The sequence below is a fragment of the Quercus robur genome, chromosome 2, assembly GCF_932294415.1.
Source record: "Quercus robur chromosome 2, dhQueRobu3.1, whole genome shotgun sequence".
Taxonomy (NCBI): Eukaryota; Viridiplantae; Streptophyta; class Magnoliopsida; order Fagales; family Fagaceae; genus Quercus; species Quercus robur.
The window spans coordinates 18,729,317-18,801,405 of NC_065535.1; the positions used below are offsets into that span (position 1 = coordinate 18,729,317).

Consider the following 72,089-nt stretch of genomic DNA (forward strand, 5'->3'; position numbering starts at 1 on the left):
TTCTTTCCCGCGAGAAATAGGCAACTTGTTCAAACTTGAGTCACTGCAGTTGGCCTATAATGTAAACATGACAGCAGCAGAGTTGCCTTCGAGTTTCACGGAGTTAAAGAAGCTTAAGTTTTTATGGATTACTGTGTCTAATTTGACTGGGGAAATCCCAGACACGATTGGAGAAATGGAGGCTTTGGTGCATTTGGATTTGTCAATAAACAATCTGATTGGGAAAATTCTGAGCAGTTTGTTTATGCCAAAGAATTTAAGTATTGTGTATCTTTTCAGAAACCAATTGTCTGGGGAGATTCCTCGGGTGGTTGAAGCATTAAACATTGATGTTATTGACCTCTCAGATAATAAATTGACCGGAAGCTTACCTGATGATTTTGGCAGACTCAGAAACATCACAGGTCTGAGTTTGTTTTTCAATCAGTTATCTGGAGAAATCCCAGACAGTATTGGCCGTCTTCCAAGTCTGATGGTCCTAAAAAGTGTTCATCAAAATTTATCAGGGACTCTGCCTCCGGACTTCGGGCAGTATTCTATGCTTGTAGAGTTCTAGGTTGCGGACAATAAGCTTGAAGGCAAGTTACCAGAACACTTGTGTGATAATGAAAGGTTGGTGGGTGTGGTAGCTTTTAACAACCACCTCATTGGAGAATTGCCTAAGTCCCTTGGCAATTGCAATGGTTTGAAAATTGTGATTGTCTACAATAATAGGCTTTCTGGGGATATTCTTAGTGGCCTATGGACATCGTTGAATTTGAGCGTCTTGATTTTAAGCGACAATTCGTTTACAGGCGAGCTTCCTCAAAGAGTGGCAACGAATCTCTCAAGATTGGAAATAAATAACGACAAATTTTTTGGTACAAGTCCAGCTGGAGTGTCTTCCTGGAGGAATTTGGTGATATTTAAGGCTAGTAATAACCTCTTTATTGGCACAATTCCTCAAGAATTAACATCTCTTCCTTATTTAAAAACTCTTTTTCTTGATCAAAATCGACTCTCGGACTCCCTTCCACCAGATATTATATCATGGAAAACGTTAAATACTCTAAACCTTCACCAAAATAAAATCTCTGGACTTATTCCTCAGCAATTTGGTAATTTGGCCAGTCTTACTGAGTTAGACTTGTCAGAAAACCAAATTTCTGGCCTAATCCCACCACAACTTGGCCTCCTGAGGCTCACTTTGCTCAATCTCTCTTCCAATCTTTTGACTGGGAGGATCCCGATACAATTCGAAAATGATGCATATGCCAACAGCTTCCTCAACAATTTAGTACTTTGTGCGGGTAAGCCAACTCTGAACATCAGAAAATGTGACTCACAGGTAGAGCCCCTAAAATCGAGCAAACATCCATCCTAGTGTCTTGTTTTAATAATATGTATGGTGGCTGCAGCAGTATTGGGTTTGTTAGCTTCACTATTCGTGGTCAGATTTCATCGTAAGAGAAAGCATGGATTAGATTCCACATCCACATAGAAGCTTACCTCATTCCAAGGCTTTATTTCACAAAATGAGATATCTTATTAGGATTGATAGAAAATAACATAATTGCTAGTTGTGGATCAGGGAAGGCACATCGTGGTGTTGTTAATCATTCACGTGATGTTACTGTGACAAGGATTTAGAATAACCAAAAGCCAGAAGAGTAGCTTGAAAAATAATTTCTTGCATAAGTTAAAATACCGAGTTCAATTCAACATTCCAACATATATAGTGAAGTTACTCTGTTTTTTTCCTTTGATAATTCAAAACTTCTTGTGTATGAGTATTCAAAAACCATAGACTGGATTGGCGGCTGCATAGTAACAGTGGAGCATCAAACGTCTCAGTGCTCACCTCCTGTTAAAACTATAGAGGGCAGTGCAGAGCATCATAGCAGAGTTGGTGAGCAAAGGTGCGCAAGCCAAGCAACAAGGATAGCATCAGAACCTACCTGGGCTAGCACAGATCTTCCAGAATTTTTTTTTTTTTTTTTTTTTTTTTTTTTGTGTGTGGGGGGATAAGAACAAAATTATTTTTGTTTAGAATTTTTAAAAGGCAGAATTATTTATTTTGGATAAAATTAGTTAATTGAGCTTAATTTTGTGTTTAGTTTTACTAGTAATTTTTATTGTTGAGCTTTTTTTTTTTTTTTTTTGGGCTTGTATATTTTGTTTTATATTTTAGATCTATAAAAATTTTTTATGGTCACTAAAATGAGGAAAATGCTAGAGCTACAAATTTTTTTAATATTTTTTTTATTATAAATTACTGATGTGATAAGTGGTTACCAATAAGTAAAAAAATGATGTAAGTGGTGTGCCCTTATGCGAACCAATAAGAATTTGCTACCAAAATAGTTTGTAAAAATGTTATAAAAAAGTTTGTGAGTATAACATTACTCTTAAAAGAATCAATGATATTGTTAAAGGGAAACAAAATTGTAATTTTATAGAACAAAATTACTAAAATTAGTACACATATATATAATAATATATATTTTTTAAATCTAGGGGGGGCCATTCCCCCCCCCCCCCTAGTCCAAGGGTGTTTCCATCCCTGTGAGAATCATACATACCCACCTAATAATACTATTTTATCTTTCTTTTTAAATGAAATTGAAAGTTTTCACTTCAAACCTACTTAATGACTAACTCAGAATCCCCAAATTCCTTCAGCTTCTTTATGCCAAGTCTTTTGGTAGCCTTCAATCCTAGTAACAAGGCTTCATACTCTGCTTCGTTATTGGAGCAGGGAAAACATAGTTTGTAAGCAAACATATGTTCCTCCCCTGGTGACTTTAATACCACTCATATTCCTCCCCATTGATATGTAGACAAGACATCAAAGTGCATTGACCATTCTTGTTACTCTATCACCAAAACCTCATGTTGGCGAAGTAAGAAAATCACTAGTCCTAGGAAAATTAGCCAAGAAGTCAGCCACTGCCTGGCTTCTGATAACAGTTGGTCTTACGCACTTGATATTAAGGCACGACGTTAGGATGACCCATTGCACGATTCCCCCCGACAATTGAGGATGGGTCAAGAGATATTTCGCAAGATTGCTCTTGGTCACCAATTGTACACAATGCCCTAAGAAGTAATGATTGAACTTTGACACAGCAAAAGCTAAAGACAAACATACCTTCTCAGTAGTTGAGTATCTTAACTTTGGTCCATTCATAAGTCTGCTAATATAGTACACCGGCTTTTCCACCCCTTCTTGATCCTGAGCTAATAATGTTCCCAAAGATTACTCCGTGTTGGCTATGTACAACAAAAGAGGTCTGCTAGGTAAAGGGGCCACCATTGTTTGAGGATCCACCAAAATCATCTAAACCTTCTTGAATGCCCTTTGGCATTAATCACACCATATGAAGGCCACTTCCTTCTTAGTTTGTTCCACCAAAGGCTTTAGAATTTCAGCTAAACCCGGAATGAATCTTCTTAAGTAAGAAACCTTTCCCACAAAACTTCTTAAGTCTTTCAAAGTCATAGAGGGGCTGAGTAAAGCTATTGCCCTAGCCTTTGTGGGGTCCAAATCAATCCCCCTATGATGAACAAAAAAACCTAAAAAGTTCCCTGAGGATACCCCAAAGACATACTTAGAAGGGTTCATCCTCAAATTATGCTCTCTACACCTTTCAAACACCTGCCTCAGATGCAATAGGTGCTTAAATGGGTTCTTTACTTTCACTACAAGATCATCAACATAATCTTCTACCTGTTTGTGCAACATATCACCAAAGATCAGAGTCATGGTTTTCTGGTAGGTAGCACCTGTGTTCTTTAACCCAAAAAGCATCATCTTATAGAAGTAATTCCCAAAAGATGTCCTGAAGGTAGTTTTTGATGTCCTGAAATTGAAAAATAATATCTCCGCATAGTTTTTGGTTTTATTTTTTTATTTTTTTATTTTTTTTATATATAAGTTTTATTGATAAGTACAAATTTTTTCCGTTGATAAAATTTATAGATAGATTTAAGTTTGGAAATGATTATATATAAGATATTATTTCAAATTCATAATGCAAGTGTTTGTTGAGAATGTGTGCATGTGTTTGTTTCTCTAAAATAAAGGGTAATTATCTTACATTATTTTAAAAAGTGTATTATGTATAGTATAACTTAGCATACTTTTTTCTTAAAAATTACTATAACTTTTTAATAAAGTTTGTAATGTACCTTTGTTTTAAAAAATGTTTGTTAAGAAAAAAAAAAAAAAAAAAAGACCTTCAAATTTCAATTCTTCTTTTATTAAAATTCATATAAAACAGGTTGTGCTAGTAATAACTAATAAGTCTTCTTCAAATTCCTTTATTACTATTTTGGTTCATCACAAAGTTAGATTTCTTTGTGACAAAATGGACCGGTCCAAATTGCCAAGATTTTCTAGGCAATGACACTACTTTGACATAAGTGCTTCCACAAAATGTATATATATTAGAACAAAACTTAGGTACAGTACTTAGGTGTTATTCATTAAGCTCCCCTTTTAATATTCTGCCATGTGGATTTTTTCTCATGGGATGGAAGTGTATTTTTTAGTTAAGTAGTCACATGGCTGAATCTTATGAGAGAAACCTAAGGAACAGCATCTAAAGTATTGTACCTAAGTTTTGTCCTATATATTATATCCTAATGTCCCATCGTTTGAAGGAAGAAAAGAAAAGTAATCAATCAACAAAGAAAATTAGCCCTAGGTGCTACTTTTTTATATTTTTCCTTGGTTTTATATCTTTTTAATTGTAGAGATTTTGATTAGAATAGGGGAAAAAAATCTTTACAAGAAAGGAAAATTGCATAAGATTGGACAATGATAGGCTATTACATAAAACATTACTAAGTCTAAGTCCATTCCACTCCAAACATTCAAAATGATTTGAAAATATAGGAGCCATGTGTCTCGACTAAGAAAAAGCATTTTAATCAATTAAAAATTTCAATTAGAAGAAAAGAGAAAGCCTATACCTTTTCAGTAAAAGGAGAAGTCGCATGAAAAAAAGATAGGATAATAATATCAATATGACCACATCATTTTACTCACTCTTTACCACAAGTCTTTTATGTGACTAATTATGAGTAGTAGAGATAAAATAGTGAGCTCAGAGCCAGCTCTACATTGAAGTTAGGGTGGTCACAGAACTACCCTAGCCTAAAAAAAAAATTATTATATATAAAATTAAAAATTTTTATGATCTTTTTACCCTTAAAAAAATTTGTTATCATCCTAAATTTTTAAGGCCCAATATAATTAAACTTTGGACAAAATTTGATAACAAACTTGGTTGTAGTAATCTAAAACTACAACTCTACTTAATATTTTTTTATTGGTTATGAATTTTGACAAATCCACCATTGGATTACATTTTCTTCTTATATCTTCTATACTTACAAACTTTCTATAAGATTAAAGATTAATAGTTATATCATCAATCAAATGTTTAAATTTCGAGTTTTTGTAGTCTAAAATTATACATAAAAAAGTAAGTTTATGAATCGAATAGTAAATAACACTTAATTGGCATAAAATTTGACATGTTTTTAAAAACATAAAAAACATGCAATTAACAGTTAGATTTTCAGAAATATAGTCATGTTAATTTGTTTAGTAAGAGTTGTAGTCTAAGACTACAACTAAGTTTATAGTCAAACTTTGGTCCTCTTAACAATATATTAGCCCCTTACAAATAAAAAGGAAAAGCCCAAGAAAAAAGTTTATTGAACTGAAATTTTGAAAGAAATGTAGACTAATATGTGATGATTTCAAAATAAGAAAACTTATATAAGGAAATTGTAACATTTTATGTATTTGGTGTTTTTTTTTTTTTTTTTTTTTGGGTCAATATATGAATTTTTTAAAAATTAAATTTTATATAATTTAAGATTTCATAATGATCACAGTTAACAAAATTTCTAGAGCCACCATTGAGTGAGCTCATATAAAAGTAATAAGTAAATAGTCACAATCTACTACATAGGATAGCTGTGGGGAAGAGTGTAATAAATGTTGTAGTCCTAGAATAACTCAATACTCTAAGGGTTGCAATATAAAACTCTCATAAGTTCGTAGTCTACTATATAAAATAGTTGTCAGAAAAAGTGTGATAAAAGTTCTAATCTTAGAATAACTAGATATAATATATAAGGATTGTAACATAAAACTCTCATAAGTTCATCCTACTCAAAACATTCATGACAAAAATAATGTTTTCATTCTTGAAATATAGTTTATACTCTAGTTTTTTCCTTAAAAAATGAAAACATTCTATTTTCATTTTAAAAAAATTAGATGTCCCTCATTTCATCCTTCCAGTTGCTTTCGTTAAGCTTTTCTTTATTGGCGTGTCTAATATTTTAGGGGTGAAAATAGAACCTAAACTGTATTTAAGGGATAAAAAAAAAATAGTTTAAGTTTTATTTTCGTCTCTAAAATATCATTTATCTTCTATTTTATCAATTCATCAACTACATCCTAATAAAAACATATGATAGGAGTGGACAAAGGGGAAAAATGTACAACACTTTAAATCTTCAGAAATATTAAAAAATTAATTAATTTTAGGAACAAAAATAGAACCTAAATTATATTTAATGGTAAAAAGAATATTTTAGTGAAACATTCAATATGATTTGAACGGAAAAGAATTAAAAAAGAAAATGAATAAAAGGATGATGTTTGTGCTTGCTAACTGTTAGGACATATGTGTTTCACATGTTAGGAACATATGTCACTATTTTATATAATTGGCTAATCTTTTGACAAAACGCACTTTACTTGTATTTGGGTAGATCTAGGATGTGTTTAATACTTCAACAAACAAGGTTTCAAGTTCAAGCAAGTCTGTCCAAGATTCAAGTGTGAAAAGTGTTGTTCATTAAAGCTCGACAGCTATCTCGACAGCTAGCATCTATCAAGCCTTGAATAGCTGTTCCAGCCTATGGCTCGATAGCAGCTTGACAGATAGGGCATTTGTCGAGGTTTATGAAATTCAGATTTTCTGTTATGTTTTTCATCCAATCTATGATTGTATGTTTGAGTTTTCTTTTCTTACAACCCTATACATATAAAATGATTATTTTAAGGGCCGTCAAAGGTGACATAAGTTGCACAAGTATAGAGCAAAGTTTGTTCAAGCAAATTGTGACCAGAGATAGAATTTGCCCTAGTTCATCTTTCTTGTGAAAAAGCTATTGTGTTTGTGCACCGTAGGGTTTTGTGACCAAGGAGCTTCTCGATCTTCATCGTGTGATGAACTAAAGAATTTTGCAGCCAACAACCTTCTCTAGTTGGTGATTGAAATCACGTACTGGGATCCGCGCAATTGGTTAATCACGTATTGGGAGCCGTGCATCAAAAGGAGAGATTGTTACTATAGAACAAATCCAATTGGGTATTGGGGTAAGAATTCAACTGTAGGTTGGTATAAAGTACTGAGATTCCTTTACTTGTAACCACTTGTTGTAATAATAGTGGATTCTTAGGAGTCGTGACCTTAAAATCATCCGATGGGGTTTTTGCTGTGTAGGTTTTCCTCATTCTTAAACAAATCACCGTATCAATTTATTTTCCGCTGCATACTTAGTTTAATTGGTGATTTGTTTGTACTATCACGCATCTTGCATGTTAATTTAATTAATTAACAAACTTGGCTAATTAATCAATTAATTTATCACAAGGGGTCAATTTGTTTTTGGCCTATCAAGTGGTATCAGAGCAGGCACACTCTGATTAGGGTTAATCTTTGTTGTGTGATCCATTGACCCCTGTTTGTTATGGATAGAGGATAATTTCTTATCATATCTCCTTTATTTGATGGCACTAACTATGCATACTGGAAAGTACGAATGAGAGCTTTCTTGCAGTCTCTAGATAAGGATCCCAAAACACACACACACAAAAAACAAGTTTAACTAATTTTATATTTCAAAAACAATTTAAGACAGTTTAGTAAGCATACATTAACACAAGTATTCCTTGTAATAGCCAAATCACATTGTACCTACACATGTATTAAAAGTAGTAAAGAATATTGCATGTTGTATGTGAAAAATATCGCAAGATTGCGTAAGTGTCAACATGTTATGACGATTTGAGATACGAGAAAATCACTTTAACTCCTACACAATCATAACTGTTTGATGGGGACTATCACCTTCGAAGTACATTCTATAACTCCTATATCTCCTAGAATACACGCTTTCAATCATATATAAAGCATTTTGATCTTTTTGCTTTTATTTTTCTTTGCATATTTTTCTTTTTAAGCAAAACATGCATGAGCATATAAGAGAGAGAAAAGAAATACCCAATTATATTAAATATTTGACATTCCACTTTTGCTACGTCGAAGCATACAAATGTCATTTCATGATTCGCAGGCAACAATGGTGAGATGGTTATTCATGCCTTTCTCTTAGGATTTTCTAGTCCTTCTCGTCAAAAAGAGTGATACGAGTGTTAAGTATAAGAGATCACTTAATCTTACTCATCACAAACACGAGCCACAAAGCTCACTTGCTTAGTTGTGCATAAAGATGCTCATCGAAGTTACAAAAGATACAAAGTTTAGAAAACTTTGTTTCAATGGCCATCCAAGTTACACAAGTACCAATGTACACAAACACACTGTTTTTGTATTTTTTTTTATTTTTCAATTTTTTTATAGGAAAAACAAAATAAACCAAAGCTGAAAAGAAAACACACAAAAACAAGTTAATTAAAGCAATGTATAAAACTAGACTGACTCAAAATATGAAAGCAAAACACATAAGTAATGCAAAAACAAAAACAAGAAGGGGAGAGATAGAAAAAGTGACAGAATCACTTGAAACCCTTTTTCCTTCCACACCTTGGAAGAACCTTTCTGTTTAGCAAACCCTTGATCTGGCGGTGAGGGGGAAGAGTTAAAACCGTTCAAGTTTAAAAGAAACACGAGGGTTTTGAGAAGATCTCCAAGAGGAGCAAAAAAGGATAGAAACTGACTCTAGTCTCCCGACATGACCATACTGTTGCTCTTTTGAGTGGCTAACCACTTGTAGCAATTAGGTCGAGTATGCTCAGCTGTGCCATAATGATGACAGAAATGCTGCTTTTTCTACTTAGGCTTTTAAGAGTTTCCCTTCTCAGCTCTAGGGTTCTTAATCTCTTTCTTACCAAGCTTAGGGGGTGCTCTCAAGATAAATTTACCCTTGTCTATGTTCTCACTAGCTAATTCATTCTTAACATCGTTGTTCTCAGTTTCAACATTATTAGCAAGAGGAACAAATAAAGTAGTACTAGTAGATGTAATACTAGGAGAAGAAAAATCATACCCTAAACCGGTTCAATCGAAAGCCGATTTCTGAAGACTAAGCATCTCATTGAGCTTAGCACTTGAAGTCCTTTCCAACTAAGCTTTGACTTGGAATAGTTCTGCCTCGAGCTTTTTGGTCTTCTTAGCCAAGAAATTATTCTCAAATCTTAGTGCTCCAATAGTTTGATTGGTTTCATCAAACTTTGTAGAGATTTCTTCTCACTCAAGCTCCACATCACTAAGCTTCTTGGTGGCCAACCTATACAACTTCTCATGCTTTTCTAAGACCTTGTATAACTTTGCATAGGCTATATGGATGTCATCTTGCTTATCCATCTTTTCAAACTTAGACTTCACCAATTCTTCTTCTTCATCCACATCTTCAACAATCCCTTCAGTAGGATTTACAGTGGCAGTGAAGATATTTAAGATTCCATCATCCTCATTATCGAAGTCATCCTCAGGCTTAGTGTCACTCAAGGTAGCAGCAAGTGCCTTACTTTTTCCGATGGTCTTAAGATAAATAGGCCACTCTTGTTTCATATGACCAAAACCTTGACACCCAAAGCATTTTGGTCTTGAAGGAACAGTGTACTGACTGCCATTCCTAGCATCTTTTTTCCCTTTATCTTGGCTCTTGAACTATGAGGAACTGGATTGCTTTCGGTCCTTGTCAAATCCTTTTGTGTTGCCATTCTTCATAAACTTCTTGAACTGCCTCATGATATAGGATTTCATCTTAGAATCTTCATTGTCTAAAGACTCATCCATGCCTCTGAAACTTTGAATCCTTGACAGCCTTGGTTCCTTCATAGGTTGTCTGGAGAATGATCCATGCTTCCTTAGCAGTTTCAGTGGAGGATATCTTCTTGAATTCCTCATTAATAACTACATTGAATAGAGAATTCAATGCTTTGCTGTTGAAGTTTGCTGCCTTAATCTTAGCATCATCCCAATCGACCGGCACTTCTGTAGGCTTGGTCCAACCTATCTCCACAACTTGCCACACTTTCTCATCTAAAGACTGTAAGAAAGCTCTCATGTGTAATTTCCAGTATGCATAGTTAGTGTCATCAAATAAAGGAGGTATAATAAGAGACTGTCTTCTATTCATGATAGACAAGGGTTAGTGGATCACACAGCAAAGATTAGCCCTAATCAGAGTGTGTCTGCTCTGATACCACTTGATAGGCCAAAAACGGATTGACCCGTTGTGATGAATTAACCAATTAATTAGCCAAGTTAATTAATTAGATTCAATTACATGCAATAAGCATGGTAGCACAAACAAATCACCAATTAAACTAAGTATGCAGTAGAAAATAAATTGACATGGTGATTTGTTTACGAATGGGAAAAACCTACACGGCAAAAAAAAACTCCATTGGGTGATTTTAAGGTCACCACTCTCGAGAATCCACTATTATTAAAACAAGCAGTTACAAATAAAGGAATCTCAGTACCTTATACCAACCTGCAATTGAACCCTTACCCCAGTACCCAATTGAACTTGTTCTGTAGTGACAATCTCTCATTTTCAATGCACGGCTCTCAGTACATGACTGACCAATTGTGCGGATCCCAATACGTGACTTGATCACCAACTTGAGAAGGATGTTGGCTGCAAAGTTCTTCAGTTCATCCAGATGATGAAGATCATGAAGTTGCTTGGTCATAAAACCCTATGTAAGGTTGAATTTATTCAACCATCTATTTGGCTTTATTCCGTGCCAAATTTGCTTGTAATTCAGCATTTAGTAACCCTGTATTTAGGTGGGATTGTTGTAAGGGTAGTGAGTGAGATAGTGTGAAGATTGCTCAAGAGTGTGCAAGAAAACAGAGTGTCGCGGCTGGGACTCGCGGGTGGACTCGCGGCTTCAACCCGCCAGAAGATGCACACGTGCCAAGCATGCTGGAAGATGAACAGTCATGCTAGCTGGAGCACTACAGGACAAAACAGGACAACTGGCCATACGGTTAACTCGCGACTGGAACTCGCGACTTAGTCAAGCCGCGAGGTCAAGCCGCGAGCCACCCCTGTTTTGGAAAAACCTGACGTTTCGCATTCCTCTTCACTCCAGTATAAATACCCTTTTAACCCACGATTGAAAGAGAGCTTCCAGAGAGAATTTTGAGAGAGAAACCCTAAAGAAAAAACCAGATTGTTTCACCCACAATCTCTACCTTAGAGTCTCATCAAAATCCCTCACTCTCTTCCTCTCCATTGTCAAATCCTTGAGAGGCCATTATACCAAACCTGGTTCTCATCATCATCATCACTGTGAGACAGTCGTTTGGAGTTCTGGGAAGCAGTTAGGAAGGAGCCAATCTTCATTGGTTGATGCTACGGTGTAGTAGCGGAATCCGGGAAGCTAGAAAAGAAAAAGGTTCGGCGCAACCTCGTTGGAGCAAGATGTTTGAAGGGCTTAGGTGCACTGGGTAGATTAGGCTTGGAGGGTCTATTGCTGTCCTTGTATCCCAACTGTATTTTCTAGTGGATTGATTACCGCTTGGAGGGCGGCGGAGAGGTTTTTCGCCGAGGTCTTCGGTTTCCTCTTCGATAACACATCGGGTGTTATCTTTGTGTTTGCATCTTCCTTCCTCTTTATCTTTGCCTTTACATTATCTGCTGTGGTTTTATTTTGTTATGGCTTAGATAGTTGTTTAACCAATTTCATATTATAGCATATGTTAAGTTTCCGCACACTAGTTGTTTGACATATTGCTTGTGTTGGTTAAGTTGGTTTTTGGAGGTCTAAACGTTCAAAAGTGTTTTTGTACACGTTTTTGAACTTTCAATTGGTATCAGAGCGGGTACACTTATTGTGGTTTAAATACCTAAGTGTGATCCTTGACCCCTTGTGTTTATTTGCCATGGATTGTGCTTTCTATGACTCTTTGCATGATTTGGTTGGTGATGAATGTAACATGCCACGTGTTTGTGAAAATGCCTCTATGAGTGTTAATCCTCATAAGTGTGATGACATGTTATTTGAATCTATGGGTGTTGTTGACGAACTCTTCAAGAAAAATGCTAAGAAGTTTCAAAAGAATTTGAGCAAGTTATTTTGTGAAAAGGATGATTTGATTGCTAAGCTCAATGAATCCAACAAATTGGTTGAGAAATATAAAAAACTTGCTGAAATTTCTCTTGAAAAGCTGAAAGAGTTTGAATGTTTGAATATGGACTTGGATGCTAAACTTGTTTTGTCTAACAAACTTGTTGATGATCTTAAATGTGAAAATGAATCTCTTAAGATGCATGCCAAGTGTTTGATTGCTGAACCTATTGTTAAAAAGGATGATAATGTTTGTTGCAATCATGTTGTGGTACCCGATTTTGTGCCTAGTGTGTGTTCTACCTTAAAGGACAAATCGGTGTACATTCCTCCACATAAAAGAAATCAAAAGGTGGAGAGAAAGGCTGTTAAGTCAAAGCCTTCGTTTAGGTCTCATCCTAAGGCTTTGGATGGATCTAAGTTTGTTCCAACTTGCCACCATTGTGGTGTGATTGGTCATATAAGACCTCAATGTCATAAGTTGAAGAGGGAACAAAACCATGTTGCTAGATCCATTCCCAAAAAGCCTAGTGGACCTAAACACATTATTTGTCACCATTGTGGTGCCTTTGGTCATCTAAGACCTCATTGCTCTAAGTTTCAAGCTCTTAAGAGAATCAAAAGAAAAGAGAAACTTGAGCTTTTTGGAAGTTGTGCTAAAAAGAGTAAACTGGATTTGAGTGAAAATAGCATGTTGTTAAAGAAAATGTTTAATGCTCTTAACTCCTTGACTATGTGCATCTCCGGTTCTCATTCTTCCAACCCTCGTCTCGCTTCTCTTGAGACACTCATTCCAAACAATCGTTCCGTTTGGATGAGGAAGGGTTCCTATGGTTGAGCTTTTGCTCTTTTGGTCCTTGATCTAATTCTTTCGATCTTTGTAGGACCCTTCATGCATTAAATGTCATATCTTCATGCATTTTGTGCATCTTGCATTTATTTGCATGCATTGTTTCGTTTTTGATCTTACTTTTATGTTTCTATTTTGTGTGAGTAAAAATCCAAAACCACATAAAAAGTGAAAAATTCAAAAAGTTTGATCGTATATGTTCGAGCACATATCACATGTGAGTTTGGCCTTGTACCTTTGTACAAATGGCTTTGTGCATTTTCGAGCTTAGCTTGTTATTTTTGCACTTATATCTTTGTGGGAAAAATCTTGACATCTTTGTGTGATTGTTGTAAATCGATCTTCAAGCTTGTCATGAATGATTTGTCAATAGTCATGTTGGTTTTGATACATGCGTAGACTTGTGCTTATATCTCTTCCCACTCTTTTATTTTTATTGCTTAAAGAGCTCAATAAATGTAAATCTCAAAATGAAAAGAGATAATGAGCTGCAAAAGCCGTCGCACATACTAGTATTCGACTAGGAAAAAGGGAAAGCGACTTAAATGAAATTGTATGATGCCTAAAAAGCCAAAAGCTTGTTCATCAAATTGAAATATCACAAATTTCAGGCATCGATCTCAAAATGAGATGTTTTGATTCAAAATGATCAAATGTTATGAATTGTAAAGAAGCCAAATGAAAAGCTTCATCATATGTAATCATTTTCTTGTGGGAGGTCATATATGTTCATTTCTATAATTGAGATAGACCACTTGACTTAGCACTAGTTGTGTATGACTTGATTGAATTGATCATTGAAGCTTCACTCTAGACTAAGGACTACTCCACATTTGATACACACACACAACACACATGCCTAATGTTCAATGAATGTCTTATTCATTTGTTAGATTGTACTTGTCTAAATGTGATGTGTGTGTGCTCAATCTTATATGGATTAATCCAAAAAGATTTTTGATCATTTTATATGTTTTTGGAAGTGATTTTTATCATTTTTTGTGTTTATGTTTAGTGCTTACTTTGTTTTTCAATGTTTAAACATGTTTTGTTTCGAAAAACAGGTGTCAGAGTTTTTCGCGGCTCAGCTGGCGACTCGCCAGTCGCGAAACCCCAGTCGCGAGCTCATCCAGAAGCTTTTGGCGACTCACTCGCGGCTTGCTCGCGGCTCACTCGCGACTCGCGAAGATTTTCGCGGCTGAAACTCGCGGCTCGCGGCTGAAACTCGCGGCTCGCGGCTTGCTCGTGACTGAACCTCGCGACTCGCACAGTCGCGAAACGCCCAGAAACAGCTTTTTAAAGGGCTTTTTGTGGGAAACTTGTTTTAAACCTCTCCCATCCTCTCTAAAACCCCTCTTTCAATATTTTTATATCAAAATCCAACCAATTTGAATGGTTTTTCATTCCATTAACATTTCTAAGGTAATTATAAATTCTTTTCATTTTTTTTTGATCCTTGGATTATGTTTTGGAGAGTTTTGTGCTCTTGGTTGGGATTTTTATCATTGGGGTTGGGAAAACTTAATTTTCTGTCAATTTTCTTCATGGGATTGGTTTCTTTTGTTGATATGCATTGGATGTTGGCCCCTTGTGGCAGAAAGAACATGTATTAAGGGTGGATTTCATGATGTTCATGCATTGTTTCACATTTTTGTTCATAGTGTGCATGCTAGGTGTTTGATAAAATGCCTCTTCGACATTTTCTCGCTTGTTTGGACTCCGATGAGTACCAAACTTTGGGGTTTCTCATGTTTCCTCATTAGGAACATGTTTGGTTCATTGGTTGTGTATTTTAACACACTTTGCCCCACATGTGCATTTTTCATGCATTGGTCATGCATTGCACTTAGCCACCTCTTGCACACACCTTTGCTACCCTTGTCATGCATTGGTCTTTACCTTATTTCTTCATCCTAGCATGTCATGCTTACCTTATGCTTTGTCTTAGGTTTGAGCTTCATTTTCTCATTCATCTTGCACCCCTCATGCATCATTAGCATTGTTCATACCTTCATATCTTGCCCTCGTTTCTTCTTGACCCTTTGTCTATTCCTGACAAAAAGGGGGAGAGTATACTCTAGAGTATGTTTCGGAGTATTTTGTCATTTCTATATGACTCTTGTGCACATCCTTAGGGGGAGAAATTCTATTTCTCATGCACATTTGTAGGGGGAGAGATATTCCATAGGGGAGATGCATATACCAAGGGGGAGAAGACTTTGTGTTAACTAGAAAACTTTGTTCTGTTTGTTTTCTTGTTGGCTTTATGCTGTTTTGAGTTATGCTTTGTTGTTCTCATTGCATCATGTTTGTGCTTTGGACATGCATATATCCCTATGCTATTGTGCTTCTTTGAATGCATGTTCAGATGATCTTTTGCTTTGCTATGAGATCATTGTAGTAATTTCTATATGACTATTTTGGTGTATGATCAAGTTGCTCACATGTTTCACATCATGTTTACTTGATCGCAATTTACTTGTTACATTATACTTGTCCTTTTATTACTTGCTTTACCTTGAGGGTCTAATGTGTTTTGTGCAAGTGTTTCAGGTTACAAGTATATATGTTCCAAGTGCATCACAGCTTCTCATCATTTTGAAGGGGAGAAACTTTAAGCACTTTTAGTTTATATTGTTTAAGTTTTTATTCAATATAATGTGTTTGTACCCATGTGCTTTTGTAAGCTTTTAGGGTTAATGTTTTATGCATAGTTTGTAGGCCTTGTGGTATGTACCATGCTTAAGTGCAGCCTTTATGCTATGTTGAAATCAGTACTTTAATCTAAATGTTCTGCATTGTGATTTATGTACTGTCACTCTTGTGCCCTTGTAGGATTGTTCCTAGATGCATATGCCATGTGTGCTATGCATTGGTTGAGTGTTGAACATACAAGTGTCTTGCCTTGTGCTTGTTAACTTGTATGTCCTTCTGTTCATTTCAAGTGTGAATGAGCACTGTGATCACTACCTTGTGGTGATTCACTTGGTTGATCAAGCCATGGTTTGTTTATTAACTCCATCTTTGCTTGATCTCATATTGCCTGTTTCATATGCATTTATAATTTTCTGCTTACAATGATCATGGTGTATTGTTGTGTTTCAGGAGTTTATGTTCATATGATTCAAGTGCTTCACAGCTTCTAGAGTTAGGTGTGAGTGAGTTTTGATCAACTGTTCCCAACTCACATGTTAAGTCTAGAGTCTGTTTTAGGGTTTTGTCACGGAATAGCCAAAGGGGGAGATTGTAAGGTTGAATTTATTCAACCATCTAATTGGCTTTATTCCGTGCCAAATTTGCTTGTAATTCAGCATTTAGTAACCCTGTAGTTAGGTGGGATTGTTGTAAGGGTAGTGAGTGAGATAGTGTGAAGATTACTCAAGAGTGTGCAAGAAAACAGAGTGTCGCGGCTGGGACTCGCGGGTGGACTCGCGGCTTCAACCCGCCAGAAGATGCACACGTGCCAAGCATGCTGGAAGATGAACAGTCATGCTAGCTGGAGCACTACAGGACAAAACAGGACAACTGGCCATACGGTTAACTCGCGACTGGAACTCGCGACTTAGTCAAGCCGCGAGGTCAAGCCGCGAGCCACCCCTGTTTTGGAAAAACCTGACGTTTCGCATTCCTCTTCACTCCAGTATAAATACCCTTTTAACCCACGATTGAAAGAGAGTTTCCAGAGAGAATTTTGAGAGAGAAACCCTAAAGAAAAAACCAGATTGTTTCACCCACAATCTCTACCTTAGAGTCTCATCAAAATCCCTCACTCTCTTCCTCTCCTTTGTCAAATCCTTGAGAGGCCATTATACCAAACCTGGTTCTCATCATCATCATCACTGTGAGACAGTCGTTTGGAGTTCTGGGAAGCAGTTAGGAAGGAGCCAATCTTCATTGGTTGATGCTACGGTGTAGTAGCGGAATCCGGGAAGCTAGAAAAGAAAAAGGTTCGGCGCAACCTCGTTGGAGCAAGAAGCTTGGAGGGCTTAGGTGCACTGGGTAGATTAGGCTTGGAGGGTCTATTGCTGTCCTTGTATCCCAACTGTATTTTCTAGTGGATTGATTACCGCTTGGAGGGCGGCGGAGAGGTTTTTCGCCGAGGTCTTCGGTTTCCTCTTCGATAACACATCGGGTGTTATCTTTGTGTTTGCATCTTCCTTCCTCTTTATCTTTGCCTTTACATTATCTGCTGTGGTTTTATTTTGTTATGGCTTAGATAGTTGTTTAACCAATTTCATATTATAGCATATGTTAAGTTTCCGCACACTAGTTGTTTGACATATTGCTTGTGTTGGTTAAGTTGGTTTTTGGGGGTCTAAACGTTCAAAAGTGTTTTTGTACACGTTTTTGAACTTTCAATACAACTATCTAAGCCATAACAAAATAAAACCACAGCAGATAATGTAAAGGCAAAGATAAAGAGGAAGGAAGATGCAAACACAAAGATAACACCCGATGTGTTATCGAAGAGGAAACCGAAGACCTCGGCGAAAAACCTCTCCGCCGCCCTCCAAGCGGTAATCAATCCACTAGAAAATACAGTTGGGATACAAGGACAGCAATAGACCCTCCAAGCCTAATCTACCCAGTGCACCTAAGCCCTCCAAGCTTCTTGCTCCAACGAGGTTGCGCCGAACCTTTTTCTTTTCTAGCTTCCCGGATTCCGCTACTACACCGTAGCATCAACCAATGAAGATTGGCTCCTTCCTAACTGCTTCCCAGAACTCCAAACGACTGTCTCACACTGATGATGATGATGAGAACCAGGTTTGGTATAATGGCCTCTCAATGATTTGACAATGGAGAGGAAGAGAGTGAGGGATTTTGATGAGACTCTAAGGTAGAGATTGTGGGTGAAACAATCTGGTTTTTCTTTAGGGTTTCTCTCTCAAAATTCTCTCTGGAAGCCCTCTTTCAATCGTGGGTTAAAAGGGTATTTATACTGGAGTGAAGAGGAATGCGAAACGTCAGGTTTTTCCAAAACAGGGGTGGCTCGCGGCTTGACCTCGCGGCTTGACTAAGTCGCGAGTTCCAGTCGCGAGTTAACCGTATGGCCAGTTGTCCTGTTTTGTCCTGTAGTGCTCCAGCTAGCATGACTGTTCATCTTCCAGCATGCTTGGCACGTGTGCATCTTCTGGCGGGTTGAAGCCGCGAGTCCACCCGCGAGTCCCAGCCGCGACACTCTGTTTTCTTGCACACTCTTGAGCAATCTTCACACTATCTCACTCACTACCCTTACAACAATCCCACCTAAATACAGGGTTACTAAATGCTGAATTACAAGCAAATTTGGCACGGAATAAAGCCAATTAGATGGTTGAATAAATTCAACCTTACAATCTCCCCCTTTGGCTATTCCGTGACAAAACCCTAAAACAGACTCTAGACTTAACATGTGAGTTGGGAACAGTTGATCAAAACTCACTCACACCTAACTCTAGAAGCTGTGAAGCACTTGAATCATATGAACATAAACTCCTGAAACACAACAATACACCATGATCATTGTAAGCAGAAAATTATAAATGCATATGAAACAGGCAATATGAGATCAAGCAAAGATGGAGTTAATAAACAAACCATGGCTTGATCAACCAAGTGAATCACCACAAGGTAGTGATCACAGTGCTCATTCACACTTGAAATGAACAGAAGGACATACAAGTTAACAAGCACAAGGCAAGACACTTGTATGTTCAACACTCAACCAATGCATAGCACACATGGCATATGCATCTAGGAACAATCCTACAAGGGCACAAGAGTGACAGTACATAAATCACAATGCAGAACATTTAGATTAAAGTACTGATTTCAACATAGCATAAAGGCTGCACTTAAGCATGGTACATACCACAAGGCCTACAAACTATGCATAAAACATTAACCCTAAAAGCTTACAAAAGCACATGGGTACAAACACATTATATTGAATAAAAACTTAAACAATATAAACTAAAAGTGCTTAAAGTTTCTCCCCTTCAAAATGATGAGAAGCTGTGATGCACTTGGAACATATATACTTGTAACCTGAAACACTTGCACAAAACACATTAGACCCTCAAGGTAAAGCAAGTAATAAAAGGACAAGTATAATGTAACAAGTAAATTGCGATCAAGTAAACATGATGTGAAACATGTGAGCAACTTGATCATACACCAAAATAGTCATATAGAAATTACTACAATGATCTCATAGCAAAGCAAAAGATCATCTGAACATGCATTCAAAGAAGCACAATAGCATAGGGATATATGCATGTCCAAAGCACAAACATGATGCAATGAGAACAACAAAGCATAACTCAAAACAGCATAAAGCCAACAAGAAAACAAACAGAACAAAGTTTTCTAGTTAACACAAAGTCTTCTCCCCCTTGGTATATGCATCTCCCCTATGGAATATCTCTCCCCCTACAAATGTGCATGAGAAATAGAATTTCTCCCCCTAAGGATGTGCACAAGAGTCATATAGAAATGACAAAATACTCCGAAACATACTCTAGAGTATACTCTCCCCCTTTTTGTCAGGAATAGACAAAGGGTCAAGAAGAAACGAGGGCAAGATATGAAGGTATGAACAATGCTAATGATGCATGAGGGGTGCAAGATGAATGAGAAAATGAAGCTCAAACCTAAGACAAAGCATAAGGTAAGCATGACATGCTAGGATGAAGAAATAAGGTAAAGACCAATGCATGACAAGGGTAGCAAAGGTGTGTGCAAGAGGTGGCTAAGTGCAATGCATGACCAATGCATGAAAAATGCACATGTGGGGCAAAGTGTGTTAAAATACACAACCAATGAACCAAACATGTTCCTAATGAGGAAACATGAGAAACCCCAAAGTTTGGTACTCATCGGAGTCCAAACAAGCGAGAAAATGTCTAAGAGGCATTTTATCAAACACCTAGCATGCACACTATGAACAAAAATGTGAAACAATGCATGAACATCATGAAATCCACCCTTAATACATGTTCTTTCTGCCACAAGGGGCCAACATCCAATGCATATCAACAAAAGAAACCAATCCCATGAAGAAAATTGACAGAAAATTAAGTTTTCCCAACCCCAATGATAAAAATCCCAACCAAGAGCACAAAACTCTCCAAAACATAATCCAAGGATCAAAAAAAAATGAAAAGAATTTATAATTACCTTAGAAATGTTAATGGAATGAAAAACCATTCAAATTGGTTGGATTTTGATGTAAAAATATTGAAAGAGGGGTTTTAGAGAGGATGGGAGAGGTTTAAAACAAGTTTCCCACAAAAAGCCCTTTAAAAAGCTGTTTCTGGGCGTTTCGCGACTGGGCAAGTCGCGAGGTTCAGTCGCGAGCAAGCCGCGAGCCGCGAGTTTCAGCCACGAGCCGCGAGTTTCAGCCGCGAAAATCTTCGCGAGTCGCGAGTGAGCCGCAAGCAAGCCGCGAGTGAGTCGCCAAAAGCTTCTGGATGAGCTCGCGACTGGGGTTTCACGACTGGCGAGTCGCCAGCTGAGCCGCGAAAAACTCTGACACCTGTTTTTCGAAACAAAACATGTTTAAACATTGAAAAACAAAGTAAGCACTAAACATAAACACAAAAAATGATAAAAATCACTTCCAAAAACATATAAAATGATCAAAAATCTTTTTGGATTAATCCATATAAGATTGAGCACACACACATCACATTTAGACAAGTACAATCTAACAAATGAATAAGACATTCATTGAACATTAGGCATGTGTGTTGTGTGTGTGTATCAAATGTGGAGTAGTCCTTAGTCTAGAGTGAAGCTTCAATGATCAATTCAATCAAGTCATACACAACTAGTGCTAAGTCAAGTGGTCTATCTCAATTATAGAAATGAACATATATGACCTCCCACAAGAAAATGATTACATATGATGAAGCTTTTCATTTGACTTCTTTACAATTCATAACATTTGATCATTTTGAATCAAAACATCTCATTTTGAGATCGATGCCTGAAATTTGTGATATTTCAATTTGATGAACAAGCTTTTGGCTTTTTAGGCATCATACAATTTCATTTAAGTCGCTTTCCCTTTTTCCTAGTCGAATACTAGTATGTGCGACGGCTTTTGCAGCTCATTATCTCTTTTCATTTTGAGATTTACATTTATTGAGCTCTTTAAGCAATAAAAATAAAAGAGTGAGAAGAGATATAAGCACAAGTCTACGCATGTATCAAAACCAACATGACTATTGACAAATCATTCATGACAAGCTTGAAGATCGATTTACAACAATCACACAAAGATGTCAAGATTTTTCCCACAAAGATATAAGTGCAAAAATAACAAGCTAAGCTCGAAAATGCACAAAGCCATTTGTACAAAGGTACAAGGCCAAACTCACATGTGATATGTGCTCGAACATATACGATCAAACTTTTTGAATTTTTCACTTTTTATGTGGTTTTGGATTTTTACTCACACAAAATAGAAACATAAAAGTAAGATCAAAAACGAAACAATGCATGCAAATAAATGCAAGATGCACAAAATGCATGAAGATATGACATTTAATGCATGAAGGGTCCTACAAAGATCGAAAGAATTAGATCAAGGACCAAAAGAGCAAAAGCTCAACCATAGGAACCCTTCCTCATCCAAACGGAACGATTGTTTGGAATGAGTGTCTCAAGAGAAGCGAGACGAGGGTTGGAAGAATGAGAACCGGAGATGCACATAGTCAAGGAGTTAAGAGCATTAAACATTTTCTTTAACAACATGCTATTTTCACTCAAATCCAGTTTACTCTTTTTAGCACAACTTCCAAAAAGCTCAAGTTTCTCTTTTCTTTTGATTCTCTTAAGAGCTTGAAACTTAGAGCAATGAGGTCTTAGATGACCAAAGGCACCACAATGGTGACAAATAATGTGTTTAGGTCCACTAGGCTTTTTGGGAATGGATCTAGCAACATGGTTTTGTTCCCTCTTCAACTTATGACATTGAGGTCTTATATGACCAATCACACCACAATGGTGGCAAGTTGGAACAAACTTAGATCCATCCAAAGCCTTAGGATGAGACCTAAACGAAGGCTTTGACTTAACAGCCTTTCTCTCCACCTTTTGATTTCTTTTATGTGGAAGAATGTACACCGATTTGTCCTTTAAGGTAGAACACACACTAGGCACAAAATCGGGTACCACAACATGATTGCAACAAACATTATCATCCTTTTTAACAATAGGTTCAGCAATCAAACACTTGGCATGCATCTTAAGAGATTCATTTTCACATTTAAGATCATCAACAAGTTTGTTAGACAAAACAAGTTTAGCATCCAAGTCCATATTCAAACATTCAAACTCTTTCAGCTTTTCAAGAGAAATTTCAGCAAGTTTTTTATATTTCTCAACCAATTTGTTGGATTCATTGAGCTTAGCAATCAAATCATCCTTTTCACAAAATAACTTGCTCAAATTCTTTTGAAACTTCTTAGCATTTTTCTTGAAGAGTTCGTCAACAACACCCATAGATTCAAATAACATGTCATCACACTTATGAGGATTAACACTCATAGAGGCATTTTCACAAACACGTGGCATGTTACATTCATCACTAACCAAATCATGCAAAGAGTCATACAAAGCACAATCCATGGCAAATAAACACAAGGGGTCAAGGATCACACTTAGGTATTTAAACCACAACAAGTGTACCCGCTCTGATACCAATTGAAAGTTCAAAAACGTGTACAAAAACACTTTTGAACGTTTAGACCTCCAAAAACCAACTTAACCAACACAAGCAATATGTCAAACAACTAGTGTGCGGAAACTTAACATATGCTATAATATGAAATTGGTTAAACAACTATCTAAGCCATAACAAAATAAAACCACAGCAGATAATGTAAAGGCAAAGATAAAGAGGAAGGAAGATGCAAACACAAAGATAACACCCGATGTGTTATCGAAGAGGAAACCGAAGACCTCGGCGAAAAACCTCTCCGCCGCCCTCCAAGCGGTAATCAATCCACTAGAAAATACAGTTGGGATACAAGGACAGCAATAGACCCTCCAAGCCTAATCTACCCAGTGCACCTAAGCCCTCCAAGCTTCTTGCTCCAACGAGGTTGCGCCGAACCTTTTTCTTTTCTAGCTTCCCGGATTCCGCTACTACACCGTAGCATCAACCAATGAAGATTGGCTCCTTCCTAACTGCTTCCCAGAACTCCAAATGACTGTCTCACAGTGATGATGATGATGAGAACCAGGTTTGGTATAATGGCCTCTCAAGGATTTGACAATGGAGAGGAAGAGAGTGAGGGATTTTGATGAGACTCTAAGGTAGAGATTGTGGGTGAAACAATCTGGTTTTTCTTTAGGGTTTCTCTCTCAAAATTCTCTCTGGAAGCCCTCTTTCAATCGTGGGTTAAAAGGGTATTTATACTGGAGTGAAGAGGAATGCGAAACGTCAGGTATTTCCAAAACAGGAGTGGCTCGCGGCTTGACCTCGCGGCTTGACCAAGTCGCGAGATCCAGTCGCGAGTTAACCGTATGGCCAGTTGTCCTGTTTTGTCCTATAGTGCTCCAGCTAGCATGACTGTTCATCTTCCAGCATGCTTGGCACGTGTGCATCTTCTGGCGGGTTGAAGCCGCGAGTCCACCCGCGAGTCCCAGCCGCGACACTCTGTTTTCTTGCACACTCTTGAGCAATCTTCACACTATCTCACTCACTACCCTTACAACAATCCCACCTAAATACAGGGTTACTAAATGCTGAATTACAAGCAAATTTGGCACGGAATAAAGCCAATTAGATGGTTGAATAAATTCAACCTTACAATCTCCCCCTTTGGCTATTCCGTGACAAAACCCTAAAACAGACTCTAGACTTAACATGTGAGTTGGGAACAGTTGATCAAAACTCACTCACACCTAACTCTAGAAGCTGTGAAGCACTTGAATCATATGAACATAAACTCCTGAAACACAACAATACACCATGATCATTGTAAGCAGAAAATTATAAATGCATATGAAACAGGCAATATGAGATCAAGCAAAAATGGGGTTAATAAACAAACCATGGCTTGATCAACCAAGTGAACACCACAAGGTAGTGATCACAGTGCTCATTCACACTTGGAATGACCACAAGGACATACAAGTTAACAAGCACAAGGCAAGACACTTGTATGCTCAACACTCAACCAATGCATAGCACACATGGCATATGCATCTTTTTAAAGAGCTTTTTAAAAAGCTTTTTCGTGGGAAACTTGTTTTAAACCTCTCCCATCCTCTCTAAAACCCCTCTTTCAATATTTTTACATCAAAACCCAACCAATTTGAATGGTTTTTCAATCCATTAACATCTCTAAGGTAATTATAAATTCTTTTCATTATTTTTGATCCTTGGATTATGTTTTGGAGAGTTTTGTACTCTTGGTTGGGATTTTTATCTTTGGGGTTGTGAAAACTTATTTTCTGTCAATTTTCTTCGTGGGATTGGTTTCTTTTGTTGATATGCATTGGATGTTGGCCCCTTGTGGCAGAAAGAACATGTATTAAGGGTGGATTTCATGATGTTCATGCATTGTTTCACATTTTTGTTCATAGTGTGCATGCTAGGTGTTTGATAAAATGCCTCTTAGACATTTTCTCGCTTGTTTGGACTCCGATGAGTACCAAACTTTGGGGTTTCTCATGTTTCCTCATTAGGAACATGTTTGGTTCATTGGTTGTGTATTTTAACACACTTTGCCCCACATGTGCATTTTTCATGCATTGGTCATGCATGCACTTAGCCTCCTCTTGCACACACCTTTGCTAGCCTTGTCATGCATTGGACTTTACCTTATTTCTTCATCCTAGCATGTCATGTTTACCTTATGCTTTGTAGCATGTTACTTTGTCTTAGGTTTGAGCTTCATTTTCTCATTCATCTCACATCCCTCATGCATCATTATCATTGTTCATTACTTCATCTCTTGCCCTCGTTTCTTCTTGACCCTTTGTCTATTCCTGACAAAAAGGGGGAGAGTATACTCTAGAGAATGTTTCGGAGTATTTTGTCATTTCTATATGACTCTTGTGCACATCCTTAGGGGGAGAAATTCTATTTCTCATGCACATTTGTAGGGGGAGAAATATTCCATAGGGGAGATGCATATACCAAGGGGGAGAAGACATTGTGTTAACTAGAAAACCTTGTTCTGTTTGTTTTCTTGTTGGCTTTATGGTGCTTTGTGTTATGCTTTGGTGTTCTCATTGCATCATGTTTGTGCTTTGGACATGCATATATCCCTATGCTATTGTGCTTCTTTGAATGCATGTTCTTATGATCATTTGCTTTGCTATGTGATTATTGTAGTCATTTCTATATGACTGTTTTGGTGTATGATCAAGTTGCTCACATGTTTCACATCATGTTTACTTGATCACAATTTACTTGTTACATTATACTTGTCCTTTTATTACTTGCTTTACCTTGAGGGTCTAATGTGTTTTGTGCAAGTGTTTCAGGTTACAAGTATATATGTTCCAAGTGCATCACAGCTTCTCATCATTTTGAAGGGGAGAAACTTTAAGCACTTTTAGTTTATATTGTTTAAGTTTTTATTCAATATAATGTGGTTTGTACCCATGTGCTTTTGTAAGCTTTTAGGGTTATTGTTTTATGCATAGTTTGTAGGCTTTATGGTATGTACCTTGCTTAAGTGCAGCCTTTATGCTATGTTGAAATCAGTACCTTAATCTAAATGTTCTGCATTTTGGTTTATGTACTGTCACTCTTGTGCCCTTGTAGGATTGTTCCTAGATGCATATGCCATGTGTGCTATGCATTGGTTGAGTGTTGAGCATACAAGTGTCTTGCCTTGTGCTTGTTAACTTGTATGTCCTTGTGGTCATTCCAAGTGTGAATGAGCACTGTGATCACTACCTTGTGGTGTTCACTTGGTTGATCAAGCCATGGTTTGTTTATTAACCCCATTTTTGCTTGATCTCATATTGCCTGTTTCATATGCATTTATAATTTTCTGCTTACAATGATCATGGTGTATTGTTGTGTTTCAGGAGTTTATGTTCATATGATTCAAGTGCTTCACAGCTTCTAGAGTTAGGTGTGAGTGAGTTTTGATCAACTGTTCCCAACTCACATGTTAAGTCTAGAGTCTGTTTTAGGGTTTTGTCACGGAATAGCCAAAGGGGGAGATTGTAAGGTTGAATTTATTCAACCATCTAATTGGCTTTATTCCGTGCCAAATTTGCTTGTAATTCAGCATTTAGTAACCCTGTATTTAGGTGGGATTGTTGTAAGGGTAGTGAGTGAGATAGTGTGAAGATTGCTCAAGAGTGTGCAAGAAAACAGAGTGTCGCGGCTGGGACTCGCGGGTGGACTCGCGGCTTCAACCCGCCAGAAGATGCACACGTGCCAAGCATGCTGGAAGATGAACAGTCATGCTAGCTGGAGCACTACAGGACAAAACAGGACAACTGGCCATACGGTTAACTCGCGACTGGAACTCGCGACTTAGTCAAGCCGCGAGGTCAAGCCGCGAGCCACCCCTGTTTTGGAAAAACCTGACGTTTCGCATTCCTCTTCACTCCAGTATAAATACCCTTTTAACCCACGATTGAAAGAGAGCTTCCATAGAGAATTTTGAGAGAGAAACCCTAAAGAAAAACCAGATTGTTTCACCCACAATCTCTACCTTAGAGTCTCATCAAAATCCCTCACTCTCTTCCTCTCCATTGTCAAATCCTTGAGAGGCTTTATACCAAACCTGGTTCTCACCATTATCATCCCTGTGAGACAGACGTTTGGAGTTCTGGGAAGCAGTTAGGAAGGAGCCAATCTTCATTGGTTGATGCTACGGTGTAGTAGCGGAATCCGGAAAGCTAGAAAAGAAAAAGGTTCGGCGCAACCTCGTTGGAGCAAGAAGCTTGGAGGGCTTAGGTGCATTGGGTAGATTAGGCTTGGAGGGTCTATTGCTGTCCTTGTATCCCAACTATATTTTCTAGTGGATTGATTACCGCTTGGAGGGCGGCGGAGAGGTTTTTCGCCGAGGTCTTCGGTTTCCTCTTCGATAACATATCTGGTGTTATCGCTGTGTTTGCATCTTCCTTCCTCTCTATCTCTGCCTTTACATTATCTGCTGTGGTTTATTTTGTTGTGGCTTAGATAGTTGTTTAATCAATTCCATGTTATAGCATATGTTAAGTTTCCGCACACTAGTTGTTTAACATATTGCGTGTGTTGATTAAATTGGTTTTTGGGGGTCTAAACGTTCAAAAGTGTTTTTGTACACGTTTTTGAACTTTCAATACCCTTTTAACCCACGATTGAAAGAGAGCTTCCAGAGAGAATTTTGAGAGAGAAACCCTAAAGAAAAAACCAGATTGTTTCACCCACAATCTCTACCTTAGAGTCTCATCAAAATCCCTCACTCTCTTCCTCTCCATTGTCAAATCCTTGAGAGGCCATTATACCAAACCTGGTTCTCATCATCATCATCACTGTGAGACAGTCGTTTGGAGTTCTGGGAAGCAGTTAGGAAGGAGCCAATCTTCATTGGTTGATGCTACGGTGTAGTAGCGGAATCCGGGAAGCTAGAAAAGAAAAAGGTTCGGCGCAACCTCGTTGGAGCAAGAAGCTTGGAGGACTTAGGTGCACTGGGTAGATTAGGCTTGGAGGGTCTATTGCTGTCCTTGTATCCCAACTGTATTTTCTAGTGGATTGATTACCGCTTGGAGGGCGGCGGAGAGGTTTTTCGCCGAGGTCTTCGGTTTCCTCTTCGATAACACATCGGGTGTTATCTTTGTGTTTGCATCTTCCTTCCTCTTTATCTTTGCCTTTACATTATCTGCTGTGGTTTTATTTTGTTATGGCTTAGATAGTTGTTTAACCAATTTCATATTATAGCATATGTTAAGTTTCCGCACACTAGTTGTTTGACATATTGCTTGTGTTGGTTAAGTTGGTTTTTGGGGGTCTAAACGTTCAAAAGTGTTTTTGTACACGTTTTTGAACTTTCACCCTATGGTGTACAAACATGGCAGCTTCTTCAAGAACTAGGGCAAACTAGGTTTCCAATCACACTTTTCTTCACACTTGTGGAATTATTCTCTTGTGCAACTTTCATCACCTTTTGTGGCCCTCAAAATAATCCTTATATATGTTTAGGATTATGAGGAAAAAAAAAGCTCAAACATTCATTCACGGATTGGATGAAAATCAACTTGAAAAACCGAGTTTCATAAACCTCGATAGATAGCCATCTATCGAGCTAGCTGTTGAGCCACGAGTTGAAATAGCTTTTAAACCTCGATAGATGCTAGCTATTAGTTTTAAAATCCAGCACTTCTTCACTTGTTTCTAGGATAGACTTGCATGGCTTTAACACTTGAACTTAAAACCTTGTTTCTTGAAGCATTAAATACGTCCTAGATCTACCCAATTACAAGTAAAGTGTGTTTTGTCAAAAGATTAGCCAATTACATAAAATAGTGACATATGTTCCTCACATTGAATCACATATGTCCTAACACCTTCTATTGAGTATTTGAATCATTCATTTCATAATAAATGAGAAAATGATGAAAGAAACTTACTTTGGGCAAAACCATGGTTGAGAAGGAGTAGCATAAGCTTGTTCCAATCTCATGTGATGGAGGCCCACGAAATTCTTCATTTATTCGATGTTCAAGAACCCATACCACAAAGCCAATGAAGACAAAGAAAATCCTAGTTGTTATCCAAAGGTCCCAAGTTAATGGCTTCAAGAACACCCATGCGTTTTTCCTCTCATCTTCTTTGATTAGCACTACCATTGTTACTTCAGATTCCGTATATGGCAACATGAAGTCAATATAGTTAGTCCTATTTGCAATGATAGTTGTATCTCCAGCCAAAGCATCAAAGTTCTGTCAAAGTAAAATATTTACTTCCATCATTTCCAGTACTATATGTGTGCCCTTATTTAGATAGATAGCAAAATCTAGAAGGAAAATGATAAACTAAGAAATATTAAGGCTCAAAATATTATCTTAGTTATTAAAAATAGTAAGCTAAGGATTTTTACTAACCCAAAGGTATACATGATACACCATATCATTATATGTACTAGCGCTTTCACCATTTGGCTTTGCAAAAGGAATGAACTCGTAGTCAACATTATATGGTAATGCTTTCATTACAGCCTTGAAGATGTCTATACTGTATCCTGAGACCATCGTTGTGTTAGTGCTAGCATCATGTTTCACCTTAACAAATTCAAAAAAGCCATCCTTCATTGGAACTCCTACTCTCAACTTCTTCCCATTGGTTGGAATCTCCCAACCTTTGGGGATAGAGCTTGAATCACCTGGCCATATAATAGGTCCTAGGTTGATTCTCGAAGTGGAATACATGCTTGTGTTTGTAGAATTCAATTCCCTAATGAGTCCATTTTTTGAAGTCCAAAATGCAACCCCTCTTTCTCCATTACCATTCACATTAATTATCTGAAAAGTTGATGATTCTAGTTGCCTATTTTGGAGACTAAACTCTCTAGCAAGGCCAGTAAATCTAGTGTCCAATAATGCTTGGAGAAGTCTGGGATCATTTAGAGAGACCCCTATAGTTGCAAGATCAATTAAGTTGCTTGAACCATTTGTATTTTCAAAGACAAAAGTTGTAGTCCCGACCTTCTCAACTGCCCTGGCGAGTTCTAAAGCTGCATCATATGCCTATAGTCCCCTAACATTCAATTCAACATTCAACATGGTTGGATTGTCTCGATGGAATTATTTTTTTTCCATCAAAGTGTAAAATTTTCAAGCTCAACTGTTTTACGAACTTTAGTCTTTACACCCAATACCCCTTGCATTGAATCACATATTGAAGATGAAGATTCTATCAAGCGAATGGAATTGGTCATCCCACTAGTCATGATCCAAACACAACCTTTACTCATCATTCCAATCTCTTTTGCCTTGGCGAAAAGCTAAGAACCAAGATCCATTGGCATGTGCACTATGAAGACTGTAGTTTGCATTGTCATCAACTTATAAAGTTCTTCACTGATTTAGTCATTTAAGGCCAATGGTGGAATGACACTTCGGTAAGGGACATGGGCATCAACGTCTTGCAAGGCTTCAATCAAGAGGGGTATAATATCTTGTCCATACTCATTATCAATATAGATTGGCACAACTTCTCTCCATCCATAGGCTTGAACAATTGCACTTAAAGCTTTCACTTGGGGTGAGCTATTTTGAGTGACTTGAAAAAAATATGGACTTCGAAGTGATGTAAGAAAAGGGCTTGTTGCTGAAAATGCTACAATTGGCACCTGGGCTTTCTCCCCAAGATTGATGATAAAACCTGGCTTGCATAGAATTTCCTGGCCCTCTAATGGCTTGCACTTCTACATTTTTTTATTAGGTCTAGAGCTATAATTCAAAAAAAAAAAAAAATCCAACTTAATACTCATTCAAACTCAAACTAATGTGGAGCTTTAGAAACAAATGAGAAATGGAAGGACAACTTTGGTAACCATCCATTTTTTGAATAATTAACGAAATATAGTGGTAGATTTACATTAAAAAAAATATATAATAAAAAAAAAAACAAGAACAAACAGACAAATTATAGTAGTCTTAGAGCATCAGCAATGGGCCTTCCAAATGCCAAATGTAAGGTACATTTGGCATTTCGACCCAAAATATGCTCAGCAATTAGAAGGCCAAAATTGAGAAATGTCAAATTTTTTTTGGCATAATGTTACAATACCATCTAACATGTAAGAGGGTACTGTAGCGCTATGCCAAAATAAAATAATATATTTTAATCCTTTTATTTTTTCTCTCTCCTCTATGTCAAAATTTCTTTCTCAGCATCTCTAGGTATTTCATCTCCCTCTCTCTCTCTCTGACTTCTCTCGTCTCTCCCTCTTTGTGCTGGTGCTTGAGGTAGAAGACCTGGGAGTCACTAATGGCAGTGGAGGGGATGAGTCTGGTGTTAAGGAGCTTGAGGATTTCGTTACAGATGTTAGAAAGCTCTGACTTGATCCGGGTCAAAAAGCGTTGCCGAAGTGGGTTGCGCCGCTGAACTGGAGAGTCTGGTGTCAAAAAGCACCGTCGAAGTGGGTTGCGATTCGGTTCTTCTGGGTTGCGATCTGGGTTCTCTGTGTGTGTGTGTGTGTGTTTGTTTATTTGTTTGTTTGTTTTTTTTTAAATTTTTTTTAAATTTTTTTTCTTGTTGTGACCGATGCCTAAATGAAGAGGTCTAGGTTCTTCTGGGTTACGATCCGGGTTCTGTGTTTTAGATTTGTTGTGATTTGGGTGATTTTGGTATAGATTTTTTGTTGTAATTTTGTTAGGGTGGCAAGTGGTATTTTTTGTTGTGATTTTGGTATGGATTTTTAGATTAGTTGTGATTTTTTGTTGTGATTTTGCTGGGGTGATAGGTGGATTTCTGGTGCTTGTTTGATTTGGGTGATTTTTTGTTGTGATTTGCTTGTTGTGATTTTGCTGGGTATGGGTGAACGTTTTTAGACCCCTTAAAAACATAATTGGATTAACCTAGGTAATTAGCCAAGTTGTTACTTAGTTCAAATTCCAAATCTAGGTTATCACAATCAAACAATCATATCATGCAAAGCAGCGAAAAGATAAATATCACAACGATATGATCACCCAGGAAACCAAACCGGTAAAACCTAGGGATGATTTAACCTAGCTATCCTCAAGGTAAACCTGAATCCACTATGAAAGAATCGAAATTGTTCAACAAGACTTAGACCACTAACATCCTATTGTTACCCACTAGTAGAAACTTACTGACACGACCACGTGCAAGCTCCGAAACCACAGACTCCTTCTTTCTTGGATTCTTTAGCAAGTACAAGCACACCTGTTTGTGTTTCTTCAAGTTCTTATGGCAGCAACTAAATGATCATCAAGCTCTTGAAGAATCTCCTTCTTGATAATCCTAAGCTTGTGTAAAGGAAAGCTTCTCTTAGATCTCACAAGAGATTTATACAAACAGCAATATGAGCAACAATAAAATGTGGCTAGGGTTTGCCTTTGTGAGAGACCGCGCCCCTAACCCCCTTTTTATAGGATGTTGGGCCAAACCCACATGAATGGGTGGAGTTGTGTTATTGCCTCTCAAAATGGAGGTTCGACTAGTTATATTTCCCCCTTTAGATTAAGGGTTTTACAATGGAGTCGCCACTTATTTAATTATTGGAAAAATAAGAAAACTATGAATGAAAAATTCCTCATTTTATTAATTTGAAATTGAATTTACATTGATCATAGGAAAATTACATGACTTTGGTCCTAGATACAATCTAAGATAAAGTACATGACTTTGTTTCCTAGTTACAATCTAAAAATCAAAAATTACATGGATAAGTATTTGATCTACTAACTCTTGATCTAAACTCGGAGGCTATGTTACAAGGTGGGAAGATGTTAGGCACCCACCTTGCCCGGTGAAACTGGTCTTCTAAATTATGGTGGTTAACATTCATATCACATCATTCAATATGTCAATCAATTTGTATGTTGAATTTAGACATGGCAAAACGGGTCAGATTTTTTTGACCCGACCCGACCCGACCCGAAAAATACCCGACCCGAACCCGATTTTTTTGACCCGAAGCAAAAACGGGTTGACCCGTGACCCGACCCGTGTTTTGTGCGGGTCAACCCGACCCGACCCGAACCCGAACCATTTTTTTAAAACTTTTTTTTTTTTGGTAAAAAAATAGTGAAATTAAGACAATATTGGTTTAATTGTTTATTGTGAGTTTTAAGGAAACAATTGATACATTTACATAACTGCATACAAATTAATTGAAAAATAAATGGTTGAGCATTATGTAATGAGTAAAGATTTTTAGATATCAAATAGCAAAGTACATGCCAAGATAATCTGGTTATAGTAAAGTTAAAAACAGATTTAAAATTGTAGATATGTGTGAGACACATTCACGAGTGTAAAAATAGTAAAGCCAAAGTATCAAATTAGCATAAATTATGAATGCTTAGATCTATTTTTTAACAATTTATGTTCACAATAAACGGCTTTTCAAAATAAATTATGATATTTCCTAGAGTATGTGCTGCTTAACAATGATATGATCTTCATAAAAGAGACTAGGTATAAATAAGTAAGCAATCAAACTTTAATGTATATCTCAAATTGAAATAGAATGTCAACCACAATTGATAATAGATTATAAAATTAATTTTTAAAATTGTAACTTTCTTATATGTTTTTATTCTTTATCAAATGAGTTATTCAATAAGTCATTTGTAATTTTTTTTTTTTTTTGGGAATGTTGATATTGTGTAAAAATAAAACTTGTATATTTGTTTTACTTATCTTTGTGTTGTTTTGTTTTAGATAGCAATGTTAGGATTTGTATAATTTTAAAATTATTGAATAAATATTAATAAGTTTAACTGAGTTTATTCTTGATATAAGTAGTGAATGCAAAATAATGCATTTTACATCAAGTAATATGTTGCATAACTATCAAAATGGCAAATACATATTGTTTTCTTTATAAAAAAAAATAAAAAATAAAAAAAAATAAGAAAAAAAAATTTCATGTGAAAAATACGGGTCAACCCGACCCAACCTGACCCGACCCGCAACCCGATTGACCCGAACCCGATTTCAACCCGCTTAAAATGACCCGTTTTTGACCCGTGACCCGTTTGACCCGACCCGAACCCGACCCGACCCGCCCGTTTTGCCATGTCTAGTTGAATTTAATGTGTGTGCATGTAATAAACTCTAATTCAAGTTATTAAGTATGGCATTTGGATTGAAAAATAAACTCTAGTAAATGTGTGTGGATAGTGATAACTTAGATTCAAGGATTTGAAAGAATTACTAAACAAACATGTTTTTCATATTTTTTATGTGGATTTAAGATTAAATCTAGTGATATGCATGAACATGTGATGAACAACTAAGAACATGTGAAGAACACATAAGAACATTCAAACATATTCAAGGGAATTATTATGCTTTAATTTTAAATTCTTATCATGGAAATACAAACAAACAGTTAGGGAAAGAGATTATACCTTCATGCAAGATTCATATGGTAGAGGAGGGGACTCTTGATGGAGGTCCTAAGGGTGGAGGAAAAGAAGATCTAGGAGAGAGAGAGTGAGTCTCACTCAATACCTTGAGTCTCAGGAAGACCAAGATATGACAAAACTACTCAACTTCACTAGAACTCAAGAGAAGAGAAGAGAGGGGGGTTTTTTGTGTGCTTTGGAATGAAGGAGATGGGGGGTTTATATAGTAATGGTGGAGGAAATATGAATGGAAAGCCATTTAATGAGGGTTGACAAACAATCATGAACCTAGACCTCATTTTAGCCTTGAGAGAAATCTGGTGCATTAAATGAAAAGATTGGTGGGAGTGAGGAGCAAGCCAAAATTCGGTTTTCTCGTAGCTGCTGTAATAGCCTGTAGAGCCAAGTTCGAATAATCATATCTGACACAATTCTGATCGGAATTGTCTCGTTCTTTTGCTCAAATTAAAGCCCTGGATGTCTAGTTTCTGGGAAAATTAACCTCATTCATAGATTCAAAATATTCTGAGAGATATCGATGAAATGGTGAGCAGAGGTCATTTGTTAGAAAATGGTTTCAGCATAATTAACATTAATAGGTTCCAAATTAGCTCCCAATTAACATTAAATGGCTCCAATCACTCCCATTTCAGACTTGATTGGTTCCAAATTTATCCTAATTAAAAGATAATTGCACAAATTACTCATTGAATAATTAATATTTAACTATCTAGTTAATTAGGTGTGTGTAACCCTACCATAAAATATAGTCCTAACCAATCAAATTATGACACATCATCGATTTCAAATTGATTATACTTATAACCAATTGAAATCAATTGTTCATAATCACATATAGTCGGACTCAATTTGTGATAGTGCATCTCAGCCATTAAAACTTGATTTGATGATAACTTTCAATCTAATGGTCCGATTAGGGCTCATGACCAGTCGATTTGATTGTTATAGCATCAAGATAATTTTGGTGAAATGAGATTAAGGATCTAATGACCAGAATCAAGATGCATATTTTCAATGTGAAATTACCCTTTTACCCTTCATGTGAGGTTAAATACGGGTTGCAAAATAGGGTGTTAACAGCCTTATATACCTGGGGCAAAAATACAAAACCCTAAAACGTTTTAAATAAATTAGGGCTGAGTTGGAATTCTGCAGAAAACGCATTCTGCACGAATTTCGATTGATCGAGCCTAAGCTTCGATCGATCGAACCAGGCCGAAATGCTTTAATAACTCTGCATCAACTAAAATCCAACTTTACATAAATGAACCAACTTTGAGCAAGTCTAAACATGACTAAACATCTTGTTTTGATCATGGTTTGCCAACAATACACATTAGAGTTCTAAATACATAAGATCCTAAGTCTTTAGAACCTAACAAACTCCCCCTTTGGCAATCCGTGACAAAACACAACTAAAAGCTCAAAGTTTACAAAGAAAAGCCCTTTACAAAAAAATAATGCTCATAAAAACAAATCAAATCCTAACTACTATCCATCAGTTGCAAGTGTAAACAGCAGCTTAATTGAATCAACCTATATATTTCCTGAAACACTAAACAAAATGCATAACCACATGTGTGGAAAATACAAGTAAACAAAATAAATTCTTGATTTCAACCAACACATAATAAAGACATATATCAATGAATAACTCATAAATATAAATCAATAAGCAGTTGAAACAAGAAACATATAAAATAATAAAAGTATCTCCCCCTAACATGAATAGCCCAATAAAAATATGGCAAGAGATAAAAAGGTAAAAACAATGTGAAGCACCTAAATACAATCTAATCTCCACAAGCTCCAACCAACAAAAATGCTCTCCCCCGAAAACAAAAACTCTACAAGTGCTCAAATATGTACTCCCCCTTTTTGTGACGGAATGCCAAAGGGCAATCAAAATCCATCATCAAAAGGAGGTGGCGGTGAAGATCGTCGAAATTGTGCCAACTCTGCGCGCAAAGCACAGATCTCATTGAGCAAGTCCACCAAAATTTGTCCATGAGCCGCTTGAACGGTCAAGACATGATCCAACGTACGTCGAATGTCTGAATCATCCGAAGTAGTCGGTGGAGGAACATCAACATCAGCAGCAGCAGCACCAGACGCCTCAGCCGTATCAGCACCTGTAGAAGAGGGAGGAGGGGGAACAACACTAGATGACGCACCTCTAGGACGCGTAGGACCAACTCTCAAGTGAGCAGCCCTCTGCCTAAGGAAGGTGGCACCTATGGGAGCTATGACATGAACGGGCTCACCGACAGGGAAATCAGCTAGACCAAGAAACAACAAAATCCTATGAATGAAAATATGATGGATAAGAGCATGCGCTACAACAGAACTCCTATGAACTTCGTTCAAAGAATGAAGAAACAGATGTGGAAAGCTAACAGATGCACCAGACATAAAAGCGTACAAAAACACACCTCGCTCAAGAGGGATGGTGTGAAGATGAGAAATAGGCCACAAAGAATGACACGCAGTCTCAGTAAGCTCAGCAGACGTGATCCGAGGATCAGAACCCCACTGGATAGAAGATCCAGTGATGTATGACATAACGTCATCTAAGGGTGGAGACTCCTCATAAGGATAGACAGGCTCCCTAACGACCGGAACCCCAAGCGCATTAGCCACTATCCGAGGAGTAATGGTGAACTCAACACCTCGTATCCAACTCTGAACAAAGGTGTTGGAATCATACACATGGCAAGAGAAATTCGAGAAGAACTCTCTAATCAGGGTAGTCGGGGGTGGATGATCTACCTCTAACAAGGACAGCCAACTTCTACTCTCAAGGTTTGCCCTAATGGCAGGATCTATCTCATCTAACACAACAGAACGCTCAACCCAAATCTTACGCTTGCAATTTAATTTCTCATAGACCTCTCTGCTTTTGTCATTCCTAAACAACTCACTCCTAGAGGGAGACCCAGAGGAAGTGGAGGGGGTCCTATGAGCTCTAGTCTTCCTGGACATGGTGCTAGGATAAGGACCAAGACACAAAGAAAGAAAAACAAAAACCAAGGGCAGACTGCAAGTTAGCACCAAAAAAAAAATAAAACAAAAATCTATATGATGCATGAATAGTTTAAATGTCATGATGCATGCTCTAATGCAGTCCAATTAAGTTCAAATTAAATCAAGTTCACAAAATTGGCTTGAGCATAGAGTTTCTAACAAAAACCCCAAAAAAATTGAAAAACCACTTGTTCATTTTGTAAAAAAATTTGACCAATTGATCATTACACAAGTTAGATTACATAAAATAATGATCAATTACATCAATTCAACAAGCCAATTTCATCAATTGAAATCAATTTGAACAAAATCCCTAAATTCGGATAAAAATAAGCCCTAGAATTTTCAATTTCTCACAAAACACCAAATTGATCAAATTAATTATCATAGATCATGATTATAACATTATAGGAACAAAACCCAATGATCAATTTTAGAAAAAGAAGCTTGAATCAACAAAAATTGTAATTTGAAAAATTCCGAAAATACCCATGAAATTCATGTAAAGATGCATGAAACCTTGAACTAAAATGCAAAACGAAGGGCAAAATAGACTTACCGGCTTAGAGAGAGGAAAACCTTGCAAAAAATCCGGAGGAAAACGACAAAAATTTGGTAGGTGAGCTTTGTCCAATTCGGAGAGAGAGAAAAGTTTGAAAAGAACTTTTGAAAAGTAAGTCTGAACAAGTCAAATCTGTCTTTTTAAAAAACCTGATTCACGACTTTTGATTGATCGAAAATCAGTTTCGATTGATCGAAACAAATAGAGGCTTTGTTCAAAATTTTAAAACAATTTCGATTGATCGAAAAACAGATTGGATCAATCGAAGCAGACAGAGGCTTCCTTAAGACTTTTAAATCAATTTCGATTGATCGAAAATAGATTGGATCAATCGAATTAGACAGAGGCTCACAAAATTTTTGAGAAAAAACAGAGTTTTTGAAAATAACAAAGACACATTTTAGAAACACCTCAAAGCATTGGAATTGATGAATAAAATGCATGAGTATGTGATGTAATGTTTTTCAAAAACAAGGTTTTAAGCCCAGTTTTCCCAAAATTAAGATTTTCAAGCTTTTTCCATTATATTTTCAAGCAACAAAATTGTTTTGCATAAAAAAAAAAAAAAAAAAAAAAAAAAAAAAAAAAAAAAACTCAAAGTATTTGCAAACTTGGTTGGTCAGACCAAAGACACACACAATAACATGTACAATGTTTAGCAAAGAGTAACTCATGTAGTGTGTGCAACTAGCAAAAGCTTGAGATACATGTGAAGTGATATGTGTATAGTAATTAAACACAAAGTCTACAAAATTCATCACATAGAATTTGAAAGAGACTATTATCAAAAGAGTTACATCATATAACTCCCACATCTCCTAGATCATAAGATTGCAATCACGTAAGTTTCTTGATTTTGCCTCATATTGTACACACAAATTTTAATTATTTAGAAACTTATTAAAATAGCCGGGATAATGTACACACCAATTTTAACAATAATTTGATTTAGCTTTAAGTCCAATAATGTACACACCAATTTCAGCATTTAAACCGAGGCTACACCTTATGATCTTTTTGTGCATGTGCTACACTTTCTCGAGCACAAATTCTTACGATATGCACTAAGGTGTTCATGATTGGCTAGTGAACGGTGGTGAGATGGTTATTTATGCCTTTCTGAAAAGGTTTAAGTCCGACAGTCAAAGACAAGTGACTTCAAGATCAAGACAAAGTGATCAAAACCATAAACATCTTTCCCACACAGCATGCACCACAAAGTTTCAACTAGTAAAGTGTAATAAGTAAGCTTATCCAAGCTAAACAAGGTACATAAACTTGTTATGTAAAGATAATATGGCCAATCCTTGATTATAAATCCAAGATGTGAAATACAAAACACAAAAATCTTTTTGGTTTAAAAAAAATTTATGACCAAAAACAAAAAGCGCACATTATGCTAAATGACCAATGCAAATGCAATGCATGACAGTGGTTGACTAAGCTATAGAGGGTACACAAACAAAAAATATCAATTTCCTAATTAACTCATGAGTACATATACAAACTAGTACGTACTCATACAAAATTATAAATAGCTTAACACTTATATAACACAAGCTATTCAAGTTTCTCCACAATGTCAAGCATGTTCTAAATTAAGAGAGATATCATAATTCATGTAATCCTCAAGAAAAATAAAACAAGACTCAAAATAAAATATTTTTGTCTTTTTGAAAATTTTTCAATGTTTTTGGATTTTTTTTTTAAATAAAAAAACATTCTAAAAGAAACAAAACAACCAAAAATAAAAATAAGACATGTCCACAAACAATTGAAAGAATTAAATCAGGGACAAGTCAGCAACACTCACCTTAGAGAATTTTTTCTCACTCATATAGCACGAGTCTTCGGCTTTGTAGGTGAAAATCAATGAGAAGCAGAGTATATATGAGGGATTACACCAATCTTCTCAGAAAGATTGAAATCCTGCAAATTCCTTTCACAAGCCACCAAGCTTAAATTTTTCAAAATAATATGAAACAATTTATATGGACTTATGGCAGGAGAAATATCATCACATATCCTAGATTGAAACACTGAATGCTTAAATTTCAATTTATAACAATTAGGACGAATGTGATTGGAGACACCACAAAAGTGACAAACAGGAACAATTTTAGGAACATCAGTATTCCTAACAGAAAATCTAGTCTCAGATTTTGGTTTTTGCCTCAACAAAGAACAATTTGGTCTAATATGACCAACAACATCATAAAGGTGACAGGTAGGCACAAAAACAAATTTATTATGCTCTCTAACAGCAGGATTAGACTTAGGTTTAGAAACTTCAGCGTCAACATCAAAACTTTTACCTTTGTCTAACCTAGCAAAATAAGCATTTTCTTTATTATTCCTCTTAAAAGGAGGGATATAAACTTTCTCAGTTTTAGGGTTAAGAGAAACGAAAACACCTCTGTTATCAACAGCAGGCTTGGTACTAGTCAAATTTTCCATTTTAACTTTAGATTTTGTTAGGTTCTAAGAAATTAGGAACTAATGTATTAGAACTTCAATTTGTATTATGTTGGCAAACCATGATCAAAACATAGAGTCTAGGTTTAGGCTTGCTCAAAATATGTTTATTTGTGAAATTGGAATCGAGTGATTGCAGAATTTATTGGACAAAATCTACAAGGCTCGATCGATCGAAAATTAGACTCGATCGATCGAACCACGTGCAGATTTATTTTTCTGCAGAGTTCCAGTTCAGCCCAAACTCTACTTAAACGTATTAGGGTTCAAGTAAAACTCTCCTATATATAAGGGAAACCCTAGAACATTTTTTAAAAGTTGTTTTTAGAGAGATTAGAGTGCCTCTTGTGCCTCTTTTTATTTTTAGGGTTTTGTACCCAAAGGCTCTCTAAAGGTTGCTCATATTGCGGTTTGTGTAAATCTCTTGTGAGATCTAGAGGAGCTTTCCTTTACACAAACTTAGGGTTTTCAAGGAAGCGACATTCTCTAAACCTTGATGACCAAAACAGTTGCTGCCATTAAAGCTTAAAGAATACATAAGCGGGGGTGCTTGTAGTTGGTGAAATCCAAAGAAAGAAGGAGTCTGTGGATTCGGAGCTTGCATGTGGTCGTGTCAGTAAGTTCTACTGGTTGGTAGCATTAGGAAGTCAAGCGGGGGTGCTTGTAAGTCCTTTTGTAAGAACTTCGATTCTTTCTGATAATGGATTCAAGTTTACCTTGAGGATAGCTAGGTCAAATCCTCCCCAGGTTTTTACCGGTTTAGTTTCCTGAGTGATCATATCGTGTGTTATTTATTTTCCGCTGCTTTGCATGATTTGATCTTTATTATTGTGATAACCTAGATTTGTTAATCTGACTAAGTAACAACTTGGCTAATTAACTAGGGTTAATCAATTGTTTAAGGGGTCTAAAAACTTTCAAGTGGTATAAGAGCGGGTTGCTCTTTTGTTTTAGATCTTTTGATCTAAGAGCTGATCCTTGACCCCTGTTGTCATGGATAATTTGAAGTGTTTTTTTGATCATGTTTCTGCTCATGCTTCTGTTGATTTTATTGATGCCTGTGAAACACTTCGTAAGGAATTATTGAAATCTATGAAAATTGCAAAGAAATTCAAGGAAGAGTTAAAATTGGCTAATCTTGAAAAAGAGGAATTGGTTGTTAGATTAGATGAATCTAATAAAAAGAATGAATTTTTGAGAAATCAAATTTCCTCTCAAGATGAGAAGATGAAAAGCTTGGAACTAGAGTTAGTTGAATCTAAAGTTAAAATTGAAAATTTGACTTGTACCAAGTCTGCTATTGATAACAGAATTGTTTCTATTTCTCTTAAGCCTAAAACTGAGAAAGTTTATATTCCTCCTTTCAAGAGGAATAATAAAGAAAAGGCTTATTTTGCTAGGTTAGACAAAGGTAAAAATTCTGATGTTGACGCTGAAGTTTCTAAACCTAAGTCTAAACCTATTGTTAGAAAGCATAATAAATCTGTTTTTGTGCCTACTTGCCACCTTTGTGGTGTTGTTGGTCATATTAGACCAAATTGTTCTTTGTTGAGGCAAAAACCAAAATCTGAGACCAGACTTGTTGTTAGGAATACTGATGTTCCTAAATTTGTTCCTGTTTGTCACTTTTGTGGTGTCTCCGGTCACATTCGTCCTAATTGTCATAAATTGAAATTTAAGCATTCTATGTTTCAATCTAGGATATGTGATGATATTTCTCCTGCCATAAGTCCATATAAATTGTTTCATATTATTTTGAAAAATTTAAGCTTGTTGGCTTGTGAAAGGAATTTGCAGGATTTCAGTCTTTCTCAGAAGATTGGTGTAATCCCTCAAATACACTCTGCTTCACATGGATTTTCACCTACAAAGCCGAAGACTCGTGCTATATGGGTGAGAAAAAAATTCTCTAAGGTGAGTGTTGCTGACTTGTCCCTGATTTAATTCTTTCAATTGTTTGTGGACATGTTTTGTTTTTGTTGTTTTGTTTTTTAGTTTTTCTTATAAAAAAAAAATCCAAAAACATTGAAAAATTTTCAAAAAGACAAAAGTATTTTATTTTGTGTCTAGTTTTATTTTTCTTGAGGATTACATGAGTTATGATATCTCTCTCTTGATTTAGAACATGCTTGACATTGTGGAGAAACTTGAATAGTATGTGTTAAATAAGTGCTAAGCTATTTCTGATTTTGTGTGAGTATGTACTAGTTTGTACGTGTACTCAAGGGTTAATTAAGAAATTGATATTTCTTATTTGTGTACCCTCTATAGCTTAGTTAAGCACTGTCATGCATTGCATTTGCATTGTTCATTAGCATAATGTGTGCTTTTTGTTTTGGTCATAAATTTTTTTAAACCAAAAAGATTTTTGTGTTTTGTATTTCACATCTTGGATCTATAATCAAGGATTGGCCATATTTTCTTTACATAACAAGTTTATGTACCTTGTTTAGCTTTGATGAGCTTATTTATTGCACTTTATTAGTTGAAGATTTGTAGTGCATGTTGTGTGGGAAAGATGTGTATGGTTTTTGATTACTATGTCTTAATCTTGAAGTCACATGTTTTTAAATGTTGGACTTGAAATTTTAGAGAAAGGCATAAATAACCATCTCACCACTGTTTACTAGCCAATCATGAACACCTTAGTGCATATCATAAGATTCTGTGCTCAAGAAAGTGTAGCACATGCACGAAAAGAACATAAGGTGAAGCCTCGGTTTAAATTGCTTAATTCTTAAAATTAAAATTGGTGTGTACTATTAGGCTTGATGCCAAACTCACATGACTTAAAATTGGTGTGTATATTATGAGGCATAAATTCAAGAAACTTACATGATTGCAAGCTTGTTTTCTAGGAGATGTGGGAGTTATATGATGTAACTCTTTAGGTGATAGTCTCTTTTAAATTCTTTGTGATGAATTTTGTAGACTTTGTGATTGATTTCTATTCACATATCACCTCACATGTATCTCAAGCTTTTGCTAGTTGCACACACTACACAAGTTACTCTTTGTTAAACTTGGTACATTATATTGTGTGTGATCTTGTTGTGGCCATCCAAGATTAAAGTTCCTTGATTTTAATGCAAAATGTGTTTAATGTTTGAGCTTTGAGGACAAATTGATTGAAAATCTTGATTTTGGAAGATCTGGGTTGAATTCAAGTGTTTTTGAAAAACTTTTCGTTTCATACTCATGCATTTTATTCATGAAATACTATGCTTTGAGGAGTTTCTAAGTTTTTGACCAAACTTTTATCATGCATCATTTATGTTTAGGATTCACATGCATTGCATTGTTTTTGTATCCATCTTGCAGTTTTGCAGTTATATCTCTCATTGTTTTCACACATACCATGCATACACTTTGTTACATTGGGTACTCAACTTGATCAAAAAATTGATTGATTAATTTTTGAGCTATGTACTTTCTAGTATATGCTATTTTTATGTGTGAACTGTAGAAAATATTTTTCTTAAGAGATATGATGGATAATCAATGTGCAAATATTTTCTCTACTCATGCAGCTGTTTATGGGTCACATAGTGCCATGTTTGCATTTTATTGAAAGAGAGAATATTTTTTCTTCATGTGTATCCTCAACTTAGTTTTTTTTTTTTTAAACTTGGTTTGTGTTTTTTTTATCCCCACCCCCTTTATTTTTAACCAAAACTTGTTTTGTTTTTCCTATTTTTATAGGGGGAGAAGCTTGTTTTTAACCTTTGTTGTTCATAGGGGGAGTTGTCTCTATTTCCTATAGAGTTGAATTGTTTTGTGTTCCCTTCTTTCACTATTTTCTCTTACTGTGTTGCGTATGTTTTTTGTCAACTCTTTGTTTGAGTTGTCTTTGTCAATGCGTGACAAAAAGGGGGAGAGATTTAGATGAAATGTGTGGAAAATACAAGAATGTTCTGTTTAGGGGGAGTTAACATTGTTTTTGATGTATCTAACTTAGGGGGAGAGTTAGATTGCATATTTGTTGATTTACTGTTTTTGTTTTTTTGTCACATATGCGGTTATGCATTTTGTTTAGTGTTTCAGGAAATATACAGGTTAATTCAATTGAGCTGCTGTCTACACTTGCAACTGATAGATAGTAGTTAGGATTGAATTTGGTTTATGAGCATTATTTTGTAAAGGGCTTTTCATTTTGTAACTTTGAGCATTTCATGTTTGTGATGTGTTTTGTCACGGATTGCCAAAGGGGGAGATTGTTAGGTTCTAAGAAATTAGGAACTAATGTATTAGAACTTCAATTTGTATTATGTTGACAAACCGTGATCAAAACATAGAGTCTAGGTTTAGGCTTGCTCAAAATATGTTTATTTGTGAAATTGGAATTGAGTGATTGCAGAATTTATTGGACAAAATCTGCAAGGCTCGATCGATCGAAAATTAGACTCGATCGATCGAACCAGGTGCAGATTTATTTTTCTGCAGAGTTCCAGTTCAGCCCAAACTCTACTTAAATGTATTAGGGTTCAAGTTAAACTCTCCTATATATAAGGGAAACCCTAGAACGTTTTTTAAAAGTTGTTTTTAGAGAGATTATAGTGCCTCTTGTGCCTCTTTTTATTTTTAGGGTTTTGTACCCAAAGACTCTCTAAAGGTTTCTCATATTGCGGTTTGTGTAAATCTCTTGTGAGATCTAAAGGAGCTTTCCTTTACACAAACTTAGGGTTTTCAAGGAAGAGACATTCTCTAAACCTTGATGATCAAACAGTTGCTGCCATTAAAGCTTAAAGAATACACAAGCGGGGGTGCTTGTAGCTGGTGAAATCCAAAGAAAGAAGGAGTCCGTGGATTCGGAGCTTGCACGTGGTCGTGTAAGTAAGTTCTACTGGTTGGTAGCATTAGGAAGTCGAGCGGGGGTGCTTGTAAGTCCTTTTGTAAGAACTTCGATTCTTTCTGATAGTGGATTCAAGTTTACCTTGAGGATAGCTAGGTCAAATCCTCCCCAGGTTTTTACCGGTTTGGTTTCCTGGGTGATCATATCGTGTGTTATTTATTTTCTGCTGCTTTGCATGATTTGATCTTTATTATTGTGATAACCTAGATTTGTTAATCTGACTAAGTAACAACTTGGCTAATTAACTAGGGTTAATCAATTGTTTAAGGGGTCTAAAAACCATCAGATTCAACTAACTCTTGTTCCAAGCTTTTCATCTTCTCAACTTGAGAGAAAATTTGATTTCTCAAAAATTCATTCTTTTTATTAGATTCATCTAATCTAACAACCAATTCTTCTTTTTCAAGATTAGCCAATTTTAACTTTTCCTTGAATTTCTTAGCAATTTTCATAGATTTCAATAATTCTTTATGAAGAGTTTCACAGGCATCAATAAAATCAACAGAAGCATGAGGAAATTTGATTTCTCAAAAATTCATTCTTTTTATTAGATTCATCTAATCTAACAACCAATTCCTCTTTTTTAAGATTAGCCAATTTTAACTCTTCCTTGAATTTCTTAGCAATTTTCATAGATTTCAATAATTCCTTACGAAGAGTTTCACAGGCATCAATAAAATCAACAGAAGCATGAGGAAATTTGATTTCTCAAAAATTCATTCTTTTTGTTAGATTCATCTAATCTAACAACCAATTCTTCTTTTTCAAGATTAGCTAATTTTAACTCTTCCTTGAATTTCTTAGCAATTTTCATATATTTCAATAATTCCTTATGAAGAGTTTCACAGGCATCAATAAAATCAACAGAAGCATGAGCAGAAACATGATCAAAAAGACACTTCAAATTATCCATGACAACAGGGGTCAAAGATCAACTCTTAGATCAAAACATCTAAAACAAAAGAGTAACCTGCTCTAATACCACTTGATGGTTTTTAGACCCCTTAAAAACACAATTGGATTAACCTAGGTAATTAGCTAAGTTGTTACTTAGTTCAAATTCATAATCTAAGTTATCACAATCAAACAATCATATCATGTAAAGTAGCGGAAAGATAAATAACACAATAATATGATCACCCAGGAAACCAAACCGGTAAAAACTTGGGGAGGATTTAACCTAGCTATCCTCAAGGTAAACCTGAATCCACTATGAAAGAATCGAAGTTGTTTAACAGGACTTAGACCACTAACATCCTATTACTATTCACCAGTAGAAACTTACTGACACGACCACGTACAAGCTCCGAAACCACGGACTTCTTCTTTCTTGGATTCTTCAGCAAGTACAAGCACACCCGCTTGTGTTTCTTTAAGTTCTTATGGCAGCAACTGAATGATCATTAAGCTCTTGAAGAAATCTCCTTCTTGATAATCCTAAGCTTGTGTAAAGGAAAGCTTCTCTCAGATCTCACAAGAGATTTACACAAACAGCAATATGAATAACACTAAAACGTGTCTAGGGTTTGCCTTATATACCTAGGGCAAAAATACAAAACCCTAAAACGTTTTAAATAAAATAGGGCTGAGTTGGAATTCTGCAGAAAACGCATTCTGCTCGAATTTCAATTGATTGAGCCTAAGCTTCGATCGATCGAACCAGGCCGAAATGCTTTAATAACTCTGCATCAACTAAAATTCAACTTTACATATATGAACCAACTTTGAGCAGGTCTAAACACGACTAAACATCTTGTTTTGACCATGATTTGCCAACAATACACATTAGAGTTCTAAATACATAAGATCCTAAGTCTTTAGAACCTAACAATGGGTTTGCTAGAGGTTGAGGCCGGTGCTAGAGGTTGAGGGAGAAAGAGAGGAAAAGTTTGAGAAAAAGAGAAATAGTAAAAAAGGATTAAAAAAGAATATTTAAATAGAATGGGAAAAAAAATAGAGTTTTGGAATGTTGGGTGTATTGTAAAATGGTATGGTATAATTAATAAAGTAGTCTTTTGAGATGGTAAAATAGGATAGGATAGCATTTCAGGATGTGGATGCTCTTAGTAACCAATTGAAAAGTGTATCTACTTAATAGAATAATATATAAAGCTTATTAAAAACATTTGTAAACATTATACAAAAAAATAAGGATTACTACAAACAAATGTGGTTGGACCGTTGGAGCGTTTGGTCCAATAAAAGTTTGAATTTGTTCGGTAGGTTGTACGTTCAAGTTCAAGACTGTTCAACCTATCCCAACTTGATCAATCAATCAGGAGCCTACATCTAGGGATGATTTTGAATGGGTTGATTGGATAGTTTTTTTTTTTGATAAGGATTGGTTATGTTTTAAATTATTTATTAGTTTTAGTATCACATAAATTGTTATAATTTTTGCCAAAATCACTTTATGTGTTAGACTATAATTAATTACTTATCACTTTCATGTAAACTCACAACTTTTTCTGTCATTCACTGCCTATCACTTAGACAATTATGACACAAGTTGTACCATTTTATATGGTCTTAGAATATTGGGTAAAATACTATTTTGGTTCTTAAATTTTGCCAAAAGTTTGTTTTTATCCTTAAACTTTAAAAAACTCATTTTTCATTCCTAAACTTTGAAAAACTCCACCCTAGAATTTTTCTATGTAAAGTGTTTTAAAAGCTCGCACTTTCCCCAAAAAAAATAAATAAATTACCTGATGCCCAACAAACAATTATTGAATTAAACTAAAAAAAAAAAATTATTAGACTTAACAAAATTGCCCTAACTCAAAACAGTCTAATTATAGGATTGGGTTGGTTTTTTGAACTACCATGAATTGGTGACTTTTCAACTTGTGGAGATTGAGTTGGGCTGAAAAATACTCTAAAATCTAAACCCAACTCATACACGTCCTGTTCTTAGGATATTGTCCATAACCACCCCGTAACTAAAGAATTGAAGTTGAAAACAAACAGTAATATATTTCGGTGGTGTAGTCTAGTAATTAGAATTGTACAAGTCATCGTCCAAAGAAAAATTAATTTTTGGTGTAATTTTTTTGTTTAGAAGAACTTTTGGTGTAATTGATTCAAGCATGGGACATTTTTTAAACTGTTGATTTTTAATAAATATGATGTACTAGTATTATAAATACATGTAAAGAACGATGATTAGTTATAAAGAAATGCTAGATCTCAACAACGAAACTCTTAGAAATGTAGCAATAGTCTCTTTACCATTCAAACTCGAGGTTTCAAATTATAATTGCCATAAAAGAATTAGTTTATGGGAAAATTCTAAAAAGATACCATAGGATTTGGGTGAATTTAAAACAAAAGTTAAGTCTGGCTCAGGAGTTTGGGGCGGCTAATCTACTGCGGTTGGGAAGGAGTTTGATAAGAAGCCCTAGTACACGTGACAACTTAAGTGAGAATCCAACACTTAACAAGTCACGTGCTGCTAAGGAAAGTAGGGTTCACAAATCACCTAATTCACGTGCATCACCTACTTGGACACGCATAGAAAGAAAAAAGCCTAAGGGTAACACGGCAGCAAGTTTTCAGTTACAAGGGAGGAAGAGAATGGCTGGGACAGAGCTAGATCACACTGAAGTTTCAGCAAAATGATTCCAAGCAGCCCTCAATGGAGAAAACAAAACTTTTGTAGTGGCAGGAGCTGATGTTCAACCCCGCCAACAGCAATGAGTTGTTTATGAAAGTTCAAATATGTGTATAAAACACCCTTGAACGTTTAGACCCCCAAATACAAAATAACCAATTCAAGCTTTATGACAAACAACTAGTGTGCGGAAAATGAACATAAGCTATAAACAGAATTGGAAATCAATCTAAGCCAATTATAAATCACATCCACAGCAGAAAATAAAAGGCAAAGATAAAGGGAAGAGAGATGCAAACACAAGGACAACACACGATGTGTTATCGAAGAGGAAACCGAAACCCTCGGCATAAAACCTCTCCGCCGCCCTCCAAGCGGTCAATAATCCACTAGAAAATGTAGTTGGGATACAAGGACAGCAATAGACCCTCCAAGCCTAATCTACCCAGTGCACCTAAGCCCTCCAAGCTTCTTGCTCCAACGAGGTTGCGCCGAACCTTTTTCTTTTCTAGCTTCCCGGATTCCGCTACTAGACCATAGCATCAACCAATGTAGATTGGTTCCTTCCTAACTGCTTCCCAGCAAACCAAACAACCCTCTCACAGAGATGAATATGGTGAGAACAAGGTTTTGGTAAAGTGCCTCTCAAGGATTTGACAATGGAGAGGAAGAGAGTTGAGGAATTTGAAGAGACTCTAATGTATAGATTGTGGGTGAATCAATCTTGTTTTTCTTTAGGGTTTCTCTCTCAAAATTCTCTCTCAAAATTCTCTCTGGAAACTCTCATACATTTGTGGGTATACGGGGTATTTATACTGGAGTGAGAGAGGAATGTGAAACGTCAGGTTTTACAAAACAGGGGTGGCTCGCGGCTTGACCTCGCGACTTAACTGAGTCGCGAGATCCAGTCGCGAGATAACCGTATGGCCAGTTGTTCTGTTTTGTCCTGTAGTACTCCAGCTAGCATGACTGTTCACCTTGTGGCACGCTTGGCACGTGTGCTGCATCTGGCGGCTTGAAGCCGCAAGCCACCCGCGAGAACAAGCCGCGAGTCTCTGTTTTCTTGCACACTTTTGAGCAATCAACACTCTATCTCACTCACTACCCTTACAACAAACCCACCTAAATACAAGGTTACTAAATGCTGAAATACAAGCAAATTTGGCACGGAATAAAGCCAATAAAATGGTTGATTAAATTCAACCTTACAGTTTAGGATGGAATTGTCGTGGGCTTAGGAACCTGTGTACAGGGAGGGAGCTCGAGGAAATCATACGGGCAAAAAATCTCACTGTAGTGTTTTTAGCTGAGACGCTTACAGATGATGCAAAGCTAGAGTTTGTTCAAAGAAGTATTGGTTTTGATCATAGATGGGTTGTACCAAGAGTGGGAAGAGGTGGAGGACTAATTCTTTATTGGAAAGCATCGATCAATCTAAAGGTGGAAGATTCGGATAGGTACTATATTGATGTGGTGATTGATAAAAATACGGAGAATGAGTGGAGATTAATGGGTTTTTATGGTGAACTTGATACAGCGAGACGTCATGAAGCTTGGGCCAAGCTTAGGACTTTGAACTCACGACCTGAAAAGCCATGGCTTTGTTATAGGGATTTTAATGAAATCATCAGACAAGATGAGAAACTTGGGGGTGCAAGAAGGCCTTATAATCAGATGCAGCGATTTAGGGAGGTGATTGATGAATGTGGGTTCATGGACTTGGGATTCGAGGGCTCTAAGTTCACTTGGAGCAAGCACTTCGAAAATGGGGTTTCAATTTGGGAGAGGCTTGATAAGTGTTTGGTAAATAATAGTTGGTTCATGAAGTTTAGAGGTTCAAAGGTGTACCATTTGTCATGTAATTCATCGGATCATATTCCAATTCTTATATCACTATCGGGCTTGAACCTACCTACCCAGAAAAAAAATTTCAGTTCGAATAAATGCGGCTCTCAAATTCCAGTTGTGAGGAGGTGGTAGTTTCGGCTTGGGGCAATGGGTGTGAAGTCGGTTATGAGGGTGATATACTAAGAAAAGTGGAGAAGTGTGGAAAGGAATTGGGGCAATGGGAGAAAAATGTTTTTGGGAATGTGAGATTGGAATTGAACCATTTGAAAAAGGACCTAGCTAGAGAAGAGAGGGCAGCCATGGTTAGTGGGATTAATTTTAGGGTGAGACAAATTAAAAAAGAGATTGAGGTATTGCAGGATAGGGAAGCTATGATGTGGGCTCAACAATCACGAATTCTATGGCCAAATCAGGGGGATAAATATACAAAGTATTTCCATAGTTGTGCCTCAAAGAGATATAGGAAGAACTTAGTGGAAGGTATTAGAGATGAGGGAGGGGTATGAAGAACTAGACAGGAGGATATTGGGGAAGTGATGGTGAACTATTACAAGTCTCTATTTACCTCAACAAATGGGAGGGTCTCCACAGGCATCTTAGATTGTGTGCCTACAGTGATAGATGAGGAGATGAATGAAAGTCTATGTAGAAAGTTTGAAGCAAGTGAAGTAGCTACTGCCCTCCAACAAATGGCGCCCCTCAAGGCACCTGGACCGGATGGTATGCCTCTTCTCTTTTATCAACATTTTTGGAGCACGGTAAATCAGGATGTCATCTCATCCATCTTGTCATGGTTGAACTCAGGTATTATACGTACTCCCCTAAACCATACTTTTATCACACTTGTTCCAAAAATAAACTCCCCTGAATATGCACACCAATTTCGCCCTATTAGCCTATGTAATGTCCTTTACAAAATTTACTCCAGAGTTCTTGCAAATTGCCTTAAAAAATTACTCCCATCCATTATCACAGAACACCAATCAGCCTTCACTAAGGGTAGATTAATTTATGATAATATTTTGGTGGCCTTCGAGACATTGCATAGTCTACAAAATTATAAGGGGGGTAATTATGGTTATATGGCACTAAAACTAGATATGAGTAAGGTGTATGACCGGGTGGAGTGGTATTACTTAGAGGGGATAATGAGGAAGATGGGTTTTAGGGAGAGATGGATAAATCTTGTAATGGGTTATGTGAAAACAGTATCATATTCTGTTTTGGTAAATGGAGAACCCTGTGGGATGATTTTTCCTACAAGGGGGATTAAGTAAGGAGACCCACTTTCCCCCTTCCTATTCCTTCTTTGAATGGAGGGGCTGAATGGTTTAATTAAAAAGGCGGAACTACAAGGTGATATCGATGGCTACTTCTTTTGTAGGAGGGGCCAAAACTAACGCATCTGCTTTTTGTAGATGATAGTCTTATTTTTTGCAGGGTAACAATGGAGGAGTGTGACAATGTCTTGGAGATACTAAAAGAGTATGAAGAAGCCTCGGGTCAAAAAATGAATAGGAGTTAAACCTCCTTGTTCTTTAGCAAGTCTATTCTGGAGGAGGTGACACATGGAATTAAGGCGGCCTTAGGTGTGCCAGAAATCTTGCACTATGAAAAATACCTTGGGCTGCCCTCCTTAGTTGGGAAAGGAAAAAAAGAAAGTTTTAACTACATTAAGGAGAAGGTTTGGCGGAAACTTCAAGGGTAGGAAGCAAAATTACTTTCACAAGCTGGAAGGGAAATGCTCTTAAAGGCAGTCATACAAGCCATCCCCACTTACACTATGGGATGTCTCAAATTGCCGGTGAGTTTGTGCAATGAAATCGAGGCTCTAATCAAAAGATTGTGGTGGGGCCAAAAGGGCAACCGTAGAAAAATCCATTGGATTAAATGGGAAGAGATGACAAAATCTAAGATTATTGGAGGTATGGGCTTTTGAGATCTTGCTATGTTCAATGATTCCCTCTTAAAGGTATAGATCAATGGAGATAAAAGATGATATTAGATCATTTTTATGTTTAATTGATACAATGCATGCATATCCTTTAAAAAAATTAGGTTTTGAGCATTATCTTAGTAGGCTAAGACCTGCCAATTTAAAGTCTATGTGTATTATTCTAGTTAGCTCATTAGCTCAAGTGAACAATGATGAACACGAAGACATTATGGTTGTTGATTGTAATATATATTTATTTTCCTTTCAACATTGTGGTTGTTGATTGTAATATATTTTTTTATTTTCCTTTTCAAGTGTTAGGAAACTGGGAATTAATTTTGCCAAGTGAAGCATACAATTTCTTTACCATAAACAGTCCATCTTGGTAAAGCTAATAACTCCCAAGGGGTAAAGTATAGCTTTGAATGGCATTGGATTCAATTGAAATTCTCTCTCAACCTGTTCTTTCTAATTCTGTGGAGTTAAAGAATCAATGGAGCTGATACATTGATTCGCTTGAATACTTTTTGGCCTTTATATGCGTGTCTTCCACATTCTTAATTCCTTTAGACTAGATTTTGGTCTAAGTTTTGGAGTCCTAGAAAAAAAAAAAGATACGTCTCATGAAAAAACATGTCATTGATGATGGAATTTATATAACTATTGATATCTATTTGTAGGTATATATTGCAATATTTATGGTTTGAATTTATACAATACCTGTGGTTGCTGATTTCCATTGTTGCAACCCAAGAAAGATTTCTACTTGTACTTTCTTCTTTTTCTTTTCACATTCATATATGCGGTGTTTACAATTACTTGATTCCAAATAAATTTGTCCTTTTCAATTTTGATCCCATCTTAATAATTAGTAGTTAATTATTGTTAGTTTATTAGATTATTTGCTAATGTACAGTTTTTAAAAACATCACTTACGATTGTACTTTTATCAACTTTCAACAATAAATTTTTCTTAATTAAATTCATAAAAACCATTGTTGGTTTTGTTTTTATATGTTTGTATAATGTTCTCTATCAGTTTATAAAGTTTGTTCATAAAAATTTTCTACAAATGAATTAATAGAGAGATTAGAGAATGAGTTGAAGCTGATGCAAGCATATGACCAAAAAGTTAGCTTTTGTTAAATTTATTTGTTTTATTTATATGTAATAAAACAGAGGATTATGAGCATTAGAGATCTAATAGGATTATCAAATAGTCATAATATTGTAGGATAGCTGGTGTACCTGGAATTTGGTTCTCTACAATCCATCTATTTAGTTTGGTATTGGTCTTTATGACATTCGAAGAATCTTGATACCAGAATTTGTGTTAAGTTTCAATTTTAAGTGGAAGGTGAGCCTAACTTGATGCAAAATATGTATTCTTGCATGATCAATTTCCTTTGTACTTATTGTTGTGTGCATATATTGTACTTTATGATATGAGATTGTTGTTCATTTTTAGACATAGGTTTATATATGGCTCAATTTCAAGAATTATGTGTCATTCCTATTTGGTAATCCTCTATTGAGCAAATTCAGCATATTGAGGATTTTACATCACTTCAAAAGGGTTAACATGTCATTGAAGTGAATATTATGTTCTTCAACATTTTGAGAGCATTTCCAAGCTTGAAGATAATTTACAAAATGTTATCTTTAAAGAAATCAACGATTTAGTAATCTTTCTCTAATTTGTATTTATTACATTATTTATGATGAGAAAAGTGTATTTTTAAGTGGCACTGTGAGATAAAGTTTGTACTTTTGACCAAACTCATTATTATTATTATTATTATTAGATTGGAGAGCAAAGAGTATTTTTAATTTCTCATATTTAATATCTTATCCGTGCATCGCACGGGTTAGCGACTAATTTTGCTAAAATTGAAATTTTTTTACTAAAAGTATTATGGATAAATGTAAAAGTTTGCTGAAATAGTATAGTAAGACCCATGAATAGTACCAAAAAGTGCAGTAGTACCCATAAATAGTAGAAAAAATAAGCTGAATAGTAAAATAAGTCGACAAAATTAATCACGCCAAACGGACACCTAATACTCTATATTTAGTGTCCGTTTGGCAAAGATTATTTTATCAACTTATTTTACTATTCAGCTTATTTTTGCTATTTTTCATAGGTTTCACTGCACTTTTTGGTACTATTTAAGGGTCCTACTGTACTATTTCAGCTAATTTTTAACTTTATCTACAGTATTTTTAACGAAAAGTTTTCAATTTCAGCAAAATAAGCAGATCCCAAATAGACCCATTGTCTCTCTCTCTTGGAAATTAAATTAAACTACCCTCTAGTTTCTTCTTCTTTAAAACCTAATCTAAATTGGACTCTCCGCGACCCAATTTTATCAGATCAAAGAATTTTTGTTTATTCTCACTGATTGGAGACGATGGATTCAGAAAGAGAGGAAGCCAGTGTCACAATTGCTTTGTATAAATGTACCACTACTCAAACTGTCTTGTTTATGGAAGCAAGAGGGCGTTTTAGTTCAACCGTACCAATCAGAGATGATGGATACAAAGAGTAAACGCAACAACAAAAGAAAAAGAAGCAGAAACAGAAAAAGCAAAAGCAAGGAACAACAAGCTTTACTGATACGTATATGAACTTGGGGATATATATGGATCCATAATAGATCATGTGGAAGGGGGGCTACGGATCCATAAAAGATCATGTGGAAGTGGGATAATGTTCACGTTAATTGTGTTGAGTCATACATTAGAGGAGTTTGTTATTTTAACATCTATGTTTTTAGATTGTAAACGTTGTGGAGACTACTGAATTAGTAGACATAGCCAAATCTAACACGACCCGCGAACTAGACACTACTAACTTGTTTATAAATAGGTCATGAGTTGAGACTAAACGAGTTCAAGTCATATTAAGATCAACATAGTTGACCCATTTAATAAATGGGTCATGTTTGTATTCAACATGTGAACCCGTTTAACTTATAAAGTATTAGTTTTTGTTATTATTGCTTAATTTATTATTGTAATTATATGTTTATCACTATATTTATTATTGTAATTATATTTTAATTTTAAATATATGAGAATTAATAACAGGTTATTTACATCAGTTCCTCTTTTGGTTAAGGTAAATTTTGATGGCGTTGTGTTCCATGATCTCAGCAAAGCAAGTGTTGGTGTCGTGGTTCGTGATACACATGGGATGGTTTTAGCTTCAATGTCCAAACAAATTCCTCTTCCCAATTCTGTGGCAAAGGTGGAAGTCATTGCCGCTGTGAAAGCTATAAACTTTGCTCAAGAAGACGATTTCTCTTCGTTTGTTTTTGAAGGCGATTTCAAGGTAGTCATCAAAGCCTTTTGTAGTGAAGATGAGTCTTTTTCCTATTATGGTCACCTAATTTTTTAGGCTAAAATTTGTATGGCTTCTTTTAATTTCTATCATTTTTCTCATATTCGTAAACAAGGTAATTGTGTTGCTCATAACTTTGGTAGACATGCTAGACATGTTAGCGATCTTCTTGTGCGGATGGAGGATGTTTCTCCACACATCAACTCTATTCTCTTAGCCGATTTTGGTCAATTTGTTTTGTGGGGGCCAGTTAATCAGGAGGTTCTGTTAAGGCTGTATTAACTGGGTCTATGGCCCAATCCGAGGACATTAGATCATCCGAGGATGTCTAGATGAGATTATAAGGGGAACGGAGTAAAGAGAAGAGTAGAGATAATAAGAGATAAGTCCAACGAATGTCTGAGGAGAAAAGCCATCTCGGCAACAAGGGTCCGAGATCAGTAAGAATGCCATATCATCATGGACCTTCTTCGAAGTTACATCGCAACTAAGGGTTGGACGTTGGACAAGGGGTAAGAAAGGAGAAGGGCAACAAATATCTTCAAAAAGCTGCTACCTCCGCATTAAATGCCTCCCAACCAACTCTCTGGCCGCATTAAGGTAGAGGTGATGCCTGAGCAGTGGTCAAGCAGCCTTACAGCTACTAGTTGATGGTTCTAGGAGGTATTGGATGGGACAAGAAGGAGTTCCCCGAATCTAACCTACACGTGTGTGGTAGGGATGATACCAAAATTATAGTATATAGCATGGGAAGATGTACTAAAAAAAAAGGATCGAAGAAGAAATCAAGCAACTTTTTCGATAAGACTGTGAACTCTTGTAAAACTGTTGATAAACAAGACAATATAATATAAGCTCCTCAGGCCATTCCGAGGATAGACTTTCTTATCTTACTTGTGTTTAGTAGCCTTAAATTAGCAAATTTTATCGTTTTTCTTCTGGAGTAGATCTAGTTCTTTCATCCACGCTCTATAAATTTATTGTTTGGGCTTCTTAGGCATAAATCCAATCCTATATTGGGTCTAATCCAGTTTCAGTCCTTACAATTGGTGCCGTCTGTGGGAAGGCTCGATCATTCTAAAGGAGATTCGGTTACAATGTTCACGATGGAGGAGGCAGGTCCGCACCAGGCAGCAGCAGAACCACACAAGGTAGATGTTAATCTATATCAAGCAGAATCAAGGGGTTCTCAGCGTGGCAATCCGCATAGGAGCCTTGAACAAAGAGGAGGCCATGAAGGAAGTGTGAACACAACTTATACCAGTAAAAGTCAATCTCGAGGGAAGAGTCATGTTTCCCATGCAAAGAATGACAAAGACATGCAACGTGAAATCGACGAGTTGAGGAGGGAATTGCGTCATGCTCGGCGAAGGCATTCATCGCCTAGCTCCGAACCGTCCTCCGAAGAGACAGATGGTGCTAGTTATAGGCGGAGATCCAAAACTCTGCCCAGTGAAACCTTTTCCTATGAAGAGGAGCACCACTATAGACGTAGATACAAAAGCCTGCCTTGCAAAGGCTTGGGGAATGATGCCATGAACAAGGCGCTGAGTCAAGTTTGTAAGTCACCCTTCACACGGAACATAGAAGATGCGAGCCTTCCTCGGCGATTTCATCAACCCACATTCACCATTTATAATGGTCGGATAGACCCGCTAGAACACATTAGCCATTTCAGTCAAAGGATGGCTATTCACTCCAAAGATGAGGCCTTGATGTGTAAGGGCTTTCCATCTAGCTTGGGCCCGGTGGCGATGAGGTGGTTCAATGGTTTAAGGGCGAACTCTATTGACTCCTTTAAGAAACTCACCCGGGCTTTTGGTACTCTCTTTATTACTTGTGGTAGGGTTCCTAGGCCTTTGGGATCCTTATTGTCTATGTCCATACGGGAGGGTGAGACTCTGAAGGCTTATTCAGATAGATACTGGGAGATATTTAACGAAATAAAGGAAGAGTACAATGATGTGGCCATTAGCAATTTTAAGGCTGGTCTTCCAGCCAAGCATGATTTGAGGAAATCTCTAACTGGTAAACCTGTTACTAGTGTATGCCAACTGATAGATCGGATTGACAAGTACAAAAGAGTAGAAGAAGACCAACTGCAGGGGAAAGGAAAGGCTAAGGTGATCCCTCAAAAGAGGAGGGATTTCAGGTCGGACCAATACAATAATAACCGACCTCAGAAAGACTTTGTTGGGCAGTCAGGATCCGCCAATACCCAGGTGGTTAATGCTGTGTTTTGAGAGCCAGTGCAATTGGTATTGGAGAAGATTAAGAATAAGCCGTTCTTCAAATGGCCAAACAAGATGGCAGGAGATCCTATGAGACGCAACCAGAACCTTTATTACCACTATCATCAGGATCATGGACACACAACTGAGGATTGTAGAAATTTATGGGACCATTTGGACCAGTTAGTCCGAGAAGGGAAGTTGAAGTAACTCTTTCATCATTCCAGTGGTCGGGTAAGCCAAACGGGCTCAGAGCTTCGGGGAGATGCTTCTTCAAGACTCTCCCTTAGCACAACAAACGTTATTTTTGCTGCCCCGGGGAAGACTGGATCTTGTCCTTCCAGGGTAATGTCGGTATCTCGTTGTCCAGCTGAGGAGTCTAGTTCAATGCCTAAGAGAGCCAAGATGGGCATCCCATTAGTGTTAGGTTTTTCAGATAAGGACAAAGTTGGAACCATACAGCCCCATGATGATGCCCTAGTGGTTATGTTGAGAATTGGTGGGTATGATGTGAAAAGGGTGATGACTGACCAAGGCAGCGCTGCTGACATAATGTACCCTGACTTGTATAGGGGGCTAAATTTGAAACCTGAGAACTTAACAGCCTACAATTCTCCTCTAGTGAGTTTTGAGGGTAAAATGGTTGTCCCAAAAGGTCAAATCAGATTACCCGTGCAGATTGGTATGGATGTGGTGGAGGTGGACTTCATCGTCGTAGATGTTTTCTCTCCCTACACGGCCATTATCAGTAGACCCTGGCTTCATACCCTGGGGGCCGTCTCCTCTACTCTTCTCTAGAAGATGAAGTACCCATCTGGAGACCAGGTTTTGGAGATAGTAGGAAATCAAACTGCAGCCTGACAATGCCTGGTAACAGCTATCCAACATCAGCCTGAGGCGGAGACCTCGACCACCGCTGATAATGGTTTATAGCAATCAGAAATCCCGGCGTTACCCTTCAATGGACTAGCTGACGAGGCGAAATGTGAAGATCTAGAGAAATTCTTTCAGGTTGGAGCTAAACTGCCTTTGCAGGAGAGGGAGCAATTAGTTGAATTCCTCAAAGAAAATGTTGATGTGTTCGCATGGAGCGCGTATGAAACCCCGGGCATAGACCCAAGTTTTATCTGTCATCATTTAAATGTTAACCCTTCCATCACCCCGAAGAGACAGCCACCTCGGCGTCCTTCAAAAGAGCATGCTGAGGCTATCAGAAATGAAGTAACCAAGCTCAAGCAGGCAGGGGCTATCAAGGAAGTTTTTTATCCTCAATGGTTGGCCAACACGGTGGTGGTGAAAAAGAAGACTGGAAAATGGTGTGTGTGCGTGGACTTCACGAATCTCAATAAAACCTGTCCCAAGGACCCTTTCTCTATGCCTCGGATAGATCAGTTGGTGGATGTAACTGTCAGTCATCCTCGGATGAGTTTTTTGGATGCCTTCCAAGGATATCACCAAATACCGTTAGCATTGGACGATCAAGAAAAGACAGTTTTTGTCACTCCCATTGGAAACTATCACTATAAAGTGATGCCTTTTGGTTTGAAAAATGCGGGGTCTACTTATCAACGGATGATGACCAAAATGTTCGAACCGTAATTGGGTAGGAACATTGAAATCTATGTTGATGATATGGTTGTAAAGAGCAAAGTGGTGTCTGAGCATGTGGGAGATCTTACGAGCATTTTTGGAATTCTGAGAAAGCACAAGCTACGTCTGAATGCTTCAAAGTGTTCATTTGATGTAGGCTTCAGAAAGTTCTTGGGATACATGGTAACTCACAAGGGAATTGAGATGAACCCAAATCAGATTAAGGCCATCAACGGTTTACAAGCACCTCGGAACCCTAAGGAGGTCCAAAAACTGACAGGGATGACTGCTACTTTGAACCGGTTTATCTCTAGGTCAGCTAATAGGAGCAGACCCTTTTTCCTTTTACTGCATAAATGGAAAGGATTTGAATGGACCGAGGAATGTGCTGTAGCATTTCAGCAGCTGAAAGAGTACCTGTCTCGGCCGCCTATCATGTCCAGTCCTGAGGTGGACGAGGTCCTGTTTGCCTACCTGGCAGTGGCCTCTCATGCAGTAAGTTTTGTTTTGATACGAGAAGACATTGACATCCAAAGACTAGTCTATTACGTAAGTAAGTCACTTCATGAAGTCGAGGTGCGGTACATATCACTGGAAAAGGCCATCTTGGCAGTAGTGCATGCTACACGAAAACTCCCCCATTATTTCCAAGCGCACACCGTGATGATTCTAACTCAATTACCGCTCAAGTCCATACTTCAAAGTGCAGATTATACTGGGAGGATTGCTAAATGGGGCACGATTCTAGGGGCTTTCGACATCAAATATATGCCTCGTACCTCTGTGAAAGGCCAGGTCCTCACCGATCTAGTAGACGAGTTTGTTGAACTTCCAGAAGAAGCAGAGGTGAAGAAACATGGCATGGATGAAAAATCGGTTGGCCTAATCTCCACACAAGACTCCTCATCCTGGAAATTATATGTGGATGGAGCAGCAAACTAGCAGGGAGAAGGAGTGGGGCTAGTTCTGATATCCCCTGAAAAGATCACCATTGAAAAATCCTTGAGGTTGGGTTTCTCGGCTAGAAACAATGAAGCGGAATATGAAGCTTTGCTGATGGGAATGGCTATGGTCTAGAAAATGGGTGGAAAGGCAGTGGAAATGTTCTCAGATTCAAGACTGATCGTAGGCCAGGTAAAAGGGGAACTGGAAGCCCGAGATACAAGAATGCAAGAATATTTGGCTCAAGTTAGGCGTATGCAAACAAAATTTGAATCCTTTGACTTATCACATATCCCCAGAGGTGAAAATACCCATGCAGATTCTTTGGCTACCCTTGCCACTTCCTCGGCACAAAATTTGCCCCGAGTGATAATTGTCAAGGATTTATGCCTCCCCACCCCAACGAGGAAAGATTTGCTCTAGATCCATCAAGTCAATTTGGGGCTAAGCTGGATGTACTCCATACTACTATTTCTCGAAAGGGATATATTGCCTGAGGAGAAACTAGAAGCTGAGAAAATACGAAGGAAAGCTCCTCGGTTTTGGTTGTCCAAGGACAAAAAGTTGTATAAACATTCTTTTTCTGGGCCATATCTACTTTGTGTACATCCCGAGATATCAGAGTCGCTCCTAGATAAACTACATGAAGGAATTTGCGGAAGTCACACGGGGGAAGATCCCTATCTCACCGGGCCATTACTCAAGGATACTGGTGGCCAAATATGTAGAAAGAAGCACAAGAATATGTTAGAAAATGTGACCAGTGTCAAAGATTCGCTTTAAACATTCACCAGCCAGGAGGAGTTCTTAATCCTATTTCCAGCCCTTGGCCTTTTGCTTAATGGGGTTTAGATATTATAGGTCCTTTCCCTAAAGCACTAGGAAACAAAAAGTATCTGCTGGTCGGCACGGATTATTTTACTAAGTGGGTTGAAGTTAAACCTTTGGCTAATATCAGAGATGTAGATGTCAAAAGATTTATCCGGAAGAATATCGTTACTCAATTCGGGGTTCCCCATACCCTTATCTCGGATAATGGCCTTCAGTTCGATAGTAAAGCCTTCAGGCAATACTGTTCTGACCTGAGGATAAAGAACAGATATTCCACTCTGGCCTATCCTCAAGGAAATGGGCAAGTTGAAGCTGTCAACAAGGTTATAGTGAATGAACTTAAAAAGAGGTTGGACGTGGCAAAGGGAAAATGGGTGGAGAAATTACCACATGTCCTTTGGACGTATCGAACAATGCCTCGACGGTCAACAGGAGAGACCCCTTTCTCAATGACGTATGGAGACGAGGCCGTAATACCTCTGGAAACAGGTTTCCCATCGTTGAGAACTAATGCATTTACCCTGGACGGTAATGATGGGTTGTTGGAAAAAAGTCTAGACTTGATCGAAGAGCGAAGGGAGAGTGCAATGGTCCAACTGGCTTACTATCAACACAAGCTCAAGCAAGGTTATGATACCAATGTAAAGCTGAGGCCGTTGGCCGTAGGAGATCTGGTACTGAGGAAAGTTTTGGGAGCCATTAAGAATCCAGCCTGGGGAAAATTAGGGATTAATTGGGAAGGACCGTATCGGATCACTTCAGTGGCAGGAATAGGTGCATACATTTTGGAGGATCTAGATGAAAAAACTGTACTCCACCCTTGGAATGTAAACAATCTAAAGAGGTATTATTATTAATAAAAATAGTCCTATTTAGTTTCCCTTTAATTTATTCCGATCATATATCATGTGTTTCCTCATCTATTAAAGTTTTAAACAGAAACTAAGTTATGTCAAGTTCCTCGGACCACAAACTTAGTGGAAATTAATACCCTATGACATGTATTGAAGTATTAAACAGAAACTAAGTTATGGCAGGTTTCTCGGACCACAAACTTAGTGAAAATTAATACCCTATGATATCTATTGAAGTATTAAACAGAAACTAAGTTATGTCAAGTTCATCGGACCACAAACTTAGTGGAAATTAATACCTTGTGACATCTATTGAAGCATTAAGTAGGCTCAATAGAAATTAATGCACCCTGGTACTATTTAAACGCTAGTTCAACATGAACTTGAGCATTTAAAGGGAGTAAACCCTTAATTCCCATTCTCGGATCACAAGGTTTGTGATCACCTAGTACAGATGTAAACATCAATAAGCCTATGAGCATCAATTAAAACATTCTGAGGTGCCCTGGACTTAGCTTTGTTTAATCAAACGTTAGGATATTTTCTTGAGGTTAAACTTGTTAGAATAGGTATGTATATTCAAAATATGTCTATGTAGTGTTATGGATTCAATGGTTATCGTCCATTTTAACTACCAATTAAAAGCATGTGTAAACTTTGCTTTCTCTTGTACAGGCAAAGGACAGTCAAGATAAAAACTACTCAAAACCAAAATAACAAAACAAATAAAATAAAAATGAAATAAATAATAACTCAAACGAATTCGAGAGGGTAAAAATGCATATTCCATTAAAACATGTCTAAAAAAAAGGGGGACAAAATCCCTTACAAAAGTCATAATTATATTACAAAGGAAGGTTCATTTTTTCAATTTAATCTGAAGCTTGGAGGTCTTGTTAGCTGGGTTATCTACTTCTGTGGTAATCGTTCCTTCCTTATCCTTAGAAGCTCCATCAGCGGGCATGATAGTTGAAGCCAAGTCTTGTTGAAAGCCCTGGGAAGCTGCTCCTACTTCTGGAACCATTGCAGCCTTGTCCAAGGGTACTTCTTGGGGGAGCACCAGGTTCTTTTGTTGGCCCTTGCTAATTGGGAAGAGGAGGATTCTGAGGCTGCACTTCTTTACTTAGATTAGCAACTGTAGAAGCCACTTCACCTTGAGTAAAAGGGAGGTCCGACGCTCGAATGGCAGAGGGGTAAAATATATTTTCAGGTTTCCTCAGCTCAGAAGAAGCCTCAAACCCAGCTTGGTTAAGGGCTTCATCCCAAGTCTGGGCGCAATAGATACGACACACAGCTGGGACCTATGCCCTAAGGGTTTCCTCGGTCTCAGCTACTCCAAGGTCATAACCCTTTTGCTCAGCCTTGTCCCTAGCCTTCTCGGCCTTAATCTTTGCCTTCTCAGCCTCAGCCTTGGATTTTTCAGCCTGATCCTTAAGCCTTTGGGCTTCTTCCAGTTATTTCTTGAGCGCTGCCATCTGTTCCCTGATAGCAGTCAGTTGATCAGTTGTCACGCGCAAGCGCTTCCTCTGGTCCTCGACTTGCCTTTGTACGCCATCCAAGGCCGAGTTAGCACTACGACGAGCATGCTCTTCCTCGGCCAGCTTTTTCTTCAGTTTAGCATTGCTATTTTCAGCAATGGTAAGTGTTTGCACAGCTGCCATCCGTCTTTTTCTTTCATCCTCCAATTGCTGGTAGCATGAATTGGTAATTTCCTCAAGCCTGAAAGTGGCTTGGACAGCCTAAAAGAAAAGGGTTAATACCATAGCCAATAAAAAGTATATATCTATATATAATAATTATAAGTTAAAAAAAAAAAAGGGGGGTTAACATCATACCATGCCCAAATATCTTTTACAATTGAGGAAGACCGAAGACCTCATTCTTCCTCATACTCCGTAGCTCGGACATATCCTTTGGAAGTAACAAGGCCTCCTCCACGGCTGAGGCAACATGGCATCCAATGCCCCCGTTGAAGTCCCTGAGTGATGCATCATCCCTCAAGGGCTCACTGCCGTGCATGGGTGCTGGGAGCCAAGCTTACGAATCTGGAGGCTGAGTGTCCGATCTCTCCATGCCCCGTTGTGACATGTGGCTGACCTTTTGCTGCTTCGCAGCTCGCTGAGCCTCGTCTTCACGGGTTGGACGAAATCTTCCAACCTCAACCACATCTTTCCCTTTCTGCTCCCTTTTCCTTTTTGGATCAGCAGGTTCAGGTCTGATAAGTTGAGGTGGGTGAGGAGCAGGAGGAGGAGATTTGGGAAGAGGAGGGGGAATCTGGGACTGTGTGGACTTCCCTGATACACCTTTTCCAGGTTGATTTTCTATTAACTCCATTAAACTCCTCCGGGGTTTCCTCTGGACACCCATTTCGTCAAATACGTCCTCGGGGGGTGGAGTCTGGTTGAATACCTCAAATTCGTCCGAGGAGTCTAGCAAATCTACGACCTCCTCTAAACTTTCTTCTTCTTTTCTTTCTTCCTCTTCTTCAAGAACGAGCTGGGATGAGGATGCTCCTACTAAAGGAGTGGCCATGAAAAGTGGTTGAGCACGGGGAGTACCTCCAGGAATTGGGACACCCTCCGGAACAACGAACCCTTGGTAGGCGACGCTGATACAATGGAGCCGAGGGTCGCGGGCTTTGATTACGTACTTAGGGGCTTAGAATGCGAGCGAAAGAGGTGTGTACCCAAGAATTAAATGGGCTACTTGGAGTTGATCGTCAGCTTCGTTCACGTACACCTCGGCTTGCAAGATCCTGTCTAAGCTCGCTTTGTTAACTAAGCTGAGTTTGGGTTTAGTAGCACGCTTATCTTCAAAATCATTGAATTAGAATAAAGTTTTGTTAGAGACAAGGATGCTGGGAAACGAAAGAGAAATGCAAACCAAAATCATAAATCTACGGCTATAACCCCACCTAGTTCTCCCTCCTCAGTTGGACAGGGTAGGCCATCGTGTCATTCCCCAGAAAAGATTAGGAAATCCTCCTTTAAATTTTTGTTTGAAGTAGGGAGGCACTGGATTAGCCTTACTTCAGGATGCCTCGACTTGAGGTAATATCCCTGCCCCTTCAAATTGTGCAGATTGTATACCCAATCCACATCGTGGTGGGTCAGGTTTAGGTTCATTCTCTCGTTTAAAGCTTCTATACTCTCCAAGACCCTAAACATATTTGGGGTGCACTGTGTGGGAGATAACCTAAAAAACCTAAGGTAATTCCTAGTAATGGTACCCATGGGAATGATCATCCCTCCCTCTATGAAGCCAATCATGGGAATGACCACATCTCCTATTTTCCTAGCACCGACCCACTCCCCCTGGGCAGTGTACCTCATGCCTACTATTGGTGGGATCCTATACTTAGCCCTAAAACTTTCCATACCCTCCTCGGACTCAACCAAACATTTGAACTTACCCATTTTTCTAAGAGGTTTCGAAGAAAAATTAACAAGTTTGAAATGAAAGCTAAAAGGGTTTACGAAGACTTACAGGTTTGAAAAAGGGTCCTCGGACAAGTTTCTAGTATTTGTAGATGCACAGGGAGATGAAAGAGAGAGACAGGTTCAGTGTATAAGCTCTAGGACTGTGTGATTGCTGAAAGTAAGAAAAAGAATTAATTTGAAAAGCTATTTATAGTGGCACAGAAGTTACAAGCGGGAAAGTTTCCGCTCGTAAAACGAGAAAATCTTTCGCCGTACATTTTACATCCTACCGTTCTACGTGGAGGACAAAGGCGCCGCCAAAATTTGATGATGGCACACTCTGGACGCCGAAGCATCAGGAGCATGCCTTGAGCAGGTAAAAAGACATATAGGAGGTCAGGAATACAGAATAGGACCATAAACAAGATAGGTTGAGGACGTCGAAATCATCCTTTCCTCCCGAGGAGTCGAAAAGCAAGATTTTGAGGGGCTATTGTGGGGGCCAGTTAATCAGGAGGTACTGTTAAGGCCGTATTAACTGGGCCTATGGCCTAATCCGAGGACATTAGATCATCCGAGGATGTCCAGATGAGATTATAAGGGTAACTGAGTAAAGAGAAGAGTAGAGATAATAAGAGATAAGTCCAACGAATGTTCGAGAAGAAAAGCCATCTCGGCAACAAGGGTCCAAGGTCAGTAAGAGTGCCATATCATCATGGACCTTCTTCGAAGTTACATCGCAACTAAGGGTTGGACGTTGGGCAAGGGGTAAGAAAGGAGAAAGGCAACAAATATCTTCAAAAAGCTATTACCTCCACATTAAATGCCTCCCAACCAACTCTCTGGCCGCATTAATGTGGAGGTGATGCCTGAGCAGTGGTCAAGCAACCTTACAGCTACTAGTTGATGGTTCTGGGAGGTGTTGGATAAGACAAGAAGGAGTTCCCCGAATCTAACCTACACATGTGTGGTAGGGATGATACCAAGATTGTAGTATATAGCATAGAAAGATGTACTAAAAAAAATGATCGAAGAAGAAATCAAGCAACTTTTTCGATAAGACTGTGAACTCTTGTAAAACTGTTGATAAACAAGAAAATATAATATAAGCTCCTTAGGCCACTCCGAGGACAAACTTTCTTATCTTACTTGTGTTTAGTAGCCTTAAATTAGCAAATTTTACCATTTTTCTTCTGGAGTAGATCTAGTTCTTTCATCCACGCTCTATAAATTTATTGTTTGGGCTTATTGGGCTTAAATCCGATCCTATATTGGGTCCAATCCAATTTTAGTCCTTACATGTTTTAATTGAAAGTATCTTTTTCTCAACAAAAAAAAAAAAAAAAAAAAAAAAAAAAAAAAGGGGTCAGGTATTACCTATTAATCAAATAAGTTATTAAATGGGTCATTTGTATTGACCTTTACATGACTTGTAAATTAAATAGGTTAAACGTGTCGTGTTAGATCAACCTATTTAATGAATAGGTTGTGTTAAGGTCAAGGATTCTTGATACATTTACTAAATATGTCAAGATTGAATCAACCCATATATCCGAATATTCATGACTTGACATGACATGAACCCAATCCATGAACACAAATTAGCAACTATACTAATTGGTTTCTGGAAGTCAGGATTTCCTTAATCAAATCCAAACTTATTCATTATTTAATTTTTGGTTCTCAATTGTACCCAAGTGGTTCATTAGAAGTAACCAAATTACCAAAATTCTATCTTATTTTTTCTAAATCGTAATAAATCGTCCCCCAAAAATTGTGTACGTATCATTTACTTCGAGCCCATTGTTGTATTCCATGTACGAAATCGACGTACCCAAACATCTCCCTCGTGACTTGTCATCCTCAATCTAAAGCCGCTCAAGAAGCTGAAATCCCTATTCCCCCACCTTAAAATGGAAAATTCCCTTTCAACATGTGCTGCGTTTTACGTACTGGGCTCCAACTTTTACTTTTTGGCAGCGATTTCATTGAGAATAACGCGCACATTGCTGATGATGTAAAGAAAGGGCTCAAACGTGTAGACCGGGATTTTAACCTGTGAGACGTCCACATTCTCAACATTGGTTCTTCAAATGATGATGACAGGTTGCAGCTTGTACACGATGATCAGTAGAAAGACGAGGCCCGCTGGGTTAGTGGAAGCAAACTCAAATCCACCGACCTTGATCCTTACTTTGAGTAAATGGAACTCGACTCCATGTAATTTTTTTTTTCTTTTACAAAGTTGAGCTATGTAAAATGAATAATAATAATAATAATAATAAAAAGAAGTTAAATTGCTATATAATAAAAGTTAAGACTTAAAAATCGTGCTTACATCGAATGACTTAATCAAATTGCAACTATTTAGAAGAACAAACAACTTTTTTTATTATTTTTGTTATCACTTTTTCATTGACACATGAGAGTTGGAAAAGAGACCAACATGCATAATAAAACATGGAGAAGATAGCTCATTTACTTAGATTGGAACTATTAGGTTAGTAAATTAACAAAAGAATTAATTAATAACTTAAGATATACTTTAGTGGGTCCATGCATCAAAAAGGTTAAATTAAAAGTTTCCTAAATAAAAATTGCATTAACTTAATTATCTTAATCAACTAAATAAAATTTTTTAAAATTGGATTTAAGTTAGTCCGACTAATAATATTTCTTGTTCATAAGTAGAGGTTCTACAATCGAATCCTGCTTACATCTAGAAGAAATCATTATTGTTTGACCTGATGGTAATTGTCTTAGAGTTGACATTATAACTTAAAAATTATGTTGTATCTATCCAAAATAAAAACAAAATCTGTGAACAAATTCCAGCTTCCAAAAACTATGTTGTATCTATCCCTATATTTTGGGGCATTTCTCAATTTGGACCCTAAACTAATTTTGCTCCTAGGTCAGCCTCTAAAATCATAAAATCAATTCTATTTTGGTTCCTGCCGTCAACCCACTAACAGAAAATACATACGTGGTAGACGGAATACACTGTTTGCTGATGTGGCTAATAAAAAAAAAATATATATATATATATATTTAGCATTTTCTAAATATCACATCACATTTAAATTAATAAAAAAATCCCAGCTCAAAAAATTTAAACAAAAAAAAATTTAATCTAATTTAAAGTAAAATCATTTCTTAAAAAAAACAAAAATCATTATCTTAGTGTTTTTCTTTTTAATTCTTTTTCTTTTTCTTCTTATTTCTTTAACCTTATCTTTTTAAGTCTATATCTTTTTCTAATCTCAAATATTCTCTCTCTCTTCACTGTCCATGGATGGAATCTCTCTCCATTGTAACTCCATGGCCGGAGCTCACAAGCTTGATGCGGATAAAACGATCTACCATGGACGGTATCTTGATGCGGTCTTGGGTCTTGGTTTGGCGGAGTTTCCCTTGAGGGTTTTCACATGGGAGGCTCGTTGGTGGAGGTAGCAGCACACCTATTCCCGATCTGCCATGGATGAGCCACCCCAAGCCTTATCTCCTCCGCCTACAGCTTCACATGTGGTCTGATTTTCCTTTCCTTTTTCAATTGCAAAACTTTGTTCCTCTTGTTCTGGGTTTGTTTTTGTTTTTGTTTTTTGGAGAGAATGTGGAGTTGTTTGATTTTATGGGTTTTTTGTGTGTTTGTTTCCCAAGAAAATTTATGGGTTTATGGGTTGCTGGAGATTGGGTTGGTTTCTGTGTTTCTCGGGTTTATTTATGGTTTGGTTCTTGGATTTATTTTTTGTTTTTCTGGTGATGGAGATTGGATTTGGTTGTTGGATTTGGATTTAGGGTTTGCGAGAGATTGGTTTGGTTGCTTCTTGGACTTGGGAAGAACATGAAGAATATTTCCTGTTAGTATTTAATTTAATTTTTTCTTCTTTTCGTTTTTGTTCTTCTGATATGGGTTTGAGTTCTTGGTAGCTGGGTTTGTGTTATTGTGATTTGAGTTCTTGGTTGTTGGGTTCATGTTCTTGTGATGGATGAGTTCTTGGTTTGTGTTCTTGTGATTTCAATTCTTGGTTGCTGGGTTTGTTTTGTGAAGAACATGAAGAACAAGCTAAAGAACATGAACAACATTATGAAAAAAAATAATTAATTAAATTAAATTTAAGGTTTTTCTTTAAATTTTTTTAAAAAAATTCTGAGGTGGCTTTTATAAAAATTAAAATGCTAATGTGGCATTTAAAAAAGGCTAAATAAAATATTTTATTATTATTTTAATAGATACATCAGCATTTAATGTGCCAACAAGGTACTCCGTTTGCCACATCAGATTTTTTTGTTAATGGGTTCACGATAGGAACTAAAATAGAATCAATTTTTTGATTTCAGGGACTGACCTAGGAGTAAAATCAATTTAGGGACCAAATCGAGAAATGACCCAAAATGTAGGGACCAAAAGTGCATTTACGCCTTTATAAAATTATGTACTATACAAGGAACACTATCCCTAAATGGAAGTATCATATGGATAAATGTGTCATTGTTTACAAGATTGAAATTTATTTTAACAGTTTTCTAGAGCTATTTCTTGGGTTCTTGGACCCTCTTGACTTAGATTTGGGAAACCAATTTGCTCATTAGCTCCTGCAGATAGAAATGCATGACCACGTGGATTCGGAACGACATATTCTCTAGAAGGTGTTCCTGAATCTTCTGAAAAAGTAAATTCGGGTTCCATGTGGACTGAACAGCTTATTGGACTTGTTGGGCAGTTAGTACTTGGTGAGGCATCACTTGCACTTATATCGTGAACATAGTCAATGTCATCTCTATCTTTCAATGCTTTGTTCCTAAAAGTATGCGAGCTGAGGTCTTTGTTGTCAAAGATTTTTAAGGCATGACAAATTCTTCTCCATATTGAGTTTTTTGAATGAAAGCGGATCCAAATTTGCTGCCTCTCCTTGTAAAGGAACATGGAGAAGGAGATGATGAGAGCTGATAAGGAAGCAATGCCAGCGATGAGGAATAGGCCCCAAAAGCTTTCAAGGCTAAGACTACCTGAAGAAACTTGGGTGTTGGAGCTTGGACAATCACTTTGGTCCCCTAGCCATTTTTTTTCAATTTCTTTCATTTGCTCTCCTTCAGTCACATTTAAGACTGCCCATGAAACATCAGATATGAAAGGGGAACCTTTTGGGAAGACCTACAAGACATTAAAATAAAAGATATCTACATGAGAAACTACACACCTACACAAATACAAACACATGAGAGAGAGAGAGAGAGAGAGAGAGAACTTACAAAGCCAAACCCATCAGTTTTATATATGGATTGAACCATGGTATACTTGGAGCAATATTTTGATAGTAAACTCTTCATACAGGGGATGTCATCAAAAGCAGCAGCTATACCTCCATTTGCACTACCTTTTGAAAAAAGATCATGACATTCTTTTGTAGATTTATATGTCCGAAGCTTAGATGGGTCAAACTTCATTTCTTGTAGAATTCCCATAACAAAAGAACCTTCTTGGTAGCCCACATACTCCCCATTCTTAATAAGTTGGTTGACATTAGTAATAGTTGGTTGCAGCTGTTGTACTGTTAAGAGTGATGTCAAACTTGCTGTGTAACTTTGAGTGAGAATAAGCACCACGAAAACCCATATGATAACCACAAACCTTGCTAAATTGCTTAATAGGGACTCCTCTGTAAATTAAATTCAAATGGACTTTAGAAAAGAACATAGTTACATCATAGATGTGAAGTTGATACGAAATTTGAGTATCATTCAAGCATACCATTAGTTTATTACTTGTTTTGATGCATGATAAAGTTGAATTTAAGGAATCTTAGGCTGTAATATTATATGTTACAAGCAATTTTCGTATATGGAATAGTAAGCAAGATAACAAATAGTTTATTACTTGATTATTTCTGAAGGTTGGAAATTCCAAATTTCTAAAGCTATTATAAGCTTCCAAATAGTGTATATATGTAGATTGTGCATTTAGAAAATGCCTTCTATCGAGTATTTGAATCATTCATTTCTATAATAAATAAATAAATGATGATAGGAGCTTACTTTGTGCAAAAACCATGGTTGAGAAGGAGTACCATAAGCTTGTTCCAATCTCATGTGATGGAGGCCCCCGAAATTCTTCATTTACTCGATGTTCAAGAACCCAGACCACAAAACCAATGAAGACAAAGAAAAGCCCACTTGTTATCCAAAGGTCCCAAGTTAATGGCTTCAAGAACACCCATGCGTTTTTCCTCTCATTGTCTTTGATTGGCACTACCATTGTTACTCCAGATTCCGTGTACGGCAACGTGAAGTCAATATAGTTAGT

At 37.1% G+C, this 72,089-nt stretch overlaps 3 protein-coding genes and 1 pseudogene across 3 annotated transcripts in view; 2 read left to right on the forward strand and 2 right to left on the reverse strand.

Annotated features, from left to right (window-relative positions):
- The first annotated feature begins 67 nt into the window (after positions 1–67).
- Positions 68–1,363, forward strand: LOC126695815 (receptor-like protein kinase 5). The gene is made up of 2 exons (XM_050392626.1): positions 68–531; positions 613–1,363. Exons 1-2 carry the CDS (start codon positions 68–70, stop codon positions 1,361–1,363), a joined length of 1,215 nt encoding a protein of 404 aa, XP_050248583.1.
- A 27,346-nt stretch (positions 1,364–28,709) lies between these two features.
- On the reverse strand, positions 28,710–30,572 carry LOC126695823 (glutamate receptor 2.2-like; annotated as a pseudogene).
- Positions 30,573–30,672: 100 nt separating this feature from the next.
- LOC126695831 (uncharacterized) lies at positions 30,673–56,200 on the forward strand. Its single transcript, XM_050392639.1, has 7 exons — positions 30,673–30,689; positions 50,003–50,635; positions 50,755–51,119; positions 51,231–51,359; positions 54,997–55,120; positions 55,666–55,909; positions 55,976–56,200. Exons 1-7 carry the CDS (start codon positions 30,673–30,675, stop codon positions 56,198–56,200), a joined length of 1,737 nt encoding a protein of 578 aa, XP_050248596.1.
- A 13,903-nt stretch (positions 56,201–70,103) lies between these two features.
- The window catches only part of LOC126712762 (glutamate receptor 2.8-like), an 8,784-nt gene continuing 6,798 nt past the window's right edge, over positions 70,104–72,089 (reverse strand). Inside the window, exons 3-5 of the mRNA XM_050412221.1 lie at positions 71,822–72,089; positions 71,039–71,445; positions 70,104–70,940 (exon numbers count right to left, since the gene is read on the reverse strand). The exon at positions 71,822–72,089 is cut by the window's right edge and continues 45 nt beyond it. Coding sequence (XP_050268178.1) covers positions 70,302–70,940; positions 71,039–71,445; positions 71,822–72,089 — 1,314 coding nt within the window. The 3' untranslated portion in view covers positions 70,104–70,301. The remainder of the gene's footprint in view (positions 70,941–71,038; positions 71,446–71,821) is intronic.

Coding starts and splice junctions, on each gene's coding strand:
- LOC126695815 (XM_050392626.1), top strand. CDS start 68: ATGACAGCAGCAGAGTTGCCTTCGAGTTTCACGGAGTTAAAGAAGCTT. Junction 532..612: donor CTGCCTCCGGACTTCGGGCA/GTATTCTATGCT, acceptor TGATAATGAAAG/GTTGGTGGGTGTGGTAGCTT.
- LOC126695831 (XM_050392639.1), top strand. Junction 51,120..51,230: donor TAGGAAGAACTTAGTGGAAG/GTATTAGAGATG, acceptor GGGTCTCCACAG/GCATCTTAGATTGTGTGCCT. Junction 55,910..55,975: donor TTTTTGAAGGCGATTTCAAG/GTAGTCATCAAA, acceptor CTAATTTTTTAG/GCTAAAATTTGTATGGCTTC.